General features: G+C 41.8%; 1 protein-coding gene across 1 annotated transcript; it reads right to left on the bottom strand.

Moving 5' to 3' along the window:
- Positions 1 to 29,629: 29,629 nt before the first annotated feature.
- On the bottom strand, positions 29,630 to 55,263 carry TMEM26 (transmembrane protein 26). Its single transcript, XM_081005056.1, has 6 exons — positions 54,906 to 55,263; positions 48,487 to 48,565; positions 41,035 to 41,127; positions 34,483 to 34,703; positions 31,989 to 32,065; positions 29,630 to 31,172 (listed from the first exon to the last, which is right to left on the bottom strand). Exons 1-6 carry the CDS (start codon positions 55,094 to 55,096, stop codon positions 30,754 to 30,756), a joined length of 1,080 nt encoding a protein of 359 aa, XP_080861182.1. The 5' UTR covers positions 55,097 to 55,263; the 3' UTR covers positions 29,630 to 30,753.
- Between the last annotated feature and the right edge of the window lie 1,452 nt (positions 55,264 to 56,715).

The raw sequence follows: 56,715 nt of genomic DNA, 5'->3' as shown, positions 1-56,715 counted from the left end.
TCCTCATTTGGCATGGGGCCTAGCCAGCTTAGACCTAGATGGATGCCATGTTGGGGATGTGAGATCCTACCGTAGAAACCCTTGCAGTCAGAAAAGGAACTATGGCATGTAGAGGTGTACCTAGGTTCTTGTGCCCTTGGCAAGGATCTCTATAAGTGGCATTAGCCCCCCCCCCAAAAAAAACCCCCACTTTGCTGCAATAGCCACATTAGAAATGACTACATTTTACATGAATCAAAGAGTCCAGAGTGAGGGCGTGGCGAGGAGGAAGGGTAAAAGAAGTCCATGTAAAAATGCAGATTTTGTGGAGTTTTTCAAATGTAAATTTTCATGTGTGCATTTGTGGTTGCCCCCCCCCCCTTTTTTAAACAGGAATGGAATAGACATATGAATGGACACAAATCAGAAATAGAAAGATCAGTCCATCCTAAGGGCATCCTCTTAGTTTGCAAGCACTATGCCCCTCCTATGGACCCCTCCCTATAAACTAAGTCACTGAAAGCTCCCCCCTCCATATCTGGAGCTGGTCATGACAACCAGTGGAACTTTCAGTGCATTTTGGGGCAATAGCCAAATTCTTCCTTGTGCCATAAAACCCACCACTGTTTCCCACCCCTTTCCTCTCTGCCCCCCAGCCAATCAATTCGAGTTCATTCATTCTCAGTATCAAAAATCGACTTAACCTCAAAAATTTGGGGTGGGGTGTGGGTGGAGACAGCTGGGAAATTACATCTTTGGTGTCATCAGGTTTGCTCATCAGTCAACTTCAATATAAATTTCCAGCATTGTCTTGAAAGAATCCATAAGTGTGGTGCAAAGGTGGAAGAATGAATGGCTAAATGACAGTCTTTCAATCTGCAGGTGTCCACACAAAGATTTACTGCTGGTATCTTAGAGGATATGACAGGTTGTTATTTTCCCGAGAAAATCATTTGTCACATGCCAAATATAAAACTACAGCATGTCAATGTGACAGTGATAAGGATGGTGATGAAAGACGGCAGAGGGCAGGGGGACAGATCACAAAGACTTAAGCCATTTATCTCTTCAAGAATTGACTTACTTCAGGGCTCAGGCATCACAAACCAAATAATGGCAGAGAGGATGCTGAATCAGAGAACACCATAAGGAAAACCTAAAATACAAACAAAGACCATTAAGAGCAAATAAGGATATAGCAGGTGTAATCACGTAAGAGTCAGAACAAATGACAGAAGTTATTAGAGGGTCAGGGAAGGTCAAAGCAGGACAAGACAAGGGGTGACTTTTTTTTTAAGCATGCTTGAAGCACAAGCAGATAGGTTGGAAATAAGCTTCTGTCTAAGCTATCAGCTATCTCTTCCTGCTTCCTGTTACAAGGAATGCCAGGAGCGTAGACCCAAAAAAGCTTAAGTGGATGAGCCTGCTTTCGAAGGTAAGGCAGTGCTAAGGAGGACTGGTTTCCAAAAGGCTGGATACACCACTAACAGGCTGTATCTGTCGCAGAGCATGCTGGTCAGTAAACACACAGTCCAAAGCAAAAACACAGTCTCCATAGTGTCAGACCTAAAGAGTACAGCAGCTTGTTCCCAATGGGTCTTCCTCCATGAAATCAGTTGCTGAGACTGAAAGTCCTTGCCTCCCCATAGCTGTCTAAGTCCCCTCCTCTCGAGTGCTTTCCCCAAGCAACTGGAGACTGCTACCTACACGCAGCCTGCCACTGCTCCGCCCATTTCAGCCCGCTTTTGGTTCTGGGAGACAGAGGGGGAGGAGAGCTTGTCTCAGCAGGAGGGGGAGCCACATGTGACTCTTCACCAGCTTGACTCATCTCAGCCTCTTGACCTCCCACTCGCCAGACTCTCCCAACGCACTAAGCCCTAATACCCCTTCAGCTTCCGACAACGCCTCTTCCCAGTCTTCTTTCTTTGACCATGCGTTGTCATCCCACCACCAATCTCTGGGCTCTGGGTCTTTTCCCCCTGGTGGTTCCCCAGCTAGTTCATCCTACCATTCCTCTGTGTCCAATCAGTCCATGACCGCATCCATTGATCACCCCCAACAGTTCATTACATACTGACAGATGTCAAAATGACTTGAATAATCTCATTTTTCTGTAGCGACTGTGTCCGAAGACACAGAAGTTAAGAAAATTGCTTTAAAATGGGAGGAGGGTCACAAAATGTTAGCAGATGTAGTAGGAATACCTACCAATCTCCAACAAACTATTTCCTCTCCTTTGAAGTCTAGGGATGTCATGGATGGTTTCAAAATGTCTTGGATGATTTGGAATAATCAAGGAAGACCAAGTCATAGAAGGCAGTAAATGATGGAACTCTTGGAAGTGGGCCACCAAGCTGCCATCACTGTGCATTAAAGAACACACATACCTAAGGCAGGGATAGAGTCAAGCAACATCTGGAAGAGCCACAGGTTCCTCACCCCTACTCTAAAGAGTGTGATTTTGGTGTTGAAGAGTGGGAGTAAGTTTTCACTCTGGACTGAAAGACGTTGACAACCCCTATGACCCAGACAATCAGCAAAAGGTAAAAAGGGCAATGGGGTGCGACTGGTTGCCTGTGCTTAGCTTGGTGGACCAAAGATTGTGCAGTGCAAAATAGTATTAAGACAGCTAAGATGAGAGAATCAGAGTTCTCTGGAGAATTCCAGCTTAGTAAGCCAATGGTGTGAAAGCCTTCTCTGAGCAAGTGAAGGTCAGATGTCATCACGGTCATATGAGAGGAGACAAGTTCTTATTAATTCTGCTTCACATAATAGTTCCCTTCCTCTTTTCCTTTTCAACCTCCTCTTTCTTGTCCAGTCCCCCGATTTTAGAGAAGTTTCTTCTTTTGAAGTCAACAGTTCTGAAATTGCTGGGTGACAGCAAAAGAGGGAAGACAGTAATGTTGCCCTTGTGCCCTGCTTGTGAGCTTTCCAGAAGTATCTGGCCAGCCAGTGTTAGAAACTGGACACTGGGATAGATTCTGATTCTGATCCAGCAGGGATCGTGAAGTTTTCTTGTGAATACACTGATCAAGCCATTCCTGTGATTTCTAATTGCTGAGCTGAAAGAAGGCATGGATGAAGGCTGTGTTTATCTCAGTGGCCTCTTCAAGGAATCTTGCAGCTCCAGCATTCCTGACATGGCCATCCACCCTCTGCTTAAATAACTCCAGTGAAGAAGACCTAGGCAATCTCTTCCACTGCTAAACAGTTCTTACTATTTGGAAATTTCTCCAAATGTTTCAGTGATCCCCGATTTCTTGCAACTTCCACCCAGGGGTTCTAGTCCTGTCCCATGAAGCAACAGGGCACAAACCTCCTTCTGTGTGACAGCCCTTCAGATTTAAGAGTTTTTTTGTTGTGGTTACTTAGTATGTCCCATGAGAACCAGAGACTCAGGTGCTTCAGGGGAAAGTTGTATGAAAAGTGGGGTGGGCTCAAGACTCTGGGTTGTATCAAAGGGCTTATCCACATTTACCTTTCCTGTGTTATTTCCAAGCACCTTTTTATTTTGCTCTGGAAGCTTCCCTGAGAAAACTCACTCTTAAAAGCTCAATTGGAGCAAGTGGCAACACTTGAAAAACCCAGATCGACATTTGCTCCAATTGAGCACTAAAGAGCAGGTTTTCGTGACAAAAGCTCTGGGGCAGCCCCCCCCCCACACACATACGTTGCACAAGTTTCCACAAGTGCAACTGTTGCATTGACTGTTGCATTGGATTCTGCAGTTCAACATCAAAACTAACCCGTTCACCAACACAATAGCCCTTGCGCTAGTGGACAGGGAACACTGGATATAGTTCTCTGCTTCATTGACATTCCTCAGTGAAACCTACCCCCCCCCCCACACACTTACAATGTAAAAACAAGGCTGACATTGCCAGCTCTCCGTGAGTAGACTCTGTATGTTCATCTCAATACCCCAAGTATACTCTGACTATTCAGAGTGTTGAGAGTTTGCAGTGGGGTGGACTGTTCTACCTTGTAGATTTAACAGTTTCTGAAAGCAACAAATCCATAATCAGGAGACCTTCTGGGAAATTATGAGCCTCGCTAATGCCTGCGGATTTTTGAAGAGTAATTTCCAAAAGTAGTATTCCAGCTATTTTGAATTAAATGCTTTGGCTGAGATTTACTGCTTGGGGTTTATGGCATTTTCTACATGATGTAAGAGTCTATGTCGTTTCAATTAGAGAAGCAGAGTGTTAATGCCCTGATATTAAAACCATCTGTACTTCTGTAAGAAAAATTGGCCGCCGTGTTTCAGTAATCTACGGAAAAGCCAACTATTCTCTTTTAAAGAACAATAAAACTGTACAGTACTTAAATCTGCCTGTTTGGTCAGTGGGTTGTGTAAGTTGCTTTCCAACTTATCAGTGAAAATTAAAGTGGTGTATCTATATTTTTGCAGATAAAGAGAGAGAGCTCTCTATGTCAAGAATTCTTTGGCCAGATAAGTTCAGAGATTTCTGGTGCTGCCGCCACCACTGTTTCCTTTCTCAGCTCATTCCCTGCCAGAGAGAAAGAGGAAACACATGTTTTTATCCATGAATTTGCTTTTACCACCCTACAAAGGAAACTGATACTAATGGTGATGTATACAGCGGGAGGGTCATCAGCTGGAATAGGCAGTGGACCACGGTCAGCAGGAGGAATGAGCAATCATTTGCACCCAGTGACAGGTTTAAAGGGCCCCCCAAAATGGAAAGAAAGCCCATTTAGCCCAGTACTACCTGTTCTGGCTGGCAGCAGCCTTCCTGGTTTTTGTGCAAAGGCTTTTTCACATCACTGGCTACCTGACTGCTTTAACTGGAGGTGTCAGGGATCAAACTTGGGGTTCTTTGAATGGAAAAGAAGTGCTCTGCCACTCAGCTATGGTTCTTTCCCCTTTGTTTGTATATATTTGTACATTAATAGTAGCTTCCCCCAGCCTGCTCACTAAATGGATGTTTCCCCCACTGTGACAAAAGGAATGATGCTTATTTTGCAACCCATTTCATGCAAGCCATTGAATAATCATTTGAAGAATGTGGTTGAAAGAATTCATAACCCATTAACTAGTATAAAACATGCTATTTCCCAAGTGAATAAAGGTAGGCTTGTAGCTGTACAATATGGGTGTAGAAAAAAAATTGTGACAATTTTTGCTTGCTTGCTTGTGTGGAGTGGAAATAGATCTTCTTCTCTCTTTTTCGCGGGCCTTTTTTTATTATTGCCCCAGCTGCTGAAGTGCATGTAAAAAGAGAACCATTTTCAAAGGATTAATATTGCAATCAAAGCAGGAGAGGTTGCATTATAGCAAAAAAATTAATTCTTTCAGTTCTTTTCTTTACACAGAGTTTTGTGTTTCAAAAGAGATTTCAAACAATCCCTTAATAATAATGCATTTTGTTGCTATACTACCAATTGCTTTCACTCTTGGAAGCTGGAAGGCGATGGAAATTTATAGTTGCTCTTGTCGGATTTATATCATGTCCGACTAATGCATGCACATCAATCAGGGTAGTTTGGAACAATTAAAGCTAGCTACAGAATACAATAACATTCCATTAAAACAATGCAGAATAAAACAGAGCCAGAATAAAACAGAGCCAGAATCATCATATCAAAAACATTAACTCCCCAGTAAAACACAGGTCTGCCAGAATACAAATGCCTTTATCATCTGGTGAAAGATAGCAAAAGTGGGGGCCAGCTCAGCCTCAGCTTAAGAGTGGGCACAATTTAGATGTGGATACTGAGAAGACAATTGCTCCTGTCCCAATCAGTCAAGCTTCTTCCATTCCTTTCCACCAACCGTGCAGATAACTCAACAAATCCCTTGCCAACCAGTTGTTACACAGTAAATGTTTATTCTGCAAAAATACTCAGCAGTATTAAGCATAATTTACAAGCAGCTCATTCTCCCACCTCCATCCTCGGGAATATAATGTCATATAAACTGCAACCTAAGCACCTCCTCTCTCTCTCTCTCTCTCTCTCTCTCTCTCTCTCTCTCTCTGTCTCTCTCTCCCAACTAGATAGAACTATTCTCTACCTGTGTCTCACACTGAGTGGTCAGCATTGGGGCAAGTTTGGGGCAAGTACTCTTTGTTGAGAGAACCCCAACAGAGATTTAAAGTCACAAAATATGCAGCATAGTAATGTGTGGAAATATAGGCTGTTAGACCTTTTAAATATGCCGCCGTAAATACCGTATTTTTCACTCTATAAGACGCACCAGACCACAAGACACACCTAGTTTTTGGAGGAGGAAAACAAGGAAAAAAATATTCTTAATCTCAGAAGCCAGAACAGCAAGAGGGATCGCTGTGCAGTGAAAGCAGCAATCCCTCTTGCTGTTCTGGCTTCTGGGATAGCTGCGCAGCCTGCATTCGCTCCATAAGACGCACACACATTTCCCCTTACTTTTTAGGAGGGAAAAAGTCAGTCTTATTGTCAGGGAACTGCCATCAGTACTGGAGGGGGAGAGCAAAAGCCAGAGGGATTCCAGAGAGCGTCCAGGGATCGGGAGGAGCAGCCCATCTTCTGGGGAAGAGAATCAGCGTAGCACCAGGGATTCCAGAGAGCATCCAGGGATCGGGAGGAGCAGCCCATCTTCTGGGGAAGAGAATCAGCGTAGCACCAGTGGAGAAGGGGGGCAGCTGGGGGAAGTGGTGAGGCGGTCTCATGACTCCTTGCCTGGGACCAGCGGGGAGAGTAGGGGTCCTCCGTTGCCCACGCCCTCCCTGCGCAGAAGGCTTCCGCGCAGAGAGGGTAGGTGGAGACTAGGCGTCAAAGAACTTCTTTGCTGGAAGAAGTTTAAGAAACGCCCACTCACGGATGCTGCCAGCGATTGAGTCAGCCACGGGTGAGTGGCTGTCCGGACAGAAAAAGGTTCACTTTGGCAACCCAGCCAGGTGTTTGCACCCAGCCGGGGAGATAGGTACCAGCTTACGCACGAGCAACCCCCTAGAACCATTACACTTATAGAGCAAAAAATACGATAAGTTCCAAAATTTCCCTCTTCCCCCAGCATAGGAAAATACATGTTTGGTAAGTTAAAAATTGGTTTATTTACCAGACTCTTTGAACATCAGGTACATGTGCTTCAGAAAAGTTGCACAGGCAGTAATGTGGTAAAAGTTCCTGGTTTATTACTATAGGAACTCAAGAGTGGCTGGTGAGAGCCATGTGGTTGAGCTAAAGCAACCAGCTCAAACCTCTTCGCACCCTGGGTGTCCCAGATAGACTTAAGAAAACAATAGGCTTGATTACCTATTTCCTCCCAATGTAAGGGGAAGTGACATAGCTAAGCATAGCAGGGCAGCTTACTCTATGGTATTAACTCCTTCATGCATCAATTAGACTTAAGCATGTTGGTTATATGAGATTGGTTATCCCACAGTCTGTACATGCTGTCCTTATTGACCAGGGCAGATACAATTTTCTGGTGGCAATTCCTGTTAAAACAATCTCCCTGTTTTGCCTTTTTGGAAGATTTGTGGGGATAGTAGGGATTCTGGGGATAGGAAAACTCAGTTATTATGAGTTGCTAGCATTGCTATTCTTCAGGTTTCAACACCATTCTATAGGCCTATCATTAAGTTATTAATGCGCTGTGCGCACACACCCAAAAATGTACAGGCACAAACCAAAAACAAGAGAATCAATGTTTCATTACCATAATTACCTTATTAATAATTGGAGATAATATTGTCACAAAGTAAAAGATGCAAGCAAATAAAAGAGAGTTCAAATCAGTGTAGCAGGTTACTGAAGTAATATATTTCTTTTCATTTTGTGATAGCAAGAGTAGAGCCAAACAACTTAAGTGAGAGAGCTACAATTGCTGAAGTCAACAGACATCAGTGCCATCTTGTGGTTGTTAGTATTGGACTGGATATGGAGAAATCCAGAAAGCAGAAAAGAGGTTGTTGGGTTTTTTACAATATAAAATTGTTGACTTAAACGTGGAGACTAGAAAATTGCTAATTCATCCTAAACTGTTGCCCTGTGACCTGTTATGTAATAGGAATGTGATAAGTGATAGATTTCTTCAGCCTATCCACCCCATCCCACAGACTAAGAGATCTTCATCCCTGTACTGAAAGTGATCCTATTCCAGTTAGTTGAATGGTTTCATAAATCAAATAGAAAACCTGCCTCAAGACATCCAATGTTTCAGCATGTCAGTACTTCTCTGTACATACATACATACATACATACATGCATACATTTCTCATGCTTCATGGCTATTGTTTTAGTGGATCTATTCAGCTGGGGAAAGTAGATATGAAGCTAGTGAAAGTAGGCAGGTGGGGAAAACAAGAACCCAGATCTTCCAGAAGACTCTGAGCAGCTCCCTAGCTGGAAAGGTCCACATCTAGGAGCACATTGATCAAGGACTGGAATGGTGAGGGAAACCAACTACAATTTGGGTGCATGCACTACTTCTGCAGTCCCCTCTTCCTATTGCTGAACCATCTGTTTCCCAATCAGGTGTGTGTGTGTGTGTGTGTGTGTGTGAGAGAGAGAGAGAGAGAGAGAGAGAAGGGTTTTCATGCCCACTTTTACTTTGGTCACATCCAGCAGTGGTATGGAGCCTTCAGAAAGTTGGCCAACAGGGAATGCTCCCTATCCACCAAGATATCAGCACCTTCATATTTTGGATATATTTCAGAGGGTGACTTTTCTTCATGTTGTCACTCATTTCGTTATACATGTTGCTTTCTACAACTGAAACAAATTTGCTCCCAAAAGGTCTCTGAAAACTTTGCTGTCTAATGTTCTCCAGATTGCCACAATACTTGATACCCCATGCTATTCGAGGCTGGTACTGGATATTTAGCAGCTGATAATTTTAAATTTGTTATTCAGTATTCATCAGAATCTGAGAGTTTGCATGCAATGTCCTTTAATATCTGATGGAATTTGATCAATGTGCAACTGCATTAACTCTTTGACCACACATGAAATTTCACATATGGTTTCACATGCTGTCAAGCCCTACTTCAGCACTTGGCGTTTTGAGGGAAAGCTTTACATTCAAAATGCAAATTCAGCATTTCAAATTCAGAACTCCAAATGCAAAACTGGAGGTGCAAAACTGGGTGTGTTGGTGAATTTCAGATGGTTGTGAATATTTTGTTCATGTTTGATTATAGTTCTCAGACTACAACTGTTACTCTCCAGGGAGGGCATTTTGAAACAGCCCTCATTGTGGACAAAATCCAACATTTTTTATCATTAGAGTTCTATCCTGCCTTCCAGAATTCGGTGTGCAAGACATCCTGTCTTGTGCCTATAAAGAAAACTTCAGCAGGGAATGGGAATTTTAAAAAAGGAATAGAAAGTTTACTATGTTGCCATTTTAAAGAGGCAGCTAAGAGATGAGGGCATGGAACTCAAATTACACAGATCACAACATTCTGATTTCACAAGCCAGCAAGAGGGAGTCCCATGAGTTTTAATTTGCAGCGTCTCTCAGGAATTTCCCCAGTGTTGGGAGAAGAAGGGGGTGAGCTGTTCTACCTTTGCTACAGAAAACCTGCCTTCAACTCCTGGATCCACAAATATGCATCACACCATTCAACTGTCATTCTGTTAACTTAAATTGATTCCTGTCTCTCTAGGAACTTAATGACGGTAGAAGGAATACATGGGCAGGATGCATCTCATTGTCAATTGTTTTTACAGTTATCCCAACTACTGCCCAAAGGTGGTTGTCCCACCACCTGGAAGACAAGGCAATGCAATTTATTATGGCCTGAGGTTATTTATCTTGTACTGTTCTCCCCTGAAAGCAAAATAGGTTTGTGCAGAGATGCACCGGGGTGCATGTGACAAAATTTAAGCACATAAAACAGCATATTCCCCGTGGCTTCCCAGAAACTTCTCCTCTTTGCAAAAGCAGGAAAGTAGCTAGAACACCGAAGGTCTCGCTGAGTACATCTCTGATCATAACAATTGCTGTCTATGAATATAAATAATGAAAGATACTGCAAAGGAAGATTGCCAGCTTCCATTTCCCCCCCTGGAACTATATAAAAACCTTGGCAGGAATTAATGCACAGCCAGGTTATAAAATTGCTTGTACATGGAGAGACCGAAATGGAATGGAAAATTACAAGCAAAGCTTCTCAATGCAGCCGTGATTTTCCAATCACATTAACACAAAGCTCTACAAGTGAATAATGGCAATGACAGTGGGGGTTGGGGAATGAAAATAAACACATGGCAAAGGCACTGTATCACTTCAAGATTGGTGCTGCTGCCCATAAGTGTCTGCAATGGAATCCTGAGATCCACCAACTGGATATTGGTGCAAAAGACTTGCACTTGGAATTCAAACCATCAGGAATTTGTTTTCAATACAGGCAACACCCAATTTGTGTGGGGGTTACATTCTGGGTCATCGTGTGCAATGGCGGACCACGCGTAAGCCTACCTCACCCCTAGGAGTTGGTTCCTATGCTGGGCACTAACATGGCAAATGCAGTTCACGGTATTTACAAAACACCCCCAGTTTCACATATACTCTAATGGGGGTGGGCATGAACAGGCAATGGCTGACCATGAATGAGACTTTGTAGGCATAATGGACAGCTCCGTAACAATGTTGACTGTGTGTGTGGCAGATGCGGAAAAGGCAAATTACATGTTAGGGATTATCGGGAAGCGGGTTGAAAATAAAACTGCCAGTATCATAATGCCATTATACAAATCTATGGTGAGGCCACAGTTGGAATACTGTGTCCACTTTTGGTCACCCCACCTCCCAAAGGGTTTGGTAGAGCTGGAAGAGGTCCAGTTGCACAGGTGGGATGACTGGAATGTGGCTGGTGGTCCTGTTGGTCCACCTGTGCAATCCTGACCTTTGCAGCTGCTCATCCCCACCCAGGTAAGCCACAGTGATGGCAGTGCCAGGAGGGTAGCTCTGTGGAGGAGCGAGGGTCCGGAGTGGTTATTCCATGTTTAGAAATTGCTGGAAATTCTGAATGAAGTTTTCCCAATTTGTCATAAGTGGATGTGATAAACAGAACGATTCTCTGTAAATACATGCCTCACTCTAATTGAAAGTTCATTATAATGCTTAATCCATTCTCCTAGAATGCTTTTCATTGTGCACTGGCAAATGTGTAAATTAAAAACCCAGAGGTAATTTTTGTGCTTTATCTGGATGCCAGGAAGATTGCAAAATTATCATCTCTTTCATAGTTAAATAACTTTAACCTGCGCACCGACCTTTTAATATGCAAATGGCTCCGCTTTGTGGGAGGAAATGCATTTGGCTAATTGTTAAAATGATAAGTGGAGGAAATCTGAAGGAACCAGGAATTTACTTTGAAGTAACTCCAGCTGAAAGTTGATGTGATAAGAAACAAGGATACATGCACCCACGCACACAGACACACACACACATATGGAGGCTCTGCAGAGCAATTGTCTACTGCTGTTCAAATCGGAGGCTATGCAGCTGTAATGAAAACCAGCGGGAGAGTTTCAAACTTACAACACCGGCAGCAAATTTGGTGAATGCATAATGCATGCCCAGAGAGTTGAGAAATTTCAATAGGTCCTTTGGGGATCATTTTTATTCCTTGCTTTTAAGAAGTGTTGAAAGGACTAAATGCTGTGACACACGGAAGACTCTAACTGAATATTTTCTTAAAGTCCAAAACGTAGTTTTCTTTGGAGCAAATAGGACTGTGAACGTAATAAATACACAGGGAAAATCAGCTTGCATTCAGAATAGTTCCAGGAAGCATAGTCTACTCATATTGTTGCACACCACGCCAATCTCTGAGCGGTGCGAGAAGCCAGGGGCTCCAGGCACTTACCCAGGTTTCAGCTATACTTCGAAATGAGACACATTGGAGACTGTGGTGTCTTTATGATATATGGTTTATCTGCACATATATACAACCTGAGCCTACAATGGAGGGTTTCACAGCATTAACCCCCCAAGAGGACTTTGCTTCTCCTATCTGAAGCCTTGGCTTCAAACAGAGATCAGTCATGCCTCTCTCTGCCTGCTTCCCAGCCCTCAACTTTTCTTCCAGCTTCTTACATCATTCCCAACTCTCTCCTCTAAACTCTATCTTTGTCTTTCTAACTACCCGCAAGCTGAGGGAAGGTCCCCACCCATTTGCCAACTCGCTCAGAGCCACTTCCTTTGTTCCCCTTAATGGCCAGTCACCTCACCAGGAAGCTAGTTTGGCTATTCAAGGAATTAGAAGGGGACTAAGGCTTCATATAGCTATAGCAATATAGCACACGTGTGTGTGTGTGTGTGTGTGTGTGTGATCATATTCAACTGTTCTGGGACATCCCTATTTTTTCACGTGAGAGCAGAGCACCCTAAAACACACGTTTTGGGGCACTGGGATCTCCTGGGATCCTGCTTTTGGGGGAGGCCATGCTCTTACACTGGTTATGTGATTCACACAGGGCCCCAAAAAACGTGCATTTTGGTTCTTAACCTCAGCATGTTGGAGGGTGTGGTTTGTATCCTGAGCTCTCTCTCTCTCTCTCTCTCTCTCTCTCTCTCTCTCTCTCTCTCTGGCCCTTGGAACTCTACCCAGACCACCCCCTCCCCTTCCTGGGCCACATACCCTACTGAGTCAGCTCTGCATTATTCTCCAGTGCTTTTGCCTGACTGGAATATGGATCTGGGTAATTCAATAAAAGTTCTGTTCTAAGAAGTGCAAATGTGACCTATGCAAGCTTTATTGAATCACATCATTGAATCCTCCTGTTAACAAGTTACATAGCTTTAAAGAGATCCATTGGGAATTAATTCCACAATGTAGCCAAACTCCCTGAGCCACTGAAATGTCCCTTTTTTGGCTTTCCCATGGTTACATCTTGGATTATTGGCTGCATCAGAAAAGAGAGTGTGTGCGTTGCCTCGGTTGTCTCCACCACTCCCTCTGTAAGAGCACAGTTATGCCCATGCCACGGATTACATTTCAGTGCTTGAGAGAAAAGGTACATAACTATTTCATGCATTCGGGGAACATGACCTAAGAGAGCCACATCCATCAATAACATTTGTACTGTGCTCCAACATTCATGAGGTGAAATTCAGCTTGAACAAAAAACAAACACCAGTTGTGTGGAAACGTAAAATATTCATTGGCAAGACTGATTGCGAAATGGTTTTGTTTTGGCCCAGTCTTGGAAGGCCAAATCTAGCTGTCACCTTTTATTCTGGACAATTATGTGCAGTCATTCACTGAGTAAGTCATAGGAAAACATAACAATATTGCAAATGTAGCCACATCGTACACCTGTATGTTAGGTTGGATCAAGACTAGAATAGTTGCACTTAGCTTCCGTTGATTAACTATTATTAACTTAAGTGATTGATTTTAATGGGACCTAAGTTCAAATACAGCCCATGTATTATTGCAGCCTATGTTCATACTAAAGCAATGACAAACCTAGACAGCATCTTAAAAAGTAGAGACATCACCTTGCCAACAAAGGTCCGTATAGTAAAAGCTATGGTTTTCCCAGTAGTGATGTATGGAAGTGAAAGCTGGACCATAAAGAAGGCTAATCGCTGAAGAATTGATGCTTTTGAGTTATGGTGCTGGAGGAGACTCTTGAGAGTCCCATGGACTGCAAGAAGATCAAACCTATCCATTCTTAAGATAATCAGCCCTGAGTGCTCACTGGAAGGACAGATCCTGAAACTGAGGCTCCAAACTTGGCCACCTCATGAGAAGAGAAGACTCCCTGGAAAAGACCCTGATGTTGGGAAAGATGGAGGGCACAAGGAGAAGGGGACAACAGAGGACGAGATGGTTGGATAGTGTTCTCGAAGCTACCAGCATGAGTTTGACCAAACTGTGGGAGACAGTGGAAGACAGAAGTGCCTGGCGTGCTCTGGTCCATGGGGTCACGAAGAGTCGGACACGACTAAACGACTAAACAACAACAACAACAAATGTTCATACTGATTTTAAAGTTTATTTGTATTGCTTCTTTTATATATTGTATTTTATTTTGGGGTGTATGTGGTGTTAGGGGAGGGGTAGTACCTCTGGTGGGGGACACAGCTTGCTCCCTCTGGGGTAGTTTGTCCACCTTTGGTCCCCGCCCCCTGCACTCAGCTCTCACCTGTGACTCCTAGAGGTTGCCAGCATGCAATGATGGCTACACTCCCGGAATGGCTTTGACTGGCCGGCTAAGCCAGGTGAGAGTAGCTGATGGGTCTCAAACCTTTGGTGAGTTAGGGACTTCCCCTGCATGAGAAGACAGGCTCCAGTAGGTTGAGCGGACGAGACCGATAGTGGGTCCTTCAGTCAAGAAGGCAGTTTCTGAACATGCTGTAGAGGGAAGTGAGGGGCAGGTTGGGCTTATCAACTTGGGAAGGTAGCCTATCTAGGAGAAGGTAAACTCCGATCCTAAACCTCTGATGCCTTGTGGGATATCTTCAGGAAAAGTAAAGGCTAAGGAGTAAACCCTACACAAATCCAGAGTGCAGTCCCTTGAGGACTGTCCACCCAAACCCCCTTATGCATTCATGAAGAATTGAGGGGCAGCAGGATCATGCCTGCTAGCTATGCCTCATGCATGCCAGCAACACACCATAAAGTCTGCATATATGGCATCAGTATGAAGATGCCAATATACATGCGCATGCTTTAGGGGCTCCTCCAAATGACTGGGAAAGCCTGGCATGCACTTCAGTGTTTGGGGTGAATCTACTGCAGTGTGCAATACTGGGGAGTCATGTGGAAGGTGCAACCATAAAAATGCATTGCATTGGGATTTATTCAGGAAGGTTCAGAATTTGAAAAAGGGATTTGGGGGTCCAATAAAAAAGCTATTGAACTTACAAAGGAAGCAATGATTAAGTGGGCCATCAACACTGGGTATAATATTGAAATTGACAAGTGGGAAAAACTATGGAACCAAACAATGAATTTCTCTGCTTGATATCAAATGCTCTAAAAATGCAATACCTATGGTATTTATTTGACACCGGTCAAATTGGCCAAAATGTATAGAAAAGACTCAAAAGTCTGCTGGAAATGTCTAGAACTGGCATAGGCAAACTCTGGCTCGCCAGATGTTTGGGACTACAATTCCCATCATCCCTGACCACTGGTCCTGTTAGCTAGGGATGATGGGAATTGTAGTCCCAGACATCTGGAGGGCCGGAGTTTGCCTATGCCTGGTCTAGAAGCTGAGGGTACATTTATTCACTTATGGTGGAGATGTAATTGGGCAAAGGAATTTTGGGAAATGGTGTACAAGGAGTTAAAAAAAATATCTTTAAATTTACATTTCCCAAGAGACCAGAAGCATTCCTTCTTGGCATAATTGGAAATGAGTTACCCAAAAAAACCCCATAATTTATTCTTATATGCAACAACAGCTGCAAGGATAGTGTACGCAAGGTACCGGAAACAAAAAGAGATTCCAGGGAAAGAACAATGGTTAAATAAACTAATCGAATATGCTGAGCTTGCAAGTATGACATCTAAAATAAGAAATGTAGACGGTAAACAGACAAGGAGTGAGTGGGAGTATTTAGGGGAATATTTACCCCCCCAAAAAATAATGATCTTAAATATAAATTCCAGGTAGGGGTTACTTCTTGGCCAGCAGTTGACAATACAAATGATATTGGAAAGTGGAAAATAAGGTGAAAGTATTATTGTATATGCAGCTAATTAAGATATACAAAGAACTGTCATGGAATGCTAGATGGGAAGTCCAAAAGAACTACTGTATAAGGATGGAAAATGATATTAGTGTATAACTGAGAACTTATCATTATTTTTTTTTACAAAAATGCATTGCATTGGGTTGGGGGCTCAACTGAATGCTCTTATGATGACTTGCAGCTGAATTATATAACTATTGTGTTTGAAGGGATGTAAGGTCATATGAACATGATATCTCATAACCTGCAAGTCACCATTTGATGCTGGCGTCTGGAAGTGACGGACATCCTGAACCACTGAACAAATTCATTTTGGCTTTATTTGATAATTCGACTTTCTAGTCATATCACATTTGGATGCCGTGCTTATTTTCTGCACAGAAAATGTAGATAAAGCCTGTGGAGATTTTTTAAAAACCCAGAACACAAATAAACTGCAGAAACTGCATTCCTGCGGCCGCCTCGTGAGGCTCTGCGTTTATTGTTTAAGTAAAGTTTTGCCGTTGTTAAGCCAACTAACAGATATGTGCAACAGCTCATGTGACAGAATGGTAAGAAAGTGTATTAGTCTAATCTAGCAGGGGGTCTATTAAAAACCGGGAAGAGAGTTCCAGAGAAACAGAAATGCTGTCAGTACCATATGTTTATGATATAAAACTGGGTGCTTTCCTGCAATGATATTCTATAACAATGGCAGATGGCCATCTCTTCCTCAACACCCCTCCTCTTTATCAAATAATAAACTTTAACAAATATTGACCAAAAATTCTATGGCTGAGCAAGGCTTCAGTTTCACGACAATTTACATATGGGCTGCTAATGTTCTTTTCCAGGTGGTGGGCTCCCCTTGCCTGGGAATGGCCCTACGAAAGCACCCCCTGCAAAGAGGGGGTGGGTGGGGAGCCATTAGAAGTGCCCAGATCCACCAACTGGATTTTCTGTGCCCCAAAACCTCCTTGGCCACCATGCCCTCTGCAGATCTGATCCCAGACCTACACTGAGCTGTTAGAAGCGTTCCATACTCCTTGAAGATAAAAGCCTGCTTTTGTAAACAGCATTAAAAAAACACACACTCACAAACACAATCAATTATCCTCCAACATTTATTTGATGAAAGTAGGGATATCCTACCATACCGTCCAACATTTCCCTGATTAAAATAGGGACGTGTTAAGGAAAAGCAGGACATTCTGGGATCAAATCACAACGTCTGTAAATCCAGGGCTGTCCCTGGAAAATAGGGACACTCAGAGAGTCATTTTTCCACAAGAAACACCAGGAGAACCTGCCCCCAGGTGGGTTGCAGCTGTTGTAGGTCATTATCCTCTGCCAAAGATTGAAACCTGAGGCATTAAAAAAAAAAATGCTTAGAAGTAGTAGGAAAATATAGGCCTGGGCAGGCCGCGTCACCCTCTTATACAGTGGTACCTCAGGTTACATACGCTTCAGGTTACAGACTCCGCTAACCCAGAAATAGTACCTCGGGTTAAGAACTTTGCTTCAGGAGGAGAACAGAAATCGTGCGGCAGCAGCGCGAGGCCCCATTACCTAAAGTGGTGCTTCAGGTTAAGAACAGTTTCAGGTTAAGAATGGACCTCTGGAACGAATTAAGTACTTAATCTGAGGTACCACTGTATACCTGGTGGGATTGACAAGGCATATGACCCTCCCCTGAATCTCATAGCTCTCCTCTCAGGTGATTTGGTCTGCAGCCACAGTGTGGAAATAAAGGAGGAGATTGCTTTTTTTTACAGTCCCCTTCTCAATGAATTAATCAATTTTAATCTAGCATGTAAATTCTCAAAACTTTCTTATTTTTAATTCTAGCAACAACTGCTCTCACTTCATTACAAACAGTACCGGTATTTCTACCTGCAACACGCTTGAGCAAACCTGCTCCTCTTCCTTTCACAGATATTTTATTTCCATTTGCAACTGTAGCTGCCTCTGATGAGTTATCATTTAACTCTTTGGGGGGGGAATTAGCATCAGACGTCATGTTCACGGAAGTTGCCAAATCATTTAAGCAACTAGAAGGGTTAATGTTAATAGCACCAGTTTTCCTATAACTTGATATTGCTGGATAGTTCTGATGAGCTGCAAAAGCATTCTTTAGTTTGCTTTCTGTTGTCACCCTGTAACTTTTCTTTATTAGTGCCACTTTGTTTTGTACGATTCCTTGCAAATGAAGGAAAACAACTTTTCTGCTTGTATATGTTGATAATATAATTTTGGTTCCTGAGACCAAAGAAGATTGTACAAAAACAAGATTGGGTGCAGGCCTGGCCAGAACATAGGCGTCCTGACTGTGACAAAGGTGACCTGTGTGCTTGCTTGCTTGATTAACAGCTGTTGGGAACTTCAAGGCCCCTGCTCTCTCTTCTTATGGTCTTAAAGCCCCCCAGATTTAGAGGCCCAAGTTGCCCTGCCCCCGCATGAAGTCTTGGGTTTGCAATTTTGGGAGAGGGGACATTGCCTGCTGGGGAGGCCCCCTAGATTTAGAGGCCCTAGGCTTCAGCCTACTTAGCCTATACATAAATCCGGCACTGAGCAGAAGGGCCCACTCAGCATGCTGTGTAATTTTAAATATATATATATATAAAGCTAAATTTGGCTGAGAATAATATTCATATGTGCAATACTTAACGTCTGCTTAATTAACACACTTTGTAAAATCTAAAAGCGCTGCTGAAGTTCATAATGCTTTGCAGTGTCATCTATCTCAATTTTATAATAACAGGAACAATTAAAACATGCATATAGTACAATTTGCAAATCTAATGCTGACGTCCCATTTGCAGAACAGCTTTTGATCTAGCGAAGGCCTCTGCTAATGTAAGAAATTGGGGAGACTTTCCATGCCATTCTGTATGGTTCCCCCCGCCAACCCTGGAACACATTTGGGGGGTGTATAGGAGTAGCTGCTGCTGAACTGGTGACTCAACAAATATCTCTCACACACACCTTCTCTTACATTAATGGACACCTCCGCTCTTTCAAAAGTTGTTTCAGAAATCAGTGGAGCCATAACATTAGATTTTACCTGCTGTCCAGACATCTGCTTCCATCAGAAACCAGAAACCTCCTCCATCTGAAGACATGACCCGGAATCTGTACGCCGGCTCCCTTGGCCAATAAAGTGAGATGAGCGCTGCAACCCCAGAGTCGGCCACGACTGGACCTATTGGTCAGGGGTCCCTTTACCTTTTTAAGTTTGTTTTTGGTATGAGCTTTTGTGTGCATGCACACTTCTTCAGATACTTCTGAATAAGTGTGCATGCACATGAAAGCTCATACCAATAACAAACTTAGTTGGTCTCTAAGGTGCTACTGGAAGGAATTTTTTAATTTTGTTTCGACTACGGCAGACCAACACGGCTACCTACCTGTAACTAGCATGCAAAGGGTGAGGAAGAATGATGAAATTGAGTGAACAAGGGAAGAGAAGTAATGACAGCAGGTGGGTGTAATTCACATCTAGGAAAAGTAATTGTGTAGGGATGTGGAATTGAGAAACTGCCTTCTACAAACCTCCTCTGAACAGAGAACTTCAGAGCATTCCTTTGCTGGACTAGGGTGGATGAGGGCATTCCCACGAGATTTCCTGAGTCACCACTGAGTCAATTCTGTCACATTGCTCCCATTTTCTCTCTGTGCTTGAGAGCTTTTATTCATTTATTGTTCCTTTGACTCCTCCCCTTTCACAAATAAATACCTTGTCATCACAAGGGGCTGAAACAACAGTTGCAGGTGGTTTTGTAAAACGGCTGGTGTCCCCATTCCACCTCCATTCACACACATAGACTGATCCTGCATGTACGGCTTTCACTTAGCAGTGGTCATTATGGGGACTCACCCAGCTGATGTCTGTCTTATAAATGTTCCAGATAGTCACCCACCAAAGCCAAAGCAGTTTGTTCCAGGAAACCAAGACCAGGAAGCACCATAATTCTTAAAGATATGGCACTTAATCATACACTTCAGGGATTGGAAATACCAACTCAAGATGGGATATTAAGTGGAATTTCTGCACAAGGGAGCCATGCATGTTTAACTTGAGTCATCTAGTCCGCATTAGTATTGTGGCCCTATTTAATTAATTCATGTACACAGACTTTCTTCAGAGAATCTCAGAGCTATTATTTTTTTAAAATGGCAAAGTTATTTCACCTCTATCACTGATAGAATCTGAGCAGAGACATTTCCACAAAGAAAACGGAAAAAAGAAAGATGCAGAAAACCTCAAAAAACACACTTTGTGACCAGCTGCTGCAACATCAGGTCATGCTATTTAACTGAACAGTATTTTACACTCCTAAAAAAGACATTGCTGGACACTGGGAATGTGAATTAATAGCTAGTGTGACTCCATTTACTTCATTGTGATAGAATTCATTTTACTTTGCAACATAGCAAGGAGGGGGTGGAATCCTACAGAACGGTTTAGTACATTCCTATTCTCAGATATTATTTTATTTTGGATCACATTGTGTTAAATGATGAAAGAGTACAGCAGGTACAAATGTCAATTAAGGAATCTAAGCAGGGCCAGATTAACTATTATGCTGAACCTCAAAGAGCATTGCGCCAGCCCCCTTGGGATTCTGAATTTTTATATTTACAGTTCTATTAGAAAGTGGGCCTCTTTTGCTCTCTGCGCTCTGCAGCTCAGAACCTGTGGATGTTGCCATAGCTACCTGACAGTGGAACAGTGGCCAGTGCAAGCCTTGGATATTTTTGTACTTGTAAGAAAAAGTCATGTGTGTTGCACACACTTAGATACTAGTCCAAAACGTGGAAATGGAGGAAGGAAAATGGCAAACTTTCTGGAACAAATGTGTTAATCAAACTGCGCTGCTTGAATTCCCTCCCCCTTAATTTTGATGAGCTTCTTGTCAGACCACAGCTATATGTGCTGAAAAATAATTTCCTGAAACCGTTTAACAAAATTTTATTTAAAGGGGGAGGCTGACATCACACCTGAATGGCCAACCTTATGGGATTTTGTAACCAACAGCAATATCTGGGCAACAGAGGTACTTTTTGTATCTGCGTAAGAGTTTGCAACTCCAATGTTTAGTCCGTGAGTTGCACCTAACCTAGGCTTGCAGAATTGTGGCCCAGTAAACTGAGCACAGAGCCATGCAAGGCACTGATAAACCTATAGATTTTACTTCACAAACCAGAGAGGTCATCAAGCACATGACATGCCCATTGGATGCATTAAACCTTGCTTAATTGAAGCAGACCCTCCAAGTGTCCCTGTTTTCCAGGGACAGTCCTGGATTTACAGAAGCCACTCTGGTTTCTGATTTGATCCCAGAATGTCCCACTTTTCTTTAGGACATCCCTATTTTTATCAAAGAAATGTTGGAGGGTATGGAGGTATACAACGCCTGAGCCAAGGAGATAAGTATACAACCTGTAGAAGGCATCCCTGTATAGGGAAGTTTTTTTAAATGCTTAATGTCTTATTATGCTTTTATATATGTTGGAAGCTGCCCAGAGTGGCTGGGGAAAACTCAGTCAGATGGGTGGGATTTATTATTATTATTATTATTATTATTATTCATCGGAAAAATGTTGGAGGGGATGTGAGGCCCTTTTAAATGTTTTGTTTGCTTAATGTAATATGAAGAAGCTTACCATACAAATGTGTAGTTTTAAAGGCCCTTTTCTTATGAAAAGTAATTAAGTTTAAACAATTCATGGGGGGGGGGGAGAAGAGTCAAACTCTGACCCACCCTGAGGCTGTGCCTGTACAAGCTCTCCCACTGCCGCTCATCACAGGAGCTGGCCTGTGCAGATTCCTGCTCTCGCTCTCTATGACCCACCCTGTGCCCCCACAAAAACTCTCTCTCTCAAATGCCTCCTCCTGGACCCACCCCACCCTCTGCCCGTGTCATGTGATAGCTTGCTCCTGCTCTACTCCTTCAATGGACCACACAAACTTCCACTCATCCTCTCTCACTCTCCTCCTCCCCACCCCCGGTCACTGGAGCTCCCCTCCAGATCCTCCAAGTGCCCCTGTTTTCAAGGGATAGTTTCAGATTTACAGAAGCTGTCCCAGGTTCTGATTCGATCCCAGAACATCCTGCTTTTCATCAGAGAAATGTTGGAGGATCCAGAACCAGAGCAGCGCACGGAAATGCCGTTTACCTTCCCGCCAGAGTGGTACCTATTTATTTACTTGCACTTTGACTTGCTTTCGAACTGCTAGGTTGGCAGGAGCAGGGACCGAGCAACAGGAGCTCACCCCGTCGTGGGGATTTGAACCACCGACCTTCTGATCGGCAAGTCCTAGGCTCTGTGGTTTAACCCACAGCGCCACCCGCGTCCCTAATAACAAACTTAGTTGGTCTCTAAGGTGCTACTGGAAGGAATTTTTTAATTTTCTATGCATGCTGTTATTTTGCCTCTACTTCCAACCTTTTCAACCAGCAGCACTCACTCTCTTCTTTAATATCCCACCTCCTCAGCTAGGTGTGTTAACTATTACTCCAAGGGTGGACTGAAGTGGGGAGGTAGAGGACATCCATACTGCACTCATCAATGAGGTGTTTCCTGTATCACTTCTGGGTTTGTAGCTACCATCTCCGAATGAGCTGCAAGGATTCTTAGACTAAGTGTCGGTGACAATGATGGAAGATCAGCTGGGTTTGAGTATCGCTCATATTTCAGTACTATGGCTATAGTGACTTGCAAGAAACACTCAACTGTTAATTGATAAATAACATACTATAGCTAGAGTGGTCTCATTCAAATGGAATGCTAGGCCAAACTGTGGCTTAGTATGAACCAGCAAGTGTTCTGGTGCACAGTGAGAACATCATCCCAAGTTAATATCACTCCTTAATTCAGGTAATTTAGACTAGCATTGCTGTAGTTTTTTGAAGTGAAGGAAAGTATGACCCGAAAACCTGGTTGCAGTCCACAGCAGTCCATTATGAAATGGAGAGTCCCTCCATTAATATCCATCCAGTCAGTACCCCGGCTGCTGTTTCCCTAGAGCCACAGAGGTCAGAAAAGCTACTTGCAATATCTATTTTTCTTGATTCTTCAGCCTACTGTGAAGATGATTTTTAAAATCCAAAGGAAGACAAAATGTTTTCCAAGCTATTGGCAGTGATGATGAGGCTTGGCAAGGAGCCTGAAGGCTCTACGCAGACGGACAATTCATCCAAATTCTACAATGAGAGGTTGATGTGGGAAAGCATAGCTTAATAAAAAGGACTTATATAAGACACAGGGATCACTTTAGGCTATTGCATCTAAATAGAGGAGGCACTATGGATGGAAGAATGATTGACAGCCAGCTGTGTATTCCCCCCACCCCTGGTGTAAAGCAAAGCAATTTTTGGTACAGCAAACCATATTTTTCCATTTCAAAAGTAATAGGCTCAGATTACTCTGTGCATGGCATGGTAAATGCATTGCCTTTGCTGATGGATTATTGCCTTTCATCTGTTAAATAATTTTTGTTTTAGTATTATTTTATTGCATATTCATTGTAAAGCTGCAAGCCTGTGCACAATAACCTGGGAGTGAACACTGTTGAACAAAGTAGGCCCCACATCTGAGTAAAAATGCATAGAATTGCACCACAGCAATGTAACGCTACACTTGTCCACTCAGAAATAAGTCCTGTTCAGTTTAGTGACACATACTTCTAGGTCAGTACTTACAGGATTGTAGCCAAATGTTGCTTCCAGATGACCTGTTTATTGAGCACTCATCCTGACTTTTTTTTCCAGGGAGATTAGACAATGGCATCTATTGAGCAATCTATCTGAATTGTTAGTGGAGAGGTTAGATGCTGTTGCATCGAGCAGTTGTGTGATAAATTGCACTTACAATTTCCCCATCACTTCTTCAAAAAGCTGTTCTTCAAATAGTCCACTCTTAGGGGGAAGTGTGTTTGTTGTTCAACACTTCCACATCAGCTTTAATTATGCAACCTGAATAATATCTTCCTATATTACAAAAAATGTAAGGCTATCATCATGCTGTAGTTCATGTGGCTGCCAATAGGAGGCCACACCAACTACAGTGTGATGACAGAAATGCAGGCAAGCAAGCAAACAGTGGGGGGGGGGGCAGGTGGCCCAAGCAAGCTGCTTAATGGGGGGGGGCACTTCAGAGAACGGTTTGCCAAACTGCTCTCTGACATGTATCCCCCTCCTTGAAATGCAGGTGGGGCTTCAGTTGAGCTGTGAGGGGAGGTGTCTGGGGTAAGCTGTGAGGCGAGGCAGCAGGTTTGGGTGAGCTGTGAGGGGATCTGTGAGGGAATGGATGTGAAGAAAGGGAGGTTGGCAAAGGGGTTGGTGGGTTGGTGGAGTTGATAGGTGGCAGCCCCTAGAATATTTATATATAAATGATAGGTGTTTTGTACATTTTTTAAAATGGTATGATGTATTTGTGTTTATGTCTTTAAAAGTGTTGTATGTAACTTGAAGACGTTTGGGTAACAAGCGACTAAGTAACAAGTAAATAAAGTAATTTCAACTATTTCTATTTGGGTCAAATTAGAGATTCAAGAGGGACCTGTGGCCCTCCCAGCCAGCACAGCAGGTGGTCAGGAAGTGGTTGTCCACAATCTTGGGAGGGCCACAGGCTCCCCATCTCTTGTGTCTTCTGCTTACTTAGTATGTGGATAGTGTCATTATATAGATTAGCCACTAGACGGCAGTGGGCTTAGTTGCGCCTGGGCACAGTCAGGAGTTTCCTGAGCGTCTTCTATTCTTACTTAAGAGAACTAAAGTTATGGTCTAGTTCCCTGGCAGGTGTGTCCTCTACATTTTTCATGACTGCAAGCCCTTGAACAAGGACTTCTGTAGAAAGTGCTTTGTTGTTCCTGATGGTGGTGATATCCCCATTTGGCTCAAAGGCCCCCCAAGTGGTGAACACCATATTAAAGCTAAAATATACACTAAACTACAATAAAAATGACTTCCCTCAGTCTAGCACATCAAAGATGGAAAGGACTAAAACTGCTAAATTAATTTATGAAACATTTTTTTAAAAAATAAAATAAAATCTCAGGTATAAATTCTCACAGTTTGAGTTCCCAGAATTCCCTGATCATCCAAAACTCTTTCTTTGTAGCTGTTTTGTTAACTTAGTATGGTATGTCAGTAACCTTTGTCAATGTAACTGCACGCTTTTCAAATCCTTGCTTTCCACAGCTTTAGATGTTGCATGTTTAGTTATTGTATGCTTGTTCTTTTTAACCAAGCTGCACAATTACTGCTTTATTTCCCAGTCCACCAAAATATTTGACTACATCAATTTCCTTTTGATACCTATTTCTACCCTTTTTAACCTCTAGTTCTGTGAGTATTTCAAAGCCATTGGGTCTATTTCAAAGAATCCTTTTGAACTCGAGCGTAGTTATTTTCTTTGTTATCATTTCAAAGGATCCACCTTCCCCCTGAGTTTTAGGAAATATAATTTTATTACTGTCTGGACTTGCTACCTCACAGAGCTTCCCTCTCCGAAAAACATTTTCTTCACAGCATGTTTTTTAGGAAGAATATATCTCACAGATAACCAGGATTGCCAACTGACCAGAAAAAAACACCACAGTTGAGCCTGTTCTTGTGCCTTTAACTGCAGATTGATCTACAAAAAATCAGAAAGTCAAGTTTTTTACAGCACAGAGGCTAAAAATTACTACCTGCAAATGAAGATGCTACTGCCACAGCATCTGACTGAAAGTGGCAAGCCTACAGATAACACACACACCAACATTTAACAAAGAAAGAATTGGACTTTTCTGTCAAAACGTAATTTGATTAGGTTACTGAAAGTCTTTATTTCAGGGATGAGGAACCTGTGGCCTTCAAATGTTGTTGGATTCCAGCTCTTATTAGCCCCAGCCAGTATGGCCAATGGTCAGTGACAATGGGAGTTGTAATCCAATCAATAACTATTGGAAAGCAATATATTCTGCACCTGCAGTTTATCTACTTGATGAAATTATTTGGTTTCATATGGAAGCTCATTTGCCTTCAGGCCTCCTCTGAAAGAATCATGGTCTGGCAAAGATAACAGAGAATTCTCATAGTGGAACTACAATTCCCAGAGTTCCCTAGAAAGAGGAAATGCTGTTGAACCAGTTGATATGTATAGTATAGATGCCACAGTAGCCACACAATGTTGTGAGATCCAGGGCCAGTGTCAAGTTGCAACTTGCTTATTGATTCATCAAAAACAATCCCAATTAAAGTGACTTGAACCCAACTACTCTGGTTTGACTGGATAGTGAGCTATTCAGTTCCCCCGAGAAAATGTGAAATGAGGCTAATTCTGTGGCAGTATCCACCCCACATCAAACACTGGGGAAGCTGCAATAGCTGAAGGGGGCCTGTCTGGAGCAATTGGCGAAATGTAAATATGCTTTCCAAAATCACAAGTTGACATATTAACAGTGTGACATTGAAACAGCTCTTTGATTAAATTCTGACCTCTGGAAGCTACAACACCTTTGCTTCACCCAGCCTGCCTTTATGACCACACAAATTCCTATACCAACACCTTGCTTTTTTCTAAGACCATGTAGCACCTTAGCTGCAGAGGATAACTTGACAGGACTGGGAGTGTAGCTTTCTTTTATGGATGTACTGCACTGTAACACAACCACCTTATAATGTCAAAAATTGCCATAGTAACGGCTCATTTCATGTTGACTAGGGGGATAAAAATTCACACAACATACATACACAGTAACTTTCTGGCATATAGCTACAGGCTAGCCCATGGCACCTTTTACTCAGGGCAGCCTCCCCCTCTCCCTCTTCAACGTGTGTGGGCTTGTGAAGTGTATTGCCTCCTAATTTTGCACTTGAATGGCTGATGAAACAGAAAAGGAAGTCTTCAAGCTGCTTGGTGTATTTATTAATAAATCTTGCCTTTCTGTCCATTGAGTGCTGCTTACTAGGAGGGGCAAGGTGGTGGGGAGGCAGGTGTGGTGCAAATGCACTAACAGGAGTGTGGGATTCGGTCCACTGGTGCATTTGCTCCACACCAACCTCCCTACCACCTTGCCCCTTCCAGTAACTTTTCTCAATTAAATATGAGATGTTTAGGATTTCCCATTGAGTCACAGCATATTTACTTGCACCTGTGGTTCTGTCCTTTCTGAAGCTGCAGCTTGCAGCATGCATTGGGTCTTCTTTTGTACAAACTATGCTGTAAAAACACAAGCTATCTCTGAGCAGATCTGCAGAGACGCAGCAGCTAATCTTACAGCCGTGTCAGAAAAAGGCAGCTTGGAAGACAATCACCCCCTTAACTGCAACTTTTCATACATGCTTCCTCCATCAAGACTATTTTTAAGTGAGGCAAAACCAAAGGCTTTATTGATTCTTGTGCTTTCCATTGAAATATTACTTTAAAGCCCTCGGCAGAGTGTTATGAAATAGTCCCAAAGGAAAGGTCATGTTGGGTGTGTGCATGCAGGAATACCAAGTGTGCATCTTCAAGGAAAAGGACAGCTTAATCCCACCTCAATCCCCTCAGTTTTCAAAGTGTTACTTTTGGCAGAAGTTGGTTATGTAAGGAGTAAAAGGTTTTAGGATACCAGCCTGTGAAATGCAAGGGCTTAGCATTACTCACATGTGGTGCTTTATGTGACTATAGAGGGCTCTGAGATGTCAGTACACTCCCATATCCTCTGACATTTCTCCAATGAAAATAGGGACATACTATTCTATTATTATTATTATTATTATTATTATTATTATTATTATTATACCCCACCCATCCCAATGGGTTGCCCCAGCTGCACTGGGTGGCTTTTAACATAGATAAAAATATAATAAAACACTGAACATTTTAAAACTTCCCTATACAGGGCTGCCTTCAGATATCTTCTAAAGGCTGTATAGTTACTTAACTTCTTGGCTTGGGGGGTCACATAATTCCATACCCTCCAACATTTATCCGATGAAAATAGGGACGTCCTACCAGTTGGCCTAAGGGACACGGGTGGCGCTGTGGTCTAAACCACAGAGCCTAGGGCTTGCCGATCAGAAGGCGGTGGTTCAAATCCCCACGACGGGGTGAGCTCCCATGGCTTGGTCCCTGCTCCTGCCAACCTAGCAGTTCGAAAGCACATCAAACTGCAAGTAGATAAATAGATACTTCTCCGGCGGGAAGGTAAACGGCATTTCCGTGCACTGCTCTGGTTCGCCAGAAGTGACTTAGTCCTGCTGGCCACATGACCGGGAAGCTGTCTGTGGACAAATGCCGCCTCCCTCGGCCTATAGAGCGAGATGAGCTCACAACCCCAGAGTCGGCCGCAATGGTCAGGGGTACCTTTACCTTACCAGTTGGCCTAGGCCAGTTAGCCCCAGGTCCCAGAGTTCATTTTTTGCATTCCAGACCATTTTATGCAGTTTCTCTTGAGTCCTCAGTATTTGATGAACATGAAATCTTTCCACATTCATTTCTGTAGAGCAAATTTACAGTCCAAATTTGTCCTGTGTTTAAACGAAAACATTGACTTAAAGGCAATTATTTTATATTTGCACTAGAAAGTCCAGTTCTGGCCATGTGCTACTTATTGTGTGGACCTGTCTATGAAATGGGCTAATAATGTGGTTTGTAGGGTAGTAAACAGAAGTATCTATGCTTTATTCGCAAAAGATCTGTGGGAAAGTGTTAAAAATTATTGCCAAATCTCTTCTGCATACTAGCTCTATGGAATTCTTAACAAACAAAAAAGAGCTAAAAAGCAGACATTATACCATAGTCAAAAAATTTAAAGGCTTAAGAGCTCTGTCTTTTTTGAGCCAGAGGATAAAATATCAGAAGCAGCCACTTCATTGTGTTCATTGCATGCTAGCCCTTTAAAGTCCCCCAGGTTCCCCTTGGCTCCAAAGTATATTGAAAATGAGAATGCCCAAGCATTAACCATCTCATGACCATTGCCTTCATGACTGGGAAGAAATAGCAGCATGGTTTTTTCCTGTGCATGTAGGAATCTTAGCAGCATACCTGCATTGTATATACTTAAGTCCCCACAGAGTTTCAAACACCTGGTCAAAACTTATTTATTTCAGGAGGCCATTGCACTCCAAATGCTTCTCAGATGTTTCACTTTTTTTAAAAAAAGTTAAAAAGTCTTGAGGTTTTAAATTATGGGGGTTTAATTTATGTTTTAAATTTTGCATATTGTCTACTTTATTGTTGTAAGCCACTGATACCAACATGGTGAAAATCACGATAAACGTGTTTTAATACACCTTTTCTATTTGAATGTTCAAAGTGTTTTAAACAATCATCTCAGCAAACCTTTGCAATAGTGTTGTTCTTTATTTTTCTAACTTAACATGGAAGCTGGTCTGCTTTTAAACCACACAGGATTTACTTTTAGGCTCCAAGAAGCACTCAGTGGCTGACCCCCCCCCCCCATTTTTGTAAATGTAAAAATCCAGCAGTTACTCTGTCTCCAGCCTTTCCTTAAGTGAAAAACACAGGTTCCTTGTTAGGTAAAGAGCAGAAGTAATGACAAACACTGCCATTTTTATATGAGCAAAGCTGGAGATATAATTTTAGGTCATGTACTAGGTAAAGAAGTCAATTCAAGCCAAGTGGGATAGCATTATCCAGTGACTGGAGGAAATGCAACCCTCAAAATTGCTGTTGTTAATAATTCCAGATACACCACAGAGCTACCTTCCCTCTGAGGCGGCTGACTGGAAGGAAGCAATTCCAGAATCTCACTGAAATAAGCCTAACATGACTCAGCACAAAATTTCATTTTTTACAACCATCCTGTATAGCAGAGATGGGGAACCTGTGGCACCAAACCAGAAGCAAACTCAGCTGTGGAAGGGGCTTTGCAAAAAACAATAATCCAGCATGGGTGAAGCGAAACACCACTCTCTTCTATCAGCTGATGACCCTTTGCAAGCCCCCCTCCCCCACTTCACAATATCTAGACAAATGTGGATTTGGGAGTACCTTGAGCAGGGGGAAATGTCTGTGTTATCTGGACATTTATTTATTTTTTTCTTTGCAAACATTTGTCAAAAAATAAAAATATGTAAGCATGCAACCTTTACAACAGTGATTACAGTACTGAATATTCCACCCCACTTCATTCATATAATCCATTTGCTAATTCAGCATTTCTTTTCAAAGTCTGAGGATATGTGAAAACAACTTTTCACAATTGCATTTGTTGACCAGATCCTGAGGGAAATTCACACAATGCTCACAGAGAACCAGATATGCACTAGATAACTTTAACATCTGGCATTTCTATCATCAGTTTTCATGCAGACTGTCCATAAAAAATAATTGACTCTTATTGATTCCCCAGCAGTTGGAACCACATTGAGAAGGTAAAAGCTATCACAGATTGGTGGTCTCCTAAAATGACCTGATATTGTGAAAAGGACAAATACCGGTACCTTTGTATAAAACAACTGCTATAAAATCCTTCAAGGAAGTGAATTTGCTGTGGGGTTAAACCAGGCATAATGTTGATGAAATGCTGAGCAAGATTTTGGGGGAAATGTCTTGCTTGGCTGTATCTGAAAGAAAGAACTGCATGCTCTTTTCACATTCCTACATGGGGTAAACACCACCATTATTATCGATCTAGTCAAGAGAGGCATAATACTAAAACAGTTCTTGCATTCATTGACTGTATAATGTTCTTACATCAGATGAGTGGAAGGGATGTGTTATTTCATTCATAAACACTTGCATGCCGTTGTCACAGTTGAAGTGATTCCCCAGAGAGGTAAATAGTTTCTCTACCATACTATAGGCAAATATTCTGATAGCTCAGTGTCTTTAAGAGTCAATAGCGAAGTACTCCAACGCATCACATTTTTTTAAGTTCTGAAAAACTACCTCTATTTAAATCCCATTAAATAAATATACTGTGGATTTAGTGCCTGCCTACTTAAATCAGTAGGACTGCAACATTTCCATTCAAGCAAGTTTGCTGCTTCAACACTTCCTCTTGCTTCCTAGAATCAAATATTCATCTTGAAGCGGACAGGAAATATATCAGACTGCCTCTGATATGCCAGTCCCCTTTCTATGTAGCCAAGGGAGGAAATGACTGAACATCATGAAAAAGAGATCTGAGCTCACAGGCCGTCAACGGTGACTGATGAAGAATCCTCCAGAGCAACTGAAGGACGCTCCCTTTCATCGGTATCACAGTTGCTGGGTGGAAGGCTTATAGTGTTGGGCTCACATGGGCAACAGCCAACTCCTCCTTTCCGGCTGTTTGGCCGATTCCGAAGGGAGGCGTGGAAGTCTAATGATAACACTATTAGACGGTATAGTTGTAGCATCACAATTAAGATATTCTTAGCTGTGAAAAAGACCAGCATCTGGTTAATGACTTGGAAATAGCCCATCAGTATCAAGCGCACCACGAGGAAAGGGCCATCTTGAATGAACAAGCTGATGCCAATGTTCCATAGGTCTGCACTGTATCTGCAAAGAAGCAAACTGAAGACCCTCTTTGAGGAGCCTGGGCGACCGCAGCCAACATGTTGCACTACAAACAAGGAAGACCATTGTTATTATTACAGTAACATCAAGTGAAGCATCATATGAAGTCCTCATGATCGTTCACCGGCATTTTCATGCAAATTTTCTGACTAAACTTGTATGCAATTTTGCTTAATATACACATTTTTGCAAAGCTAGGTTACCTAATAAAATGATTTTTTTTGTGTTTTGTTTTCACTAATATATTAGTATTACTTTTCAAAACTGGAGAACTGATTGGAAAATTCAGAGAAGTGTGAATTTTTAAGGGTGGCAGAGTTTCAACTAGTGTGTTGTTTTGGAAGTGTGAATTAGGTTGGTTCACCTTTAAATGAGAACTGAACTGAATTTCTCCTGCATCCAAAGCTTTCATTCACAGAAGTGAGATTACATGAGCCAGCAGTTTATGATCTCAGGTGTGGCAACTTCTGTGATTTGCTATCTACAGTGTAGAACTGCTGGTATGCTTTCACTCCCATGTTACATTTCACATGTAAATGCCAGTGTACTTCTGGGATCTGCAGAAATCCACTTTAGTGCCACATGTGAACTTTGCCATCTCGGCTAAGTGATTGCTTCTTGTAAAGGGCTTTCGACAGATGTCAGCAACCCAGAGCTTGTCACGAGACAAGAAGGCAGTTGTTCCCATTGGCTTATGTGACTTTTAAGGAAGTCAGAGTGGCATAAGCTTCTGGTGGGGGAAGTTAGTCCTTGCTAATCAGGGTTTCAATGGAGAGGGTTTTTTCTTTATTTGGTGTCATGTAGGATAACTCCCTCCTTAAACTCTTGAGTTAAATCCTTGGAATTTGTTACTGTCCCTCACCCGCAAGATCCAGGGGGAACTGCAGCATGCTCCAAGTCCATACGGCTAGGATTGCATACACGACAGCGCGGTTGGTCCTAAAATGAACAGAAATGAATGACATACATTTAAAAAGCAATCCCTCCAAAGCATATGGAATGCCATCATATTAAAATGCAACCAAGTCCGGCTCATGGGGCTGGGAACTTCTTAGGACCCCTCATTAGTGAGAAAATTCATGGAATCCATTCCAGGTATAGGAATAATGTTAAGGATATTTTACAAGACCAAAGACTAATTTTCCCAGTTATTAACCAAAACATACTCTAAAACAATCCAGCCTGAAAGCAAGACATCCAATTAAGGTTTTTTTAAAAAAAATAAATAAATCCAAGCTTCCGTGTGTGTTGGCAGGACCCATTAGCAAAACTGCAGCCCAAAATTTCGTGAATTTTATGGCATTCTAGCATGGTTACAGTAATGTCTCCCAGACACTTATGCTGAGAACCTCAAGATGAGGAATGACCAAATAATATCCCATGGGCAGCATCCAGCTTCTGGCCTGTATCCTCCTGCCTAGTGCAAAGTGAAAATATAGCTCAGAAACTAATTAGATATGGGGAACCTGTGAGGTGGTGATAAGGCAGTCAGTGGTATGTGCAGGGGACAAAGCATGTTCTATATAGGTCAGGGCCTGGGATTCCTGAACAAAGGTATAATTCCCCTAATGGTCTCTTATAGCAGACTCCTATGCATGTCTGCTCAGAAGTAAGTTTCATTGAATTAAACGGGGATTGCTTCTGAATAACTTGCATAGGATTGAGCTATCAGCAAGCTCTTGGGAGCTGCTCTGCTTTGCATTTTCCCTTACACTGGGGCATCTCAGTCCTAGAGGCACATGTAGTGTCTGTTGCAATTTATTAAAATATTTGCACCCCTCCCCTTTTATCAAGCAACAAAAATGCAATAAAGTGCAAAACCAAAAGGACAATAGAGACAACAATCAAAGAACAAATGAAACTATGATATAACAGCAATTAAATTAGTTCTGTAGCTATCTTAGATACTAGCAGCAGTTTCAAATACATAGTATCAAATACCCAACTGTGAAATAATGTTTTTAACTAGTGCCCCAAACTCTCCTTGTCTTGAATGTGTCCTTGAGCCAGCCTGCGCATTAGGCAATGATGTAGCAGCTGATTACTGCTTGGAAGTACTATTATGCATGTTACAGTGAATGTTCAAAATCAGGAGAATTACTGCATGCAAATATTGCCAAACCCAAATATGTTTTGTGTATGCCTAAAAATTGATCCCTGCTTTGGGAAATCCGTGAGTGAGTGCTGACAATAGGTGGCTATCAACATTCACTGTCTATGACGGGTGCACCCCTGAGATTCCTTATCTTTGTAACATTTCTCTGGGATTGACAGCATTCACATGTGAATGTTTTCATTTGCATAATTTCAGATATTTGCTGAATCCGGAATGCTGTAAACCATTGTAATTCAGCAATTCTGGAATGAGACATTTTGCTTAGAAGCAGTACTGCTGAAAAAGGCAGAAAAACACCGTGTCTAAGAGCCTTTCATATTTAATCAACAGGAAACAAGTTTGTTCCATTACCCTTTGCAGATGTCATTGTTGTGTGCTACAGTATTCCCCCATTCCCACTTCTGCTGTCTGCAGGTACTGATCAGAAGCTAATGACTGAATCTCTATGTAATGCAGATGTTGCATTAGTCTAACATAGGTAAATGGGCAGAGAGATAGAGAAATACACTATCTGTGTTATCACTCCATGCACCTAGTAATGTAGGTAAAGAGGTAAAGGGACCCCTGACAATTAGGTCCAGTCGTGGCCGACTCTGGGGTTGCGGCGCTCATCTCGCTTTACTGGCCGAGGGAGCCGGCGTACAGCTTCCGGGTCATGTGGCCAGCATGACAAAGCCGCTTCTGGCGAACCAGAGCAGCGCACGGAAACGCCGTTTACCTTCCCGCTGGAGCAGTACCTATTTATCTACTTGCACTTTGACATGCTTTTGAACTGCTAGGTTGGCAGGAGCAGGGACCGAGCAATGGGAGCTCACCCCGTCGCGGGGATTCGAACCGCCGACCTTCTGATCAGCAAGTCCTAGGCTTTGTGGTTTAACCCACAGCGCCAACCGCGTCCCAGTAATGTAGGTATTGCCTCTGAAATCTCATACCGCAATAAATTAGCTACAGCTAAATCCCATTGAAAGCAAAGGAAGAAGTCAGTTGAGATTAGCTTTTGTAGCATTGCTGTTCAGTAGAACTCAGGAATGCCTAACTTTCTTTTATTGTTATTTAGCTGGATGCCTTTCATTTGCAAAGTGATACAGAACACTGCAGTTCTTAAATTCACAATCCTACTTGGACAAAAATTGCATCTTCCTATTTATCTGAAGAACATCCAGACTTTTCAGGTGAAGTTCTTCAGGGACTGACACGACCAAGGCCTCCAAAATAATTGGTGTCCTAGCAAATTACCTACCTCACGTTCTCAATTTCCATGGTCTCACTTGTGAATTCAAGTATGTCTGCTGCAGTACCCACAAACATAAGAAGGAGCTGCGACAACTGGTCCCGGGTGATTTCACCCCCAATGGGAAGAAGCCATCTCCCAATGATAAGCAGCAGTAGAAAGGTCTGGTGGAGACCTAGCATCCAAACTGACTCACACACAGCGGAGATTGTGTTGACAAATTCTATGGCCTGTTGCAAAGAGCCATAAAAACAAGAATCAACATAGGAACTGTGGGAAATATGAACAGATACAGGAGTAGGGATGCGTGATTTGGTCAATTCCTGTCTCTCATTAGTCCAATCTTAATTACAATTCTCCACATTTCCACATTTTAAATCCTCCCCCCAAATACCAGTATTTTGGTGTGAATACATATTTTTGTATGCAATTTTGCTTAGAATATACATTTTTGTAAAGAAATTTTCCCCAATAATGATGCCTTTAATATGTTATTTTTCTTACTAGATGCATTTAGATGCACAACTAACCCTGATATCACTGGATGGAACAAGGTTTTTAGTTGTAACTGCTTTAAGAATGTTTTCAACCTTAATTGCTTTTAGAAAGTTTTAACTCATTTAGAATATTTCTGTTTTGTGGGTCTTTTTGCCACCCTGGGTTCCTTGGGGAGTATGTACAAATTACCTGGCTCAGGAACTACATTGCAAAATTCGATGAAGTGCAAATTTTGAAGGACAGCTGTGTTTTATTTCCAATATTGTGCTAATTAGGTAGGTTTGCCTTTAAATGTGAACTGGATCAGATTTCTTCCTCATCCCTATACCTGAAGCAGGATAGACGGTTTTCAGCACTTCTAAAAAACCCAGTATTTTGGAATCATCTGAACATTCAGCAAAAGCTATCCAAAGGAAGCCGGGTGGTGTTCTGCCACTAGAGGCCAATTCACATGACTGTTCAGTGCATGGTAGGTGTGGAAGATGAGATCAGTTCATGTCCCCCTGGCCTCATGACAATCTGAATGTAAGATGGACTGGCTTTTGACAGTTGCATGAAGTCTGACAGTGCACGAAGGTGCCTTGTACTGAGTCCATAGGCCCAGCTACCTCAGTATCATCTGCTCTGACCAAGAATGGCTGCTTAAGGTCTCAGGTTGGGGTCTTTCTCAGTGATGCTGAAATCCCAGGAAAAGAACTTGACATTTGCTCCACCACTAAGAGTTGGGGTACCTATAGCCCTCCAGAAATTTTAGGACTACAGCTCCTATCTTCCCATGGACCAGTGACCTGCCTTAGTATAAAGCAGCTTCCTATATTCCTAATCCTGCTTTTTCAGGGTTCCTGATCGTGTGGAGGTCTGCCTAAATAATATTTATTTATTTATTTATTTATTTATACATACATACATACATACATACATACCCCACCCATCTGGCTGGGTTTTCCCAGCCACTCTGGGCGGCTTCCAAGAAAATATTAAAATACAATGATCTGTTAAACATTGCTTTTTATATCGGTCCTGGAGGTTCTGCTGAACATGATTAGAAGGGACCGGTTGGTTAAAGGTATACAGGTCGGAGCCAAACAGTACAAATTGAGAGCATTTGCAGATGACTTAGTATTGACGTTACAGGAGCCAGAATCTAGTACTAAAAGGGTTTTAGAACTGATTCAAGAATTTGGTCAAGTGGCAGGATTTAAATTGAATAAGTTAAAAACCAAGGTTTTAGAGAAAAATTTAACACCGATTGAAAGAGAGAGGTTTCAGAATGAGACAGGTTTAACAGTGGTTAAGAAAGTTAAATACTTGGGGATTAACATGACAGCAAAAAATGGGAACTTATTTAAAGATAATTATGAAAAATGTTGGTCTGAAGTGAAAAAAGATTTAGAAACTTGGTCAAATTTGAAGCTTTCACTGCTGGGCCGTATTGCTGCGATAAAAATGAATGTATTGCCTAGAATGTTGTTTTTGTTCCAAACTTTGCAGATTGTGGACAAAATGGATTGTTTCAAGAGGTGGCAGAAAGATATTTCTAAATTTGTCTGGCAGGGAAGAAGCCCAGAATAAAATTTAAAATTTTAACGGATGCAAAGGAAAGAGGTGGATTTGCCCTGCCAGACCTGAAACTTTACTATGAATCAGCAGCTTTTTGCTGGTTGAAAGAATGGCTACTTCTTGAAAACACTGACATTTTGGACTTGGAAGGTTTCAATAATGTATTTGGATGGCATGCATATTTATGGTATGATAAGGTCAAAGCACATAAAGCGTTTAGAAACCACATTGTCAGGAAAGCGCTATTTAATGTTTGGTTAAGATATAAGGATCTGTTAGAAAACAAAACCCCAAGGTGGCTGTCACCAATGGAAGCGAAAGCCTTGAAAAAGGTCAATATGGAGGTCAAATGGCCGAAATATTGGGAAATTTTGGAACAAGACGGAGATAGACTGAAATTGCAGAGTTTTGAAAAGTTAAAAAACAAAGTGCGAGACTGGCTTCATTATTACCAGATAATGGAGGTATTTAAATTGGACAGGAAAATTGGCTTCCAGATGGAAAGATCAAAATTAGAAACAGAACTGTTAGAACCCAAAACTAAGAATTTGTCAAGAATGTATAACTTGCTGCTGAAATGGAATACTCAGGATGAAACGGTAAAATCGGCTATGATTAAATGGGCACAAGATATTGGACACAATATTATGTTTGCTGACTGGGAACAGTTGTGGACCACAGGTATGAAATTCACGGCATGTAATGCCTTAAGAGAGAATATTATGAAAATGATATACAGGTGGTACATAACCCCAGTCAAGCTTGCAAAAATCTACCATTTGCCCGATAACAAATGTTGGAAGTGTAAAGAAACCGAAGGTACATTCTTTCACCTTTGGTGGACGTGCCCAAAGATTAAGGCTTTCTGGGAAATGATATATAATGAATTAAAAAAGGTATTTAAGTATACCTTCCCTAAGAAACCAGAGGCCTTCCTCCTGGGCATAGTCGGCCAAATGGTGGTAAAAAAGGATAGAACTTTCTTTATGTATGCAACAACAGCAGCAAGAATACTTATCGCAAAGTATTGGAAGACACAAGAACTTCCCACGCTGGAGGAATGGCAGATGAAACTTATGGACTATATGGAATTGGCGGAAATGACTGGTAGAATCCGTGACCAGGGAGAAGAGTCGATGGCGGAAGACTGGAAGAAATTCAAAGACTATCTTCAGAAACACTGCAAAATTAAGGAATGTTAGAGTGATGTTGGACTGAAAATAAGTGGCTTCCAGCTACATAGGTTAAAGTTAATGATAGACTAAGATTAAAGATCAAGATTAAAGATGTTTAAAGAAATGGAAATTTGATATTAAAAGGGAAAAATTTTAACGTTATATGATATTAAGATCAAGGATTAGGTTTAAAGAAGTTGAAGTTATATATTTTAATGTTTTATTAAACTAAAGATTGGGATTAAAAAAGTGGAAAAGAAACTGCTGGACAAATAATTTGGATGGGAATACAAAAGAGGGAGGTATGAGGAAGTCCAGAAAATAAGTAATCTAAAAATGGGAATGGAAAAGAGAGTTTGTTTTTTAATTGTTACGTTTTTTGTTTTTTATTGTTGAGTTTTGTATTGCTTTTTGTGTGTGTTGTTTTTTTTGTTGTTTAAAACTTTAATAAAAATTATTTAAAAAATAAAAATAAAAATAAACATTAAAAGCGTCCCTAAACAGGGCTGCCTTCAGATGTCTTCTAAAAGTTTGGTAGTTGTTTTTCTCTTTGACATCTGGTGGGAGGGCGTTCCACAGGGCGGGTGACACTACCGAGAAGGCCCTCTACCTGGTTCTCTGTAACTTGGCTTCTCGCAGCGAGGGAACCGCCAGAAGGCCCTCGGCGCTGGACCTCAGTGTCCGGGCAGAACGATGGAGGTGGAGAAGCTCCTTCAGGTATACTGGGCCGAGGCCGTTTAGGGCTTTAAAGGTCAGCACCAACACTTTGAATTGTGCTTGGAAACGTACTGGGAGCCAATGTAGGTCTTTCAAGACCGGTGTTATGTGTTCTCGGCAGCCGCTTCCAGTTCAGTGGCCGCTCCCAGATAGGAAGATACACATAGGAAACATGCTTTTTAGTGTGCAGGGGCAGAATCTGCTCCTAGCCGCTTTTGGCTCATTCACTGCATTTGTGGACATTTGAGGGCTATAAAGGGATATGCATCCTGGCAGCACTTCTTGACTTGGTGCCAGAGGTTTGTGGTTCACAATCCTTGAAATGACCCAGTTTTCTGGACCAAATGCTTTCGGCATTACTCATTCTGTAATATGGCTTGAATGGAAAGAGATATTTGATTGCTTTCATCTCACCACAAAGTAAAGAATTTACTTCTTTATGCTGGGGGAAGGGGGGTTGCAAATAAGCCAGCAGCATGTCTAATTACAATAATCTTGGCTAAAGAGGGATATAAAGACAGATATAAGACCCAGCCTAGCCAACTTTGATACACACTTTATTCCATTTTATAATACATATTATAGATAGTGCCTTGATAATGCCAAGGAAGTAATTTGCTAAACCTAGAAATGGATTAATAATGAGAGGAAGCTGTATTGTTATTGCCACAAATGTTGAAGGGGGGAAACCCTAGACCAGGCATGGCCAAACTTGGCCCTCCAGATGTTTTGGGACTACAACTCCCATCATCCCTAGCTAACAGGACCAGTGGTCAGGAATGATGGGAATTGTAGTCCCAAACATCTGGAGAGCCAGAGTTTGCCTATGCCAGTTCTAGACATTTCCAACAGATTTTTGAGTCTTTTCTATACATTTTGGCCAATTTGACTGGTGTCAAATAAATACCATAGGTATTGCATTTTTAGAGCATTTGATATCAAGCAGAGAAACTCGTTGTTTGGTTCCATAGTTTTTCCCCTAGCTAACAGGACCCAGTGGTCAGGGATGATGGGAATTGTAGTCCCAAAACATCTGGACGGCCAAGTTTGGCCATGCCTGGTCTAGACCATTTCCACCCAACGCACCAAATGCCATGAGCATAACAAACTGTGCAGGCATTTGGTATTATAATGGCATAGATGGCAAAATTCTTGTTCTGTAACTATTGCAGAAGGAACAGACCAAAACAACAAAGATTTAGCATGGCATTCAGCAACGTTTTACTCAGAGTAGACCCACTGAAATTAACAAGCAAGACAAAGTTAGGTCCATTCATTTCTCCTTTTGCTTGAATACCACCCTTAATCACCAGTTCCCAGGTGGGAGAGGCTAGCAGTTGATACATGTGAATTTAGAAACAGATATTACTTGATTGTTGTGCTTACTCTTTTCCCCAGGATATATTGGACTGGTTTGGAGTTTAAAACTAAATGAGGGTTGGGAGCTCCTGAGTGAGTGGAGCCAATCCCAGCAATGTTGCACTTGAAATTAAATCTAATGTTGAATTCAAGCTCCACTTTCAGTAGGGATCAGCTCGACTCAGGAGCTCAGTTTGGAAGCACCCAAATGGAATCAGTCCCAAAGAAGCTTGCATTTGGTGCAAGATTTAAAAGGTGTTGAATACAAGCCTCACTTTCAAAGGCAAAATCAGGAGCTTTGCAGCTGTGGTTTTACAGAAGGGTGCTTGTGGGGGGAGGGAAGCTTCACAGGCCAGTTTAGGACACTTGGGCCATTGGGTGGACATTTCCTGTGTTTGCACTAAACCATAGTTTAGTGTTATGTGAATGAGCCTGGAATCCCCGAGCTTGCTTGTTTCTTCCCTTCCCTCCTTTTCCAGTACAGTCACCAATATGAGTTTAGAGGTTTTCATCTGTTTTTGATGTGGCACAGTTTGCCATCTCACCCATACATCGACAAACTGGAATGCTCTCCCTAGGGAGGTTCATTATAAAACTTTAGGCACCAGGCAAAAACGTTCCTCTTTAACCAGGTCTTTCGTTGATTAGATTCCTGTGCCCTTTTAAAATGTGTTGGGGGGGGTTATTGGGTTGTTTTTGTTTTTATCTTGATTATGCATTTTGTGGTTTTATATTCTGATTTTATCCTGTGTATTGCCCTGAGACCTGCATATAGGGCAGTATATTATTATTATTATTATTATTATTATTATTATTATTATTAACAACAACAACAGTAATATAACAATAATTAGTGGAAACAAGCATACTTCAAACCATTGTTTATGAAGCTGGCTTGTTTTCACTAACCGGAGTTAAGATTAACCACAGTTGAATCACTATAAACTGTGATTAATCTAAAAAGAAGTGGAAGCGTGGTCTCTTTAGGGCCGTACCAGAGGATGAGCATGTGACTTCAAGGGGAGGTTTGGCTCATTCTTGTAATGCTAAACCCTTGAGATATTGCATTTGTGTGACATTATCTGCCACAGCGTCATTGCACAAATTAAGGATACTCTTTTAAAAGTAGGTGTCTTAGAAGACCTCACAACTGATAATAAAACACAATTTGCAGTAGTAGAATTCAAGTTAGTTCAGACACCAACATTTCAAGAATTAAGTAGATGCTGTCGTTTCACGAGACCCTGCTTACCGTTCCTATTATGGGACCATCTATGGCCTTGCTTTGATAAGCGGGTTCATATTTTGGAGTGAATGGCCGCATATCCGATTCATTATGGCAAGCCTGCAATAAAAATTCAATTCAGGGGATAAATCAGTCTCTAATTCTGTAAAGACATTAATTAAAATAACCCATATTGCTTAACACTGCTGTAATGTGTGGACCCTCCTATACTGTTCAGGTAACATGAGAAACCCCAGAACATGTGGAAAGAGTCCAAATGCCAGCATTGTCCCAGTTTCGAAATGATCCACACTGGGGTAGGAGGAGAAACAGCATAGGCTCTTCCTCCCTCCAGGTTTCTCAGATTGCAGCCAGGAAGGAGCTCATTTGGCACACACATGATGTAAGAAGGGCCTCTGTGAATATCTTCAGAACAGCAACTGACAAACAATATTTTTATTGCATAAAGATTGTGAGGGAAGGCAACGGAGGTAAACAGTGAAAATCATTTGAATGTAGGGCAGCAATCCTTCTGTACCAAAAAAGGATGTGTGGTTGAAAACTGAATTTGACTCTCATTGACTTGTTCATTATTTAACTGGAGGAGACCATTAAAAACATCTAAAGTGGAAAACTGGATGAGGTTTTTTAAAGAGTGGCTGGAGAAACCGGGCCAGATGGGCAGGGTAGAAATAATAAATTATTATTATTATAACCTATCTTCCTAACAATCTCTCATTTCAGGCCAATAAGAAGCTCATTCTGGAATTTTTGACTGAGTTGCAAGCAACAGAATATTTTGTTCCTCTCACATTTCTTCCAAGGAAGAGCAGATGTATGTCTCTTATCTCTCACACCCTTTCACATTTGCATGCAGTATGCTTAGGAAGTAAGGCAGATGTCAAAAGCTGAGAGACTTAGGCTGCAATCCTATGCACACTTTTCTAGAAGTGAGGCCCATTGAGTATTGGAGGCCTTTGCTTCTGATTAAACGTGCAGAACTTTGGGCTGTTAAGTTGTGACCAAGAAGTTTCCGGTTCAGATCTCCGTTCTGCCATAGATTCATTAGGTTAACCTTAAGCAAGCCTCAGTCTCTACTCCTCATCTGCAATAACGGGATAATAAATACTGATCAAATTTACAAGGTGGTTGTAAAGATTAATGATGTAATATATGCACAGCATTATGAACCCTCTGAATGCTGCATACTGAGTTGTTTTATTTTACCAAAGTATCCATTGGTTTTCAGCTGGAAACCTGAAATTTCATTCAGCTGCTCACAGGTGTACCTCACACCACTTTACTAAACACAGATTAGATTGTAAACTGAACTCAACGGATGAGTGAAGTTAAGGCACTGGGGGCCCCATATTTTGTATATTAAAAGACTGTGAATCCTCTCAAACATAGGAGCCAACTCCTAGGGGCTGAGGTCCCCTCAGCCCCACCCCCATAAAATATTTGAGGGGTCCCTCCCCCAAAGTTGATGGACATTGCCATTCAAATGGTGTGCATGTGCCATGTCTTGTGATTGATTATGCGGGGCAGGGCTTACCTCCCCCACCCCCCACAATATTTTATTCAAATTGGCACCCATGATAACAGCCAAGGCTTTAAGGGGAGCCAGGGACTAGGATTGGGCAGGCATGACACCTGCTATACCACCTTGGGTTGAGCAAATGTACTCTCCCACCTGCCTGTCTGTCTCTCTGTCTCTCTGCCTGCCTGCCTGCCTGCCTCTATCTATCTATCTATCTATCTATCTATCTATCTATCTCTGAATGAATGTAATTCTGTGATTCTCAAATACTTTGAGACCTGCATCTGCTGATCAACTTCCAACAGGTTTGTGAAAGTACACCTGACCATGTAGACATTTTGATCTTGTTTCAGGAAGAAGATTATTTGATCTCTCTCTCTCTCTCTCTCTCTCTCTGCACTCAGACTTCGTTTTCAAGTCAAAACAGGCATTTTGAGGCATGAAGGTCTGTCTCTCCCTGTATCCTCAAAAATGTGCCATGGTTAGGTTTTTAACAAAGCAACATTTAATTTAATCTCCCCTTTATTTCCTTATATATTTAGAACTGCTGCCAGCAGACTGAGATTTTCTGCTACGACAGGGTCAAAGGTAAGCTGCAATTTCAGTGCACATTCTCTTGTCAAGAGGGAATTACAATACATGTTTTATATTTGCTTTGCTTGTAAACTCCAGAGACGAGTGTCAATTGTGTTGCTGGAAGGAGTCCCCGGTTCTCTAGAACTGCCTTTTGTTTAGCCACATATAAGTTGTAGTCATTGTGGACCTCAAACTAGTTATGGCATTAAATGTGTCTTTGCATTTAAAGTAAATTTTAAAAAGGAAAAAACTAACAAGTAACAGTATCAGAACAAACAAGAAGAAAGAAATTAACCAATTCATCTCCTGTTACAGTTGTGAGGAAAATTCCTCCTCTAAAGCTAGTGTTCGCCTTGGAAGAAAATTCCCCATTGGTGCGGATTTGCATTCTTAAAAACCTATTGATGCAATCTGACTGTTTAAAAAACCTGCATCCTACTTGCACACATACACACACATTTAATGCCATGCAGTTCTCCCATAGCTATGCAACGAAACACTTGGAATGAAGTCAAGACTGCAATTGCTTTACCAGAAACAAAGCAGTCCTATAATTGCTAGTTACCTCTTGGAACATGTTTTACAATGTGAGAATATATATATATATATATATATATATATATATATATATATCGCAGCTGTGTACATAATGGCCTGGTTTGCACATCACCCTAAGTGAATCTCAGCTTATAGAGAATGTGTAAGCATGTGGGCTCTGGGAAACGTTTGCAACCACTTTGCTCCTCTCTGGCCTTTCAACTGCTGTGCCGCACTGAGCTAAGCCAATGTTTGCCTCACTGTGTCATCTGAAGTTATGGTTAAGCTCTTGCCTTACTAACTGCTCAGCTCTGCCAACTGCTGCTGAGGAGAGATCTTAACCACAAGTCCCATTTGGATAGCCAGCAAAACCGTGGCTTTGCTCAGCGCAACATGGCAGCAAAAAAAGGACCAAAGAGGTTGCAGATTCATCTCTGGGAGTCTGCACACTCGCATGTTGATGTTAAACCATGGTTTGGGTTAGTGTGGTGTGCAAACCTGGCTACCGTTAACAAAGAGAAAACTGAACTGTTTGGCCCTCTTCAGATGTTACTCAGGGGGGAGAATTCTCATAGATAGAAGGAGTGAGGTTGTGCTGCTGAGCTAGCCTGCCCCAGGAAGTTCCTGTGCTGAGCGGGAACATCTGAAGAGAAACCTCTATGTACAAGAATAGTTGTGTGTGGCATGGGGCTCAAACCTGCAGCCTCGCCAGCACAGACCCACTCCAACTTCAACATGGGAGAGCCTTCCATACTTGAAGAGAGCTTAAAGTAGCTGCTTTATTTTATTGAAATGAGATGCTTATTATTCACCTCTCTTGCTCTCTCTCAGTTATGCAGTCGACTTGATTCATTTATGAGGTTATAAAAACGTGGCCTTTTCTTTTTTATTATTAATAATATGACAGATGAATTTTTAAATGTACAATAAATGGACTTTGCATGTGCAATGGAAATATCCCATACCACAATTTTTAGAATAAACCAAACTCCCCCCTCATCTGCAGTAATGCATGAAAAACCAAGCGCTTATCTAAAACAAATGAAGACCATTTTACTTGGGAAAGATTCAGCAATTCTTCCAGCTTTTCTGAATTCAATAAGCTGTAATTTTTTCTATAACTGCCATACCCAACACTCTGTTTAGCCTATTTCTAACATCTGGCATCACTGGAGACTTTCAGAATCTGGATATATATATATAAGCTTCCACTAATATGTGTTGTACAGAATCTGGTTTTTCCTTTTCAACAGGTATAGCATTTTCTGGCCAATTTTGGCCCCTTTACTGCATACATTTCCAGAAGGCTTTGTAGGGGAAAGTAGCATGAAAAGTGTCCAAGAATAACAATCATTCAATATTGTGTGCTATTACAATACTGTATTTTTGCCTTGATTTCAAAAGATGTTACTCAATAGATGCTGATGTCTTAGAAGATGCTTGCTCTATTGACTTTGATAACTGGTGACCCATATGTACTAAAAGCAGCCCAGTAGCATACCCCTCAACTGTCCTAAATTGAGCATCACATCCTGGAATTAAAGAAGCCATCCCAGCTTCTGATTGGATCCTGGAATGTCCCATATTGTAGTCCGGTGCTCTGGCATGAGACAGCTGGCTCGTGACAATTGACCAGAAGATGCTCTTCTTTTGGTCTTGTGCTCTTGCACAAGTCAGTTAGATCCCATGAGACCTCAAGATCAAAAAACAAACATCCTGATTTTGATCAGTGGGATCTTGGAGGTTACACAAATGTGAAGGCTGGGCACTAATGTCTAGAACAGTGGTGGGTAACTCTTTTCAGGTCAACAACTGCATTGTCATGGTGGGGCAACTTTCAGGGGTCAGCAGACCCATACACAATCATACATCCTTAACATGCACACAGACTCATACACAATCACATACCCATACAAAATCACACAAACAAAGCTATTTCCCATGGAAATAGAGACATAAGTTTAATTCTTAGTACCTCCACTCAAGTTTCACCTTCCATTTTCTCCAGAAAAAAACAAGTTTGTAAAAAACTTTTTAAAAAATCTGCAGCATCCTATGGCTTTATAACATTATAACATATCAGAGGGGTGTACAGGAAATTAAAATTAAGTATAAGAGATACTGGACAATAATTCAGAATTTCATTCAGAACAGGCTTGGGTAAATTAACTATGCACCTAAAGAGTAGATCGCTGGATCTTGGCGCTCCCCACTGAACAGCTGATCAATGGAGGTCACCCAAAGGGCTGGATGAAATCTAGCTGCAGGCACATCTGGCCTGTCCCCACCCTTGGACCACAAGATGCTTGCTCAGATGCCTTCGATATCTGGCTGTTTTCTTCTGTTCAACCTATAGGCATCTATTCATTACATCACATATTCGTAGAAGTCAGTTGATGCATGCACTTCAGGTTTGCTGAATTAACATATTTCTTAATTCCTCAAGTTTCTTAATCATGTTAGGTTCCTGAACAATTTACAAAAGAGAAGACCAGCTGAACTTGAAAACATTCCATAAAGAAATATATTATATAGCTAGGTCTGCGATTCTAAGCACACCTATTTGGAATTAAATGCTGTTGAATGCATCGGCACAGGTTTCAAAGGAACCATGCCTGTGATATGACTGTAGACAGGGGCCAACTTCGGTATTTCAAATTTCAGTAGCTCCCTGTGCAAGGCCAAAAGTCGGTGGCTCCCTCTCCTACCTCTTGCCTTCCTTTCTGCTCAATTTATTACGTCATAGTTGCAACGCCCTGCAGCACCCCCTAGGCCACACTTCCCTAAATCTGCCTCTGCTGTAGATCTCCTGTGGACAGAGTTGAACAACTCTCTACATATGTTCTTCGGGTCTCTGGACAAATTGTAATATATAATACAGTGGTACCTCGGGTTAAGTACTTAATTCGTTATGGAGGTCCGTACTTAACCTGAAACTGTTCTTAACCTGAAGCACCACTTTAGCTAATGGGGCCTCCTGCTGCTGCCGCGCCACCGGAGCACGATTTCTGTTCTCATCCTGAAGCAAAGTTCTTAACCTGAAGCACTTTTTCTGGGTTAGTGGAGTCTGTAACCTGAAGTGTATGTAACCTGAAGCATATGTAACCTGAGGTACCACTGTATATGTTAAAATAGTGCTTTATAATATATCATTCATTCATGCATGACTTACAGCATAACCCGATGGATATTTATACAGAAGTATGGCTGTGTACACAACATACATTTAAAGCGTGTGACTTTCTCCAAAGAATCCTGGGATCTGTAGTTTGTTTAGACTGCTGGGAATTGTAGCTTTGCAAAGAGTAAACTACTGTTGTAGGGATTCTTTGGAAGAAGCCATGGGCTTGAAATGTGTTTTAAAGGCATTGTGTGTACACAACCTGGACATAAGTCCCACTGAGTTCTGTAGAGCTTGCTCCCCAGTAAGTGTACATAAGTTTGTTCTGTTAGACTGCAATTCTGTGCACACTTGCCTAGGAATAAGCCTCATTCAACATGGTGGCGCTTATTTCTGAATCCACAGTTGTTGGGTTGTGCTTGAATTTTCCTGTTTGTGTGACCTTGATGTACTGGTCCGATCATTGATATAATGCCACGCAACTGTGTATACTGCGATTTACTGAAGTGCTGAATGTCAAGTGTAAATGAGCCGTGGCAATGAGCAAGGAAAATGACATTAATATAATCGTAGTCGGTCATGTGTAATAAAGCAAGAAAAGGAGAAATGTAAATGGAGCACAAATTGCAATGTTTAATGGGATTCTAAGTAGTGATAGTGCATGAAAATCTCTCAGCGATGTCTAACATACTACCAAGAGACGGACTGTGATTTCAGTGACATCATAACACTTATGCACAGATGTCTTTCTGGGTTGGTAACCCTCTTAATTAATTCCACATGCAGCAGGAGGTTAACTCCTGCAACCAGGGACTGAAGTTGTTTCTTCTCATGCGCTGCCTACAACACGAGCAAGCTATTAGAAATATTTCCCATTTCCCCTTTGCTACACGTATAGCTCCATCTTATAACTATGATTGCTTATAATAGATGGAAAATGAAAAAATTTGTAATCCAGATTCTGTAATAAAACTAATAAAAGCTGGCTTTTGTTGCCTGTGTAAGAAATGCAACACGAGCCAATTTGCACAATTTCTCTTAATTTGCATCACTTACAGTGCAATCCTGTGGATGTCTGCTCAGTCAAAGTAATCCCTATGCAGATCAATGGGACTTACTTCCAGGTAAGTGGGGAACCTGTTGCCCTGCAGATGCAGACTCTGACTTCTGGATTATGGGATCCCCATCACTGGCATACAGGATCGTTGAGTCTTATTTGGCTGTATTACTGAATCCAAGCTTAATTATTTGCATGATTTATTATGGGGTTTCTTAAAGGTGTATCAATATTTATTCGCTTCACTTATTAATTGCTTCCTAAAAGGCTTGTTGAATGAGGAAAGTCTTCAAGAGATGCCAAAAAGGACAACAGAGATGGCCTGAGTCTGATGTGTGATGGGAGGCAATTTGAAACAACAGGGGCCACCACAGTAAAGGCCTGATCCCAAAATCATACAGAATGGACTTCCTGGTAAGATGGTATCTGCATGACGCCCTCTCTTGCCGAGCGCAGCTATTTGTTGGGTATATAAATATATAAATACAAGTGTTCTGTGTTGGGGACTGACGTTTCAATACCTCAGGTAGAAAATCCAAATCACACCCTTTAATGGTGCCCAAATTTAGCTGCCTGAAGCAGCTTGGCTCACCACCCCAGCCTGTACACCCACCCATTGCCATCATATGCTGTAGGAAAGAACAATACCTGACTCCCAAAATGAAGCTCCAGAAGCCACAGTGAAGGCACTATGCTAATCAGGTAGATGAATATTGCTGGGGAAAACCTGGGAAGGAATAAAAAGAAACTGGATTTACCAAGCTTAGCCAGAATTGCACAATCTATCATTTTCTTCTGTCAAAACAATGAAGAGATGGGTTGGATAAATATTATGTGACGCCATGTGGAAGAAAAAGAAATGGGGATTGCGTCCTGTTTTGAACAATACTCTATGGTATTATTCCCCCTCCAAAAAAAATATTTGTTGAAACTCTGATTTTCAGGGGGGGTTGTATGCTGAATGCTCCCCTACGTTTTGAAGTGGCGGCTGCATCTTCAGACAACAACAACAACAGCAACAATTCTGAGGCTCATAAAACAACAACAACAACAACAACAACACATTATTGCTCTGCTTACCATCCACTTTTCTGAGCAGAGAGGAGTTCCAGGAATACAGAACCTACTTGAGTTTCTTTTTCATTGGAAAGAGATCACTGGTATTGCCACAGAGCAACCCACACTGATCATCTGACACACAGAAATATGACAGGAAACCTGTGACAATAATTCTGGTATGCGCTTCTGGTTCAATCTTTTCTTGGGATGTGGTTTTATTTTGGGTTTAACTGCTCTGATGTAATCTTTAGCACTGATGGTTTACCCAATGCTTTTCCAAGTTCGATTTACATTTACTATATGAGCTGCCCTGGCCTTAGGCTATGTACTGACTGTACATTTCAAGCACTCTCCCCCCCCCCCCCCCGGACACATGGGAACTATAGTTTGTTAAGGGTGCTGGAAATTGTGATGAGTAAACTACAGTTCCCAAGATTCTCTGGGGAAGCCATGCAATTTGAATGTTTGGATGTACGCAGTCTTTTAGAAAACAGTTTATGAATGAATGAACTAGCCCTTGCTCCCACAAGTCAGCCTGACCCACCCTCTGTGGTATACTACCTCCATTGTCCATTGTCAATGCCCTCTGTCACCACCCCAGCCCTTGCTAAACCTTTTCAGCCAAATTTTGGAAGCATAATAAATAGTCTTGAATCAGTATGTGCAAAATATCTTCAAGTTAGCATACACAAAGGAAAAGTCCCAATCAAACGGAACTGCCAACACTGTAAGTTCTTTATGCTACTTCTCTACCGCTGCTTAGAAACTACAGTAATTCAGCACTATATGGGTAGCTTAAATAATAAAATACAGTGGTACCTTAGTTTGCATACGTCTTGGTTTGCATACGTTTTGGATTACAAACACTTCAAACCCAGAAGTGTGTGTCCCGGTTTGCAACTATTTTTTTTGGATTACAACCCTTTTTTATTATTATTACGAACACATTTTTTTTTCGGAGGCCCCATTGGCGAAAGCGCACCTTGGGTTACAACCTGTTTTGGTTTACAAACAGACCTCTGGAATTGATTATGGTTGTAAATCTAGGTACCACTGTACTATGTTTGCTATCATGATCAAGGCTGCTGCTCTTTTTTTAAACTTCCAAATTGCTGTAACATTGGAAGAAAGTTTGGAAGAAAGTTTTAAAAATTCATTTAGAAAAGTATCGTAAAATTAATGAGTATTAGAAAAATGTTGGAATGAAATTATTTGGCTTTAGCAGAAATGTTAAAAAGAATTATGTAAGAATATGTTATGGTTAAGAGAATTTGGTATAAATAAGATTTAAGTTTTAAGTTTTAGGGTTTTTTATGGTAAGATAAGGTTAAAATAGATTAAGGTAATTTAATGACAGAATATTGTGAAAGATGGAAAGGATTTGCTGAGATAATTAACAACTAGAATACAAAAAAGGGAGGTGTGAGGAGGTCGATGAAATAAGGTAATGACAGTTAAGGATCTGGGAATATTGGATCTGTTTTTAAATTTTTTGTTTATTTTTGCTTTCTGATTTTGATGTATTGTGTGTTTTGTTTTTTCTTTTTGACTTTGGTTTTTACTGATTTGTATTGTTTAATTGTTACTTTTATCTACTTTTTTTTCTTTCTTTTTCTCTTTCTCTTGTTTTTTCCTTCTTTTTTCTTTGTAATCTTAAAATTCTCAATAAATATCATTTAAAAAAAACAACAAACATTCCTGTTCTTTCTTTCTTTCTTTTTGACCACTTACTATATCATTGTTCCTACGAATGGATTTTCTCTCCAGCCTTTCAATAAGGAAGCCATGCAACTTGTTTCCATCTGATTGCTGAATATAAAGCAGGTGTCCAAGCTGAGAAGCAGTTGTGGTGGGGAACTCACTCTGCACTGGATGACGGCTTCCCCACTAGGATTTCAGTGTATGAAAAATTCTTCCAGCTGGCCAGGGACTGATGCTGATCTAATGAAGTTGTCTTCAGCCAACTGACTTTGGCTCAAGCTATCTCTTCAAAAGAAGACATCTTGAGAAAACATTCTTGGCCAGCTGCACTATATTCTTTCCTCCCAGTGTCTGTCATTAAGAACTAATTCATCACCATCTCTCCAGCCTTTTCGTTAAGTAATAAGAAAGGCATATACCTTTATTTGCAATTAGCGAAAGGTCAGTCGTGATGCTGCCTGCGGAGGTGAAGAGCGGGCCCACATGTCAGAGGGAAGACCCAGAGTAAAGAGGGATACTGCATCCTTTTCGGTTGTAACAGGCTGGTTTTGTTGCTAGCAAAATAGTACCTGAAGTGCAGCATGTTATTTTCCCCCCATATGAGTGAATGGTACCCATTCATTTATCTGGCAGATTCTTTAATAGGCATTCTCAGAAAGACTGTTGGATTCTGTCTCTGTTTCTTAGAGACAGCAGGGTCTTCCTCAAACCTTTCTTTTTCAGGACGTTGTAGTTGTGGTCTGCCGGGACTGACAGCCACTGCTTTCAGGCCAGAACAAGTTGGGCTCTGAGGCAAAGGGAGCAGTGGGAGGTATGCTCTAGGAAGCTAAGGCAGGCAAGAACCAACATCCCAGGTGGGGCTCACTAGGGAAGAGGTGAGGGTTGCAAGCCTCTTGATGGCCTAGGCCAGTTAATATAAATAATAATAAATTTTATTTATACCCCGCCCTCCCCAGCCGAAGCTGGGCTCAGGGCGGCTAACAACAATCAAAATAATCCAACATTCTAAAAACCTTTCATTATAAAAATTAATTAAAATCAAATTGATGGCAACCATTAAGCAAAGTTCTGTGCAGATTGCCAGAGGAGGGGGTCAGGCTGCGCCCTGACCAAAGGCCTGGTGGAACAGCTCTGTCTTACAGGCCCTGCGAAAAGATGTCAGGTCCCGCAGGGCCCTAGTCTCTTGTGACAGAGCAGAGTTGGCCTTACCTTTACCTTTACCTTTACCTTTACCTTTACCATACCATAGACATGCAGGCCAACTGGCCTAGGCCAACTGGCTTGAAAAAGGACAGTTTCATGGGCTCCAGTTGGCCTGCATGTCTATGGTATGGTAAAGGTAAAGGTAAAACACATGTGGGGTGCTACAATAGCGGGGGTTTTGCTACAAAACAATTACAAAACTTTGGCACCAGTTTCAAGGGGATCCCAGATTTTGGGGTTCGTAGGTAATGAAGCTCACATACCCTTATCCCCAAGACTGACTCTGCTCTCTTTCTCTGTTTGAGAGTCATGTTCTTTTGCCAAATCCTGCCTACCTTTGCCAGGAGCCCAGGCAGCTCCTTGATATCGTCCTGTAGTGCCATTCCAGATTTTTCTGAGTTGGGTGGTAGGCCAAGATTCTCAAGGCCACCCTTGAATATTTTCAAGATTAAACTGCAGAAAATCTGTACACTAATGAGCATAAATTATAGCACTGGAAAGTCTCCCTTTTTCTTTTGTGAGCAAAGAGATTTGTGCCTTTGATATGCATACCCAGCTCATAGGAGTGGTAACTTGACATAATAAAAACCCTGCAGAAACTTCCCCTTCCCCATAGGAGTTTCCTCCTTGGATCCTGCGAAGGGGCTGCAGAAGACCTATGAAGTTCCCAGGTGAAGCCTTCACAGCTGGGACTGCCTCATCACAAGTAGCAGTCCAGCTTCTCACCTCTGCTTAAATTCATCACAGGACCATATCATGGGTGCACAGAAGCGGACAGAGAGATCTGCATGTTCTATCAGACAAACAATTGTCTGTCATGCAGATTTGATAAACCAACACAGGGCTAGTTTCCAAAGATACACCCAAGTAATAGGAAACTCTTTTCATTTTTGGGGAGTGAAGTCAGAGAGCCAAAACATCAGCTGATGACATGACATATGCATCACTGGCAAGTACTTCTGTACACATTTCACTGTGGCTTGAAAAAGGACAGTTTAATGGGCTCACAAGCCCTAGGTTTTCCCCTTTGGCGTGAATGAGAAAACAAAAAACTTTGCTTAGTAAAAATGCAAACTGGACTAGGAATCACATAGTCAAAAAAGAAAACCTTCAAGTAGGGATGGAAGAATCTGTCCATTGTAGTTCTATCCATTTCTCATTTTTCCCCCCAATCTGAAATTCAGTTCTCCATATTTCTGCATGAAATCCTTACGAAAGTTCTTCAGTACTATATTGCGAATTTCTACTAATAAAAACATTTTGTGGGCTGTTTTAACTAACATGCACATTTTTACAAGTGAATTCTAATAATAACAATGAATTTTTGTATATTGTGTTCATTAATATGTTCATTTTAATGCACATTTCCCACGAATAGGCACATTTTGTGAAACATTGTAGAGCTGCATCACAAAATACAGATGATTGTGATTTTTTAAGGATGGCTATGTTTCAGTTCTCATCTTCTTTCAGAAAGTAGAAATTCGATAGATTTGGCTCTAAATGTGAACCAGATTTCTCTTGCAACCCTACCCAAAGGTAGTATTCTCATGTTGGCTTGCCTCAATAAATCATGGAGATGTTTAGATGAGCCAGTTCACATAGTTAGTTGTTGAGAAATCAAGAGATAGGGAAGCTTGTGTGAAATGGGCCCCTCTCCATCTTTTGCTTATTTATATGTGTATTTCCTTAAACGAAGCAACTGGTGATTGTGTGATTCCCCCTTAGGTCAGATTGGAGCTTGTTGTGGCTTATGACCTGCTAGATGAAATCCAGTGAAGTCAGAGGAGGACAAAGATGCCATACCTTTCACCATGGTGAGAAAGAAGAACCAGCCGTCACAAAGGTAGGCTGCTACACTGTTAGCAGTTTGGCACAAGCTAGCTTTAGGTGTGTGGTTTGGCTGAGCCAAGATTTGTTAACAAATCTTACTGCCTTTTTCTCTTTTAACCATGCCATCGTTTGTTAAACTGCCTGAAAGGATCTGCTGCTGGAAGTTGCATTCCATACATGTCGTAATGCATGTAACCGTTTCTCTAGACTACGCGGCATTGCCAAATCATTGCTTCTCTGGAAAGACCGCCTTCCTTGCATTTTCTGAGTTGTGAAATGAACAGAGGATGCTCGGTGCAATTGCACTGGATCCTCCACAGTGCTCCAAGCAAAAGTGTACACTAAGGTGACTCTTCAATTAATCACTTCACAATTTCCAAAGCAAGGGAAGTGTCTTGGTTGAAAAAGTCTGGAGTTGCACAGAACACTGGGGAGGCAATCCGTACGTTTCTTGATTTTGCTGACTCTACATTTCCCTGTTGGCTCTCACTTGCCTTTGTTGCAACGGGGCACAGTGTCTTATAATACATGAAAAAATCAACTCCTATGGGAACCGTGGATCAATACCAGTCATATGTCATAGTAGGAGGAGAGGATCATTTTAGCCACAGTCTGATTTATACCGGATTCTCCCAATCCACTGTGTTGCTAAAACTTTGACCCCCATATAAACTTGCCACCTGATAAGCCATTGCTCAAATGAACTCAAGCCTTCTGTCTGCACACAATTTTTTTTTTTGCTGGACTTGTTGCTTCTTTGCAAGCCCCCCTCCCCACCCACCTCCCTGCAGCACAGGCATTGGTGCTTCTCCTCTGCCTCACGCTTTGTGTCATCCTGATCTGCCACCCTTCTTGCTCTCTGTGGCGAAATGCAAATAGCTGCAGTGTCCCCTTAGTTGCTTAGCCTTCCCAACCAGCAATAAAGACAAGCAAGTGCTTCTGAACCTGAGTCAGAAAGTGCCGCAGCATTTCCGTTGCATTTCCAGGAGAAAGTTTGATTCAGAAAAACCTTGTTCAAAAGAAGAGAGAGAGAGAGAGAGAGAGAGAGAGAGAGAGAGAGAGGAAAGAAGGAAGGAAGGAAGGAAACTCTACTGAACTAGAATGGGACAAGCTGGAGGGCTGGGGATGGAGTTTGGGGGAGGGGACGATAAACCGTTGCAAAAGACAAAGGCTGTAAGCTCTAATAAGAGCCCGGTTCAAAGATGCAGATAGGAAGCAGATGTAAAGAAACAGGCGGGCAGGCAGAGAGAGACCAGGAGAGAATTGCTTACCATTTGTAGCCTCTGCCTTGCTTAAACTTGAGTGTGAGCATTGTTTCTATGCAGAGCGGGAGATTGAGCAATGCCAGCAGCCAGTATTTGGGCTCCTCCATAACTTTGGTCACTCTCCAGACTCCAAGCAGGGAGTGCAAGGCAAAAAGCAGCCGAGTCGCCAGGGCATTGAGCAGCACCAGCAGTTCCATCCTGAGTTGAGCTTCCCTCTCTTTCCCTGCCTCCTCCTCCTCTCCTCCAGCACCAAAAGGGACCTTGGTGCCTGGGAGTAGCAAAAGGGGGAGAGTCACGCTGGATGCTCTATGTGACGGGCAGAACTTTCCTCTTGTTCCATCTCCACAAAGGGGCCCATTATAACAAAAAGAAACAGCCTTGTCCCTCCCCCAGACTTCCTGAAAACTCTCTGAGAGAAGGGGGGAGGGAATCAAAACCAGACGGCAAGATTTGCAGTGTCAATGCAGGACCCGGAGAGACAGACTTCTCAGGAACTGTGGCTGGCTAACTTCACCAGGAACCTGGCCACAAATGTGCATTTTTTTATTTATAAATGGGCTAACTTTTCTGCTGCCTTTATATCAGCACCACATTTTGCCAATTGCTCTTGAGTTCAACAGAGAGAAGCAGCAAGAAAAATTGCCTATCCGTTACCCAGGAGGTCTTATTTTAAAAGACTGGTCCTCTTAATGGATCTTAATAGAGCTTAATGGAGGAGCCTACTTACCAGCCCTACTTGTAGATGCAGGATTTCATTCATTTATTGATAACAAATGTATCTGTTATATTTGCATTCTCCCTTCCCCCCCGAGTATCTCAGGGTCATATCCCACTTCAGAGTAAGACCACTGAAGTTAGTGGACACGACTAACTTCGGTCCATTAACTTCAGTGGGCCTTCTCTGAGTAAGATTTAGCTAAACGCAATCCTCAGAGAGGAATTTTGTTCTCACAACAAGCCTATGAGATAGATTTTGGGATAAGAGGTAGGGTCTTGCCTTGCGCAATGCAGTCACCTCTACGGCTAACAATTTCCAGAAGGATAACTGTATTACTCTGTGTCAGCAAAGAGAACAAAGTATTGGGGCTCCTTAAAGACTAACAAATGATTACGGCATAAACTTTTGTGAACTAGAGTCCAATTCATCACCCGCATGTAATATTATCGTATGTTTGCTGGTACGTATTGGTGTGCAACAAAGACTCTTGTGGCATCTTAGGAGAGCATTCTACACATCTCAGATGGGTTCCGGACCATGAAAGCTGCTGCCATAACAAATGTGTTAGTCTTCAAGGTGCCGTGTAACTTTTAAGCAATTTTTCACATAGCCAAGGCTACCATTCTAGGCAGTACACTACTTTGGGCCAATTCACACATGCCCGCCCATTACTTTATAGCCACTGCATCAGGTTGTGGGACTTACTGTAGGTGTATGATGGATCCCATGAATCTTTCCAATTGCCTCAAATGCACTGCTTTCCAGTGGAGTCACTTCACAGATTAATCTATGGGTTCTCAGGAGAAACCATGTGATCTGTGCATATATGTGGAAACCAGACCATAGTATAGGGCCAGCACAATCAAAAGCATTGCAATGGCAAGTGATTAGAGCTGGTTGCTGACAATTCTGGAGCATTAGAACCTTTGAACCTAAGATGAGCAATTTTATCTCTTGGGAAACTGGAGTGGTTTTTTCTTTACCACTACTGTGGCTTAAGCTTGGATCTATGCTTGATAGCTTAATCTTTTTTCTTTTTCTTTTTTGAAATAAATTTTATTTGATTTTACAAGTAAGAAGTTATCACATTACCAAATA

Source organism: Podarcis pityusensis, assembly GCF_964106645.2.
Source record: "Podarcis pityusensis genome assembly, chromosome: 5".
Classification (NCBI taxonomy): Eukaryota; Metazoa; Chordata; class Lepidosauria; order Squamata; family Lacertidae; genus Podarcis; species Podarcis pityusensis.
This window is presented reverse-complemented; position numbering and strand designations above follow the sequence as displayed.

Bases quoted from the DNA above. Each gene is read 5' to 3' on its own strand.
- TMEM26 (XM_081005056.1), bottom strand. From the start codon at position 55,096: ATGGAACTGCTGGTGCTGCTCAATGCCCTGGCGACTCGGCTGCTTTTT. The intron at 34,704-41,034 runs GTAAGCAGGGTC...TCTTTGCAACAG, and splicing joins ATGGTCCCATAATAGGAACG to GCCATAGAATTTGTCAACAC. The intron at 31,173-31,988 runs GTGAGGGACAGT...CCTTGTTTGTAG, and splicing joins GTTCCCCCTGGATCTTGCGG to TGCAACATGTTGGCTGCGGT.